The 64,702-nt window shown below is 54.9% G+C and overlaps 1 protein-coding gene and 1 long non-coding RNA gene across 4 annotated transcripts; both read left to right on the top strand.

Moving 5' to 3' along the window:
* The first annotated feature begins 3,398 nt into the window (after positions 1-3,398).
* PRDM11 (PR/SET domain 11) lies at positions 3,399-50,896 on the top strand. 2 transcript variants are annotated; one of them, XM_047072174.1, is made up of 8 exons: positions 3,399-3,486; positions 4,096-4,220; positions 4,593-4,696; positions 5,290-5,552; positions 27,748-27,815; positions 42,564-42,751; positions 46,895-47,521; positions 48,710-50,896. In XM_047072174.1, the coding sequence occupies exons 2-8, from the start codon at positions 4,102-4,104 to the stop codon at positions 50,872-50,874; spliced, it is 3,534 nt and encodes a 1,177-aa protein (XP_046928130.1). In that variant the 5' UTR covers positions 3,399-3,486; positions 4,096-4,101; the 3' UTR covers positions 50,875-50,896. The 2 variants fall into 2 exon arrangements, with proteins under 2 accessions (XP_046928130.1, XP_046928129.1); XM_047072173.1 differs by lacking the exons at positions 42,564-42,751; positions 46,895-47,521; positions 48,710-50,896 and adding exons at positions 31,710-32,131; positions 35,132-36,460.
* Positions 50,897-51,761: 865 nt separating this feature from the next.
* Positions 51,762-57,971, top strand: LOC124506189 (uncharacterized). Of its 2 annotated transcripts, none has more exons than XR_006960729.1 (4): positions 51,762-53,451; positions 54,512-54,648; positions 55,232-55,358; positions 56,352-57,971. It is a non-coding gene; the product is annotated as an uncharacterized LOC124506189 (long non-coding RNA). The 2 variants fall into 2 exon arrangements; XR_006960730.1 differs by having other exon boundaries at positions 55,232-55,315.
* The last annotated feature ends 6,731 nt before the right edge of the window (positions 57,972-64,702 follow it).

The raw sequence follows: 64,702 nt of genomic DNA on the forward strand, positions 1-64,702 counted from the left end.
TCCCTGATGAAGGTGGGATGTAAATGAAAAGTAAGACATCCCAGGAAATGGCTAGAAGACCTCTCTACTTGGAGAGACAAATGAATGTCTTCCTCAGAGGGGATAGTTTTCCATTCAAGATGCAGAAAAATGTCTGCATGTCTCTTCCTCCCCACCCCCATGCCTGCTTTCCTCTCTTCTCTCCCTCTTCCCCTCCATCCTTGATTCTCTTACTATTTCCTTTTCCCTCCTTCCCCACCCCCTTTCTGGCCTGTCTTCCCCCCATCCCCCCTCTCTCTTCTTCCTGCTCACCCTTTGCCTCTGGGTGGCCAGTTAAATACTAATACCCTTTACAAACGCGTAGCACTTGGCCCCTCCCAAGGTCTTGCCCCAGCCTTTCTCTCATTCATTCCTTATGGGGATAACCTGGCAATTATGATGATTTCCATTTTACCAAGGAAGACGCCAAGGCCTGGTGCGTTTAAGTGATGTTCCCATGCTCACCGCATACACCTATGACTTCCTATCAGGTTCGGGTCCAGGACTCAGGAGTCCAATTCCATTCCTACTCTCCACTGTACCTACCTCACTGCCTCTCAACGCCAGCCTCACCCATCGGACCACCCACCTTGCCTAGCAGAGATCACTGAGGGAGCACCCCAAAGAGACGAGGATTCAAGACAATAACCCACCCGCCCTGTCTTCGCTTCTCAGATCTCTTTCAGAGTTGAGATTCTCCAGGGGGCCAGCAGGACACATGAGAGGGGGCTGGTGAATCGCGACATGGGTCGCCGGTCGTTAATTCCTTTGGCAAATACTGAGAATACACTATGTGCTGGGCAAGGCTGAGGCCAGGATAAGGCAAGCCAGGCACCCAGGGCGCCACATTCAAGGACACGCTCATTTTCAGGTGCCGTTCCTGCAAGTGCATGATCCTGAGGGTGGGTGCCTCCTTAAAGTTTATGCCTTAGCACATTGCTGGTCTTTCCCTAGCTCTTCCCTGGTGCCAGACACGGTGATGAGTGCTGGCAATTCACTGGAGAGCAAAAGTGCCTGCCTGTGTGGAACTTACCATCTGTTAGTGGGAATGAAGTATTAATTAAATAATGCTGCTGGCAAAAGACTGTTCTAAGGGTGACAAGTGCCCTAGGGAAAAGAACATGAAGCTGGAGAGGGTATTAAGTCGGTGAGGGGGCGACAGTGAGGGCTGAAGGATGGGTAGGAGTTTTCCAGGTGTCCGGCAAGCGGAGGACCCAAGTTCACAGGGTGGAGGTGGCATACAGGTGGGGCTGGTGGAGGACGGAAGGGCCGGAGCAGGAGAAATGCAAAACGGTCCCAAGCAGTCTGTTTCTAATAGAGGGCCAGACTCTGCAAATGATTGATTTAAACAACAACAACAACAACAACAACAACAACAACCCAACCCAATAGAGGGAATTCAAAGCCACCCCTTAATGAGGTCAGTCAATACCCCCCTTCCCCATCAGCTTTCTTCATGTGCAGATACGCAGGGACTGCGCCTGGCCCCCTCCAAACTCATCTTTGTCCATTTCATACAGCAACGTCTGGGACGGAATCTAACACGGGCCACATTTTCCAGGGGAACAAATGGGCACACAGGGGAGTTGGATAACCGGCTGTCTCAGTCTATTCAGGCTGTCATAACACAATGCCATAGACGGGGTGGCCTAAAGCACCAGACATTTATTTCTCGGGTTCAGAGGCTGAGAGGTCCAAAATCAAGGTGCAAGCCGATCAGGTTCCTAGGGAGAATTCTCTTCCTGGTTTGCACACTGGTGCCTTCTCACTGTCGTCACCTGGTGGAGAGAGAGAGAGAGAGAGAGCGCGCACTCTGGTGTCTCTCCCTCTTCTTATAAGGGTACCAGCCCTATTAGATTCGGGTTCCACCCTTAGGACCTCATTTAACCTTTATCATCTCACAGGCCCAGTCTCCAAATATAGTCACGTGAAAGGCCATGGCATCAACCCATGAATTGGGGTAGGGGAGCATACAAACTTTCAGTCCCTTACACCTGCCCAGGGTCACTTAGCCAGTCAGCGGGACTTGAACACAGGCAGTGCCCCTTTGGGGACCCAGGCGTCTAACCACCAGACTTCACTACCGCGCGGTGTGTTGTGTGTGAATATCGCCCATCCGAGTGAGAAGTGCTCCTCAGGGCAGAAGTGCTCAGTGAACCTTTACCAATCCATAGGACCTTGCCCCTACCTGGCAGCTGGACTTGTGGGCTGCCTTAACCCATCCCAGGGTGATCCTGGTGATCCTTCTGGAAGAGGCTGGGCAGAGGCCTGAAACATAACGCTTGGATCTGGGGGTTCTCCTGTTTCCCAGTTAACTCAGCAGGCCCCAGGCTCCAGTCTAGATTCCATCAGGAATGGGCCGGGCGACCTTGGGCAAGTCCCTTGGCATCTTCCCGCCCTAGGTTCCTGCCTCAGCGACCCTCAACCCCTGCCCCCTGACGGGTGGCTGAGGGCCCGCCACCAGGCATGGAGCCCCCCCCCGCCCCCCCTCCCCCGCAGGCGCCGGGTCCCCACCCTAGGCCGCGCAGGTGGGGAAGGGGCGGCGTGCAGGGATCTGTGTCGCTCGGTTCGCCGCAGGCCGCGCCGCAGCCGCGCGGAGTCCGCGGCGGCCGCAGGGAAGGCGCGCGGGGGGCCTCCCGCGCCGGTCGCCCACCCGCTTCGCTCGCCCGCCACCTCCGCTCCCGGCCACCGCGGACGCCCGCCCGGCGTCCCCCAGCCCGCCGGGCGCTGCACCCCCTGCCGGGCGGGCCCCCGGCCGCCGCCCCTCCCGGGCGCCCGCTGCCTCCCGCTCCCCGCGCGCCCCCCTCCCGGCCGCCAGCCAACTGCGTGCCCCCGGGGCCGGCAAGAAGCCACATGCCCCCGCAAGGAATGCCGGGCCTGGCGGGCGGGGGGCGGCGCTGGGCAGGGCCGGGCCGGGCAGGGCAGGGAGCTCCCCGCCGGGAAGGTTGGTGAGAGGGAGAGAGCGGCCCGCACCCTCCCCGGCCCCCCGCGCCGCCCCTGCGCCCGGCCGCGGGACCTCACACTTTCCCCGCCGGACACGCGGGCGGGACGCCGCGCGGGGCCGCGGCGGCGGGCGGGGGTGGGGGGGCGGCCTGGGGGCCGGGACGGGGCGGCTCGGCCCGCCCGGGCAGCCCCCGCCCCCTCGGCGCGCCCCCCCCCCCCCCCCCCCGGCCCCGCCGGCTCTGGAGGAGGGGGCAGGCCGTCGTGTTTCCCCGCACCCCTCCCAGCAGCCGCCGGCTTTGGGGCCCCGGTGGGGAGCAGGGGGCTGATTAGCGGAGGAGCAGGGGTGTGGCCAGCGGGGCCCCGGGTAGTGAGTCACACACGCCGCTTGCCCAGTCCCGGGCCGCGAGCGCGGTCCCAGCCTGAGCCGCGCACCGCCCTGGCCCGAAGAGTGTCCCCGGGCTTGGCATGAGGACCCAGGGGTGCCGAGGGAGGGGCTGAAGCCCGGCGCGGTGGTGGAGGAGGGCGGTAAGCGGCGGGCTGGGGCGACTTCCCTGGAGAGAGCGGGTGGGGCTCGGAGTCAGGGCTGGCTCGCCGGCCCACACCGGGACCCCCAGGCCCCGCCTGTACCTGCTCTGAGCTGGCAAAGCGGGCCCGGCTGCATTCCCTGGCAGCCGCTGGGTGAGGGGCTGCACAGCCAGGCGCTGGGGGCCCGGTTCATCCTCCAGCCCCGCTTGGCCCCAGCAGGACTTGAGTCGATCCCTCCCCTGCCCCCCAGTGCAGACTTTTGTGCGGAGGCTCCTTCCTGTGGATTCCCCATACCCTCTGCCCCTTGGCCTTGGGGTCCGGGCTGCGCTCTCCAGTCCTGCCCCCTGGCCTGAGCTGCCCCTCGTCCTCTGACCCCATGGGGCTGGTGGCTCCAGTCTTCCCCAGGACCAGCCCGGGATAGAAATGGCATTTCCTCTTGGCCGAGCTACAGCTGTTTTTGTTGTCTGTGTTCTCCAGCGCTTCCTCTGGGGATGGCAGGGAGGGTAACCAGACTCCACGGGACCCCCCGCTTGCCCTCTGTGACACTCACCCTTCTTCCCCTGTCTCTTTGATCTTCTTCCTGTGCTGGTCCCGCCTTCGCGTCCCCAGGACAGAATGACTGAGAACATGAAGGAGTGCCTGGCGCAGACCAAGGCGGCCGTGGGGGATATGGTGACCGTGGTGAAGACAGAGGTCTGCTCCCCACTCCGCGACCAGGAGTATGGCCAGCCCTGGTGAGGCCCTGGTGTGGGGACAGGAGAGGGAGAAGTGGGGAGTCGTTGGGCTGGGTTGGTTGGAGGCCCTGGGGAAGAGTTCCCACTCCTGGCCCACCTTCCTAAGCCTGCTCTGGGCCGCTCCTTGGAGCAGAGGGGAGAGCGCAGGCTCTAGAAGGCACGCAAGCAGGGACCCTAGAAGGCCTGGCTGGGTCCAGGTCTCAGATCCTACCTTTTCGCTGTCCCTGCACTGAGTGGGCAGCCTGGCTGGGGTTCCTCGGCCCATCCCGCATCCCCGTGGCCTCCTGGCCAGGGCCACGGCTTCTCTGCCCCCCCAGCCTCCCGCTCTCTGATGGCTTCTTTGCTTTCTCCACTGGCCCCTGGTCTGGCCAGCTCTAGGAGACCAGACCCCTCGTCCATGGAAGTGGAGCCCAAGAAACTGAAGGGGAAGCGTGAGCTCATCATGCCCAAAAGCTTCCAGCAAGTGGACTTCTGGTGTAAGTGGAGCTCGAGGCTGTTCCTGGGTTGCTCCTCCCTCCCCCCCCCCCCCGACTCCCACCCTCCACCCCAGCTCTGCTTAGGGAGTTTGCAGCCGCAACTGACCAGAGGCGTTCGCCTGTCACGTATCAGACACGGGTCCCGGATTCAGTTTAGCCTCACCATTAACCACTGAGGTGGCTGTTATGGGTCCCATTTTCCAGGTGAGGACCCCAGGGCTTGGTGAGGGTTAAGCACCCTGCCTCGGGTCCCACAGGCCACAGAGGCATGGTTGCAGTTCAAACCCAGACCCATCTGACTCCAAAGCTGTGCTTGAAACTTGATACAAAGGGAGCTACTGGCTTCCTTCGCACTGGCAGGCGTGTCCTTTGAGCCCCCGGGGAGGGGAATGGGTTATTACCGCTGAAGACTCTGGGGCCTGTGGCTGGCTGGGGCGGAGCCAGGGCCGGGACTCCCGAGTCCCCTGCGGTGGGCTTTTCACGGCCCTGTGCCGTCCTCAGGGTGGGCTTCCCATCAGCCCCTCAGCCTCTGCCATGGAGGTCCTGCCTCCCTGCAGCAACTGAGGCTCTCTTCGCTCTTTCCGTCCCTTCAGTCTGCGAGTCCTGCCAGGAGTACTTTGTGGATGAGTGTCCGAACCACGGTCCCCCAGTGTTTGTGTCCGACACGCCGGTGCCCGTGGGCATCCCAGACAGGGCTGCCCTCACCATCCCACAGGGCATGGAGGTGGTCAAGGAAGCCAGTGGGGAGAATGACGTGCGATGCATAAATGAGGTCATCCCCAAGGGTCACATCTTCGGCCCCTATGAGGGGCAGATCTCCACCCAGGACAAATCGGCTGGCTTCTTCTCGTGGCTGGTGAGTGTCCCCTGGGCTGTGCAGTGGGAGAGGGTGCTAATGAACATGGAAGGAAGCCAGCAGGGGGAGCCATACGCTGGCCCAGCCAGGCCCAAGAGCTTTTTTTTCTGCCATCACTCCGGGCTGCGTGCATGATGGATCTTGCTACCCCCTGGCCCTGGCTGAGTGGTTGTGCTCCTTGGTGGCCGAGGGCCATGCCAAGGAGCCCGTCAGGCGGTAGTCCGCAGAATCAGTGGTAGGGCTCTAGGGAGCCCATGGGACCAGCCAGCCGGAGAGAATTCAGGGTGATTTTCTCATGATTCTTCATGTGTGGGTCTGGTAGACCGTTCTGTGAAATGGACCAAGGGTTCACCTCAAGCCCTCCTCCGGAGCGGGTGACTTGGGTCTGGGGGCTGTGGGAATGCAGAGCACGACATTCAGCTAAAAAAGCAGTGATGCCAGGGGCTGGACCGGGTGCCCGAGGCAACGTGGTCCCTGCCCTCGGGGAGTGGACGGTCTGGCGGGGGAGGGACAGGGATTGAACAGGTACGGGCACATGTGATCATTGCTACTGAAGGAGGGAAGATGAGACATTCTAGTTTCAGAGGGAGACGGTGGAGTTCATGGTGCTGATGGATTTGGGGCCTGGAGCCCAAGTTCATTACGCCAGCCAGCTTTGCTATTTCCTATCTGGTGTGACCTTGGATGAATCATTTCACTTCTCTGTGCCTGTCCTGTAACAGAATAATCATAGTTGACGGTGCGACACGATGGGTCAATACTATAGAGTTCTTAGGGCCGCGCCTGCCTTTAGGAAGCATGCAGTGAATATCAGCTATTGTTGTTGTTGTTGTTGGCCTACTCGAGGGGTTTGGGCGGGATTTCCTCTAGCTTGAGACTTGAAGCATGAGTAGTAGTTAGTGGAAGGGGGGTGGGAGGATGCTGTATTCACACAGGTCGGCTGAGCGAGAGACGCATCTGGCAGGTCCGTGTGGCGACAGCAATGAGCCTGACAGGCAGAGTGGCAGGAAATCAGCAGGAGAGGGAGTCAGGGGCCAGATCACCCTACATTTCATAAGCCAGGGTAAGCGCATGCTCCTTCTGCGGGCCACGGGAACCTCTGAAGATTGTCGGGCAGAGGCGTTACGGAATGGTTAGGTCAGGTTGCAGAACGCAGAATCAGGATGGGTACGGGCGCCTTGCTGGGGAGAGGGGGGGCTTTCAGGTCAGAAAAGATGCTGGTTTCAACTTAGGTGCTACAGGCAGGCACATTTGAGAGAGGCTTAGGAGGGAGAATCCAGATCTGAAGTGGAAGGGATTATTAGGGACACCTCTCAAGCATCCAGCTTGAGCAGAGTTGGAGGAAGGTGGGACCGGTAGAGAAGAGCAGGCTAGGGAGTAGGAAGATCGTTTATCAGTCATGAAATAAACCTTTCCTGTGGGTCTCGTTTGTGCTAAGCCCTGAACTGGCCTCAGGGATACAGTGATGGGCCAGATCAGACATCAGTTCTGCCCTCATAGAGCTTATTGTGGGGAAGCCGGAATGAATCAAATAATAAGGTAAATAAATGTAAAATAATGGCTCAGGTGAGGAAGAGGCAGTGAGGCTAGGAGAGAAGGGAACAACCAGAGGAAGTGATGTGGCCAGAGGTCAAGGAAGGCTTCCTGATAGTTGAGCTGTGACTGAAGAAAGAGAATGCCCACCAGATGAACAGGACAGCATGTGCAAAGGCCCTGTGGCGGGCGAGAGTATGGCATGTTTGCGCAACTGGGTCATTGTGCCCGGAGTGGAGCGAACACAGGGGCCTGGAGGGGGAGACGGTCTTGGATGTATAGGGCCCGCTGAGCCAAATTGGGACTTTTGTTCTTTATTTTAAGAACAATGAGAAGTTTATTTATGTTTTGAAAGGGTGACTTTGGCTGCAGGCTGGAGAACAGATTGGGAGCAGGGGGCATGGGTCAAGAATGGATCATTGTCTGAGTCGGGGATGGTGGAGGCTTGGGTTAGGGTGGGGCAGCAACATGAAGAAAGGGTGAACTCGTTTGTGAACTATTTCGGAGATGAGCGGGGTTGACTTGGAAGTTGATTGATTGGCCTAAGTAAGTGAGAGGGAATTGGCGAAAACGAGCCCTTCAGTGTCCTGGTCTCAGCAGGTGGGGAAGGTGTCCGTCTCTGAGAACTGGAATATAGGCGGGGCCTGGGTGGAGGGCAAGAGGCAGTTTTAGACTCAATGACTTTGGAGTGACATCAAGGCACCCAGTGGCCATGGCGACTAGGCAGTTAGCAATACGGGTTCGGAGCTTGGAAAGGAGATTCGGAGATGTCACTTCACGAACCACCTGCACACAGGTATCAGCGGGGCTGGGAGTGCGGAGGGCCGCCCCCAAGGAGAACCGATGGACGAGAGGCGGAGAGGGCCTAGAATGAGCTTTGAGGAACTTCGGTGGTTCAGCCGTCCAGAAGGGGAACACGATCCTTGCAAGGGAGACTGAGGAAGTGCACCCTGAGAGGCGGGAAGGCCAGAACGGTCAACAGGGTCAAGTGTTTCTGAGAAGCCAGGCAAGAGAAGGACTTGAAATGGTCCACTGGGCTTAGTGCCAGGGAAGTCACCGGCCACTTTAGCAAGACCTGGTACTCCAAGACCGAGGTTCCCGACCCGGGGCGGTTTGCTCCCTTCCTCCCTGCCCTCCCCCCGCCCCCCACCCGGGGGACATTTGGTAACGTCTGGGCACATTTTGGGCCGTCACAGCTTGGGATGGGGGCTATGCTCCTGGCATCTAGAAGGTAGGGGTCAGGGGTGCTGCTAAACCTTTCGTAATGCAGAAGACAGCCTCCTACAACAAAGAGCGATCTGGTCTCGGGGGTCCAGAGTGCTGTGGTGGAGAAGCCCCGTCAGAGCACCACCCGAAGGGAACCTTGGGAGAAGCCGGGTAACCAGCATAGGCACTTCTTAGAAGCTTGATTAGAGATAAGACAAGTGGAAGAGAGACAGGAGATACGAGGGTTGGCTGCCGGCAGGCACGGGGGGCGGGGGACTTTGTTAAGAGAGAGACGTGAACGTCTTTGAAAACCCTGGTGGGAGGGTCCCACTGAAGAGACGGTTGAATATCGAGCAGAGGTGAGGCGTGATGGACAAGCTCTCCTATCGCCCGAGAACGTTCAGATGGAGACGTTGCATATGGAGGGGCGATGGGTCAACATGTCTTCTGTCACTGGAGGGGTACCCTAGAGGCTCGGAGCAGACGGAGGGAAGTGAGCATGGTAGGCCAAATAATGGCCCCCTCAAGATGGCCGCATCCTCATCCCCGGATCCTGTATGGATGTCATCTTAGAGGCCAAAAGGGACTTTCCAGGCGTAATTCAATTAAGGCGCTTGAGGTGGGGAGATTATCTTGGTTTATCGGGGTGGGCCTCGTGGAATTACAAGCATTTTTATGGGAGGGAGGCAGGAGAGTCAGAGTCAGAAAGACAAGATTGGAAGATGTTATCCTGCTGGCCTTGAAGATAGAAGAAGGAGCCAGGAGCCAAGGGACTGCATGCAGACAGCTTCTAGAAGCTAACAAAAGGCAAGGAAGTAGATTCTTCCCTCAAGCCTCCAGAAGGAACTCAGCCCGCTGCCGACGCCTCGATCTTAGGACTTGTGACCTCTGGAACCGTGAGATAATAAACGTGTGGTGTTCGAGAACCACCGTGTCGTGGCAGTTTGTTAAGCAGCGCTAGGAACCGAGTGCAGTGTCTGGGGGACATCTGCTAACACGTGCGGAGCTGTGGAGAGAGCTGGCCTGAGACGGGAGAGCGGCGAAGGTGAGTTCGGGGGGCGGGGGGGGGGGGCGGTGAGTCGAGCCGGAGATGCCCGTGAGGTGCTCAGGTGAGCCATCCTGGGGCACACCGACGCACATGGGTCAGCCGAGGACAGAGGCCTGGGTGTAGGGGACACCAAGCGTGTAAACGGACGCGGCTGAGGCCCCGGGAAGGGACAGGCGGCGGGGGACAGGGCTGCAGGGAAGTGTGAGGCCTGAGAGCCGCTGTGTTCGGGCAGCACGGGGGTCTTCGTGTCCTGGGCACAGGCAGTTTCACGGCAGAAGCCACGCTGCTGGGGCCCAAGGCGTGAGTGGGAAGTGAGGAGACGGAGCCAGCAAGGGGGGCTGGCTTGTTTTCAGAGGTCTGGCCGCCTGTGAGCCACGATGGTGTGCCAGCTGTGTGCCACATTCGTCCTCACAGCAGGTTGCTGCCGTTCCGGCCCAGATGAGGGAACCCGGGACCCAAGAGGTCATTAAGTAGGCAACCCCAGCTCCCACAGCCCACGCATGGTACGCGGCGGGTTCCTTCAAAGGTAGCGCCTTTCCGCGATGCCAGGCTTTAAGTAGCTCCTCCGTGGGGACACGTGGCTGAGAAGGGAGCACTCAGGAGCTCTGGGGGCAACAGAAACGCATGAGGTTTGCCGCCTGTTCTCATGGAGCCTGGGGTCCGGCTACCAGAAGCAGGGACTAAGGTGGATGGGAGGGGAGGAGGCCTATGTCCAGCCGAGTAATAGCGAGGCAGAGCATCGTTGGCGATGGTGCTACCACAGAAAGCTATAGGGCCGGGGAGAAGGGGAGCTGGTTTTGACTGGGCAGATCGGAGAGGGGTCTTGAAGGATGGGTAGAAGTTCAGCAGAGGAGAAAATCTAGGGCCATGCCCAGGGAAGGGCTGTCAGGGCCCCCACCTCCCACCATGAGAAGCTGCACTTTGGGACAGCCCGGCTGGGCAAGCTTAGAGTCTCTAAAGGAGGCAGCTTCCCCGGGTTTGTGGCCTGGCCTGGGTCTAGGGTGTGGAGAAAAGGGGGAAGAAGAGGCAGCCCTGGAGTTTGCGGGCTTGTCTTAGACCAGCTCTAGCAGTCAGGAGTGGGCGTGGCCTGCAGCGCAGGGACCAGGGGCCGGCAGTGTTGCTCCCTTGGATGTTCCTAAGGCCTGGGAGCCGCGAGCTGTGGCATATGGATGGGTGCGGGGAGGGAGTGGTTGGAGGCCGCGGGGCCATGCGGAGGCTTTGTGATCCAGTGAGGTGAGAGGTGTCGAAGGCTTGGAGAGAACAGATGTGCAAAATGGCTCAAGAAAGCAGGACCTGTGTGCGTGCGTGTGTGTGTGTGTGTGTGTGTGTGTGTGTGTGTCCTCAGTCGGGGCCTCGGTCAGGGAAAAGCCGGAGTGAGGAACAACTGCCAGCTCAGTTGGTGGGTTGGTTGAACGGAGGGAGGGCGGAAAAGTGGGGTGAACCACAGCACTGATTTTGGACCAGGATCTGGAAGCCCCCACATCCTAAATAAACCGCATTCATTTGTCAAATCCTGTCTCAAAGCCGTACTTGATGTCCTTTCTTGACCTCCTGCCCGCCTTCAGAAGCTCTGGCCCTCATCCAACACAACGCATTTCCGTCCACGACTCCTCAGTGTGTGCAGTGTATTCTGGTAGAAGTAACGATGGGGCTCGTGATGAGCGTGGCTGTTTGCGTTTCTTGAGCACCTATGATGTTTCTGGGCCTGTGCTCAGCACTTTACAGCAGACCTCATTTGATGCTAACGTTACCCCTTGTGAAGTGGGTATTCTACCCATTGTACCAACTGAGAAAACTGAGGCCTGGAGAGGAGAAGTTCTCCTGCACAAAACTCAACAGCTGGTGAGCGGCTGAGCTGGGCTTCCAACCCAGTAGTCTGGGCTCCGGAACCCACCCTCTTGTTCTTCCGCCCGGCCCTTCTCCGCCTTCCTTATCTCACCTGTTCCTACCTGCTGGCCTTGGTTGACTTTCTTCTTCTCATCCTTTCTGCCCAGCACTGGTTCCCTCTCCTTCTCCCCTCAACACAGAGGAAAGCTGGTCCCACCGTGCCCCGTGTGGGGACAGGGCCTGCATTCAGATGGACCCAACGTTCATTTCCACTTTGCATCTCTCCATGGCCCGGCCTCCTCTGCAGGAGTCTTGCCATAACTTCTGGCCGTTTGGGAAAGAACTGCCCTCGTCCTCTGCTTTCTCATCTCACTGGAGACGAGAAACTCCGTAAATCATTGCCAGGGTTTCCAGGCTGCCCTCAGACACCGAAGGCCGGAGACGATGCTGCACGCGTGAGGTGTTTGGGAGTGCCGTGCAGCCGTGTGGTTTGGTAAAAGGCCGAAGAAAGAGGAAGCCAGCACAGCGTTTTTATTTACATTTTTCACTTAGAGCCAGTCTTGTTCCAGAAGGGATTTAAGGTAGCCTAGCAGGACACATAAAATATACCATTATAGCATGTTAAAACTGGGAGAGACAGAAGAAAGAAAAACAAGGGTGGAGACCCTCGGCGGAGCCAGGAAGGAGGCTAAAAATGCATACCACAATGACCCGTATATGCACTTTTAGCTATATGGGGTCCGAATCTGGCAGCCGCTGGGAAAAGGCAAGCCTGGTCTGCTACCAGGGCATTCTTTCCATGTCGTGAACAGTCCCCAGATAGTTCCTGGGGAGGTCCCCCTTCTGGGTACTGATACTGGACGGCAGGTTTCCTGGCGGCCCTTAAAGAGAGGACACTGTTTGGTGACATTGCTCACCTGCTGTCATGCAGCCTTTCCACCTGCCAGACCCCTACTGGACTGGCTGGGTGGGGGGGGGGAGCGGGGAGCAGAGGTGAAAGGGTATTTCAAGTGTTTTCCGCTTCGAGTTCCATCATAAAATGGAGAGTTATTTTGAAACTTGAAATTGGACGTGCAAAAGCTCGTGACACAGCCTCCAAAACAGAATCCGAAAAGCCCTGAGTGATGGGGACAGATGGAAGCGTTAGCAGGCGGTTGCAGTGCCTCGAGATGTCGGCGGGAGCAGGCAGGTGTTACCAAGTTTGGGGGAGCTCAGAGAAGGAAAGAATAATGGGCTTGTCCAGGAAGACAAGAAGGGACATTTGAGACAGGTTGCCTTGCGTGTGTGTGTGTGCGCGCGCGTGTGTATGAGCAGATGCTTTTCATGCTTGTTTGTTAATTTCTATTAACTCTTTATTTTGAAATGTTCAAGCTCTGTAGAAAAGCTGTACGAATAGTATAATAAACACCCACACACCCAGCATCTAATTCATCCATTGCTGACATTTTATAACAATTGCTTGAATCTCTCTCTCTGTATGCCTACAGGCACACGCACACACATGCACACACATTCTGTGTTGTTTTGTTTTGTTTTTCTGACCTGTTTGAGATACGGCTATAGACTCAGGCTTTTGGGCCATGCATTCCCCATCTCTGCCACTCAACTCCGCCACTGCAGGGCGAAAGCTGCCGTAGACGGTACATAAATGAATGTGTCTGTGCACCAATAAAACTCTATTGATGAACACTGAATGTGCATGTCGTACAATTTCCCTGAAATTGGAATTTCATATAAATTTCCTATAAATGAAATGACATGAAAAAACTTTTTTCAATCATTGAAAAATGCGAAAACCATGCTTAGCTCACAACTGTATAGAAATGGGGCCGGGGGGCGCCTGGGTGGCTCACTCGGTTAAGCACCTGATTCTTGAACCCAACTCAGATCTTGATCTCAGCTCAGGTCTTGATCTTGGGGTCGTGAGTTCAAGCGCAGCGTGGAGCCTACTTAAACAAAACAAAACAAAACAAACAGGTAGGGGCTGCATTTGAACTACAATCAATGGTTTGCCAACAGACCCCTGCCCTACATAACCACAATATAATTGTTACATTCAGGAAATTTAACCATGGATACGATACAACACTCTGTCAACTGCAATCCTTATTCAGATTTTCCCAATTGCCCTGGAGAAATGGCCTTTACAGTTTGTCCCCCATCTAGGACCCACTCATGCATTTAATTGTCATGTCTCATTAGTCTCCTTTATTCTATAACAGTTCCGCTGCGTTGTTTTTTTCTTTCAGGATATTGACACTTTTGAGAAGTTCTGGACAGTTGTCAGCAGAATGTTGCACAGTTTAGATGTGTCTGATTGTTTCCTCATGATAGATTCAGATTATAGATTTTTGGCGTGAAGGATGTTGTGTCTGTCTCCCTGTAGATAGCAGGAAGCTTGTGAGGTCAGTTTGTCTTATCTTTTACCCAGTGGTTTTAGCAACTGTTGATGATTCTTGCCTTTATCAGTTATTATTTTTTTTTATTTTTTTAATCTTTATTTATTTTGAGAGAGAGACAGAGTGTGAGCAGGGGAGGGGCAGAGCGAGAGAGGGACACAGAATCCGAAGCAGGCTCCAGGCTCCGAGCCGTCAGCACAGAGCCCGATGCGGAGCTCGAACTCACGAACCGTGAGATCATGACCTGAGCCGAAGTCGGACGCTTAACCGACTGAGCCACCCAGGTGCCCCGCCTTTATCAATTATTCTCCATGGTTTAAAATGATTTGCATCCTACATTCTTTATTTACTATGTGACATCCTTCTGCAAAAAGAAAAAAAAAAAAGTATTCAACTTTCTCCTCCACCCCCTCGCTTGTTTTGGTTATTTTTAGTACTGGTATGGACTCATGAATCCTTTTTTTTTTCCTTCAGTGTGTTCCAGTCCATTCCTGTCATTCATTTTGATGTTTCAATTGCCCTAGATTTGGCCAGCGGGAGCCCGTGCAGACGGGCTCCTTTTTCCTATTTTAGTACTTCCCTTACTTTCCAGTGCAAAAAGATGTTCTGGCCATCTCTCCTAAGAGCCCTAATTTGTTTTAGTGGAAATCGTGTTCAGAAATCAAGATCCCTGGGCACTAAGCGTGTGTGTGTTGCTACTCGGGTCTCCTTGCTTCTAGGCCTGAGCTAGGATTAGAGGAATGAGTTGCAGGGAGTCAGGGACTGAGGCAACACGGAATCGCCAGCCGCGGGCACAACATGTACAGAGGTCCAGGGGCACGGGTCATGTGGAGGGGAAAAGGTAACAGGTTAGAGCCGAGGTACAGAGCGTGCTCAGAAGGAAAAGTGGAAGATGATGCCAGAGAGAAGTTGCTTTGCTCATGTTCTGAGATGCTATGCATCTAAAACACTGTCCATTCAATATCAGCTTTTCCAGGAATAAAAGCGTGCACCTCAGTCTTAAGATTCCTCTTACTATCAGAAGCATTAAATGGGCTTGCCTTGTATAACATTTTATAGATGCTGGTCGTTTGGTTATCGAACCACAAAGCAAACCAAAGATTCCCGCCCCCCCCAAATATGTGATCTGCTGGTGAACCCGCTTTGGCTGGAACTGTCTGTAATTCTCAAGATCTATTATTTTGGAATAAAAGTAGAACATGGAACACTTCTCTGAATAATGCACTGAAGGGCCACCTGTGTTATTCCAAGTGGCAAGATCTCATTTCTTCTTATGGATGAGTAATATCCCGTCGTATATCCACACCACATCGTCTTGAGCCCCTTATCCGTCAATGGCCACTTGGGCTCCTTCCACGTCTTGGCTCTTGTAAATCATGCGGCAACTATCTCTTCACATCAGGTGTTTTCATTTCCTTCTGGTAAATGCCCAGGAGTGGGATTGCTGGACCGCGGGGTAGTTCTCTTTTTAAGTTTTTTACGACCCTCCATGCTGTTTTTCCATGTTGGCTGCACTTGTGTCCGTTCCCAAAGCAATGCACGGGTTCCCTTTTCTTGACTTCGTGGCCGGTCCTTGTCACCTCTCATCTTTTTGAGCACAGTCCTTCCAACAGGCATGAGGGGATATCACATTGTGGTTTTGATTTGCATGTCCCCGATGGCTGGTGAAGTCGAGTACCTTTTCCTGTACCTGTCGGTCAGGTGACATTTAATGTTCGTGGGGTCCCAATGTGACCTTAATTTCACTCTGATGTTGTTTAAAAAGGTTTAAGCAGAGAGCTAGAGGAAACATTTCTTACAGCTTTGAAACAGCTGTGAATCCAACACAGACTTGCAAATATCAAATGAACAGACCTATGCAAACATGTGTAACTCAAATGAGTGAAATCATTGTTATATGTGCGATGATGTTGTTTGTTGAACCGAAATTGCTGTTGCCAGGGTGACCGTGGCAATGACTATAAACACCCAGGTTCTTTGGCGTGTGGTATGTCTGTGCTTTCGTGGGCTCTGTGACACCTTTATTGTCTTTCTTCGTCTCTGCTTGAAACGCTGGGGAATCCTTCAGTGCGGTTTGATGCCTTGACGTTTCTTACTCTTTTCTTTACCAGAATGCATCCTGTGCTCATCAAGTTGGTGCCTGTCCTTTTCTCACTGGCTCATGGCCAATAGTAATGATCGATGTTACCTGCTCGCCTGTTACGGTGTAGCAGGCTACCTCCAAATTCGGTGGCAGAGGTTGCACCCTTTTTGTGTCAAGCGCCAGACCGTAAATATTTTAGCCTTTGTGGACCTCACGGTGTTTGCCACAGCCACTCGGTTCTGTCACTGTAGCCGGAGAACAGTCAGAGGTGGGGGGTATGCTAGCAGAACTTGTCACGGACGCCAAAATTTGAATTCCAGACAACTTTCGCGTGATGAAATCTTCTTCTGATTTATTTTCAACCACTGAGAAGTGGACCGTTCTTAGCTCGTGGGCCATCCAAAACAGGTGGCGGACTGGACTTAGCCTGCAGGGCCAAAGTCTGCCGACCTGTGGCGTAGAACAGCCATCATTTGTCCTTGCTCAGGTATCCTGGCTGAACTACGGGGTCTCATTTATTCTGGCGTGTCTGCCGGTGGACCGTGGGCGGGCTGATTTAGTTGGGCGCGGCTGGTCCTCTCTGCCGCAAGCCACTGGGCCACATCGTCTCCTCAAGGGGAGCCAGGTCTGCTCCAGGCGTGTTCGTTCTGGGCCCAGACTGAAGGAGCAGGTGCTCTCTGGAGAAGCTCTCCTCCTGGTGAAGGCAGAGGTGGTCCCAGAGGCAAGCCCCACCCCCACCCCCACCCCCCCCCTTTCGCAAGCACATTCCCGGTCTTTGCTTGGTGTGCGGTGACATCCCACCGGCCAAATAAGTCATACAGCTGAAGCCAAGGTCAAGGAGCGAAGAAGGACAGGCCACCTGTAAGAGAGAGCCTAGTGCGGAATCACATGGCCAAGGCCGATCGAGAAGGGCGGAACCGGGGCCAAGAATTCAGTCTACCACAGGTGCCCACCCAGTTACATGCACAGCAGTCTTTGGGCTGGAACTCTCATGGCGATTCCCGTATGTTGATTTTTTGAATGAAAACACTGAATTAAACACTCTTAGAACTTTTAGATCCTGAGAGCGTATCCAAAGACCCTTGTTTGAGAGAGACGAATTTCTAGTAAACCCCCTGATTTTAACAATAGGGAACGTAGGGTTTTTTGGTGTTTGAAAATTCCTTTAGGAGCAGTCTTGTCGGAGCCTGATTCAGCACCCTTAAGCCCCAGTGGGTCCTCAGCAAAAGTTGTGAGGGAGGGTCGGGTAGATAGCAATACCTCTGACAACCCCCGCAACAGGTGCTGTTCTTCGGGCACTAAAGGATTTGTGTGACCTCATTCTGTGCCCTCACAACCTTGCTGTCAGATAAGTACGCTTCAGCCCCCTTTCTACAGATTGGGAAACTGGGGCTTCAAGGGCTAAATTTCTGGTCCAAGGCCATACAGCTAATCATGGGGCCAGGACTTCAAAACCGGATCTTCTTCTTCTTTTTTTATTTTTATTTTTTACATTTTATTTATTTTTGAGAGAGAGAGAGAGAGACGGAGAGACTCAGAGCACTAGTGGGGGAGGGGCAGAGAGAGAGGGAGACACAGGATCGGAAGCAGGCTCCAGGCTCCGAGCTGTCGGCACAGAGCCCGCCGCGGGGCTCCAACCCACAAACCACGAGATCATGACCTGAGCCAGAGTAGGACGTTCGACCGACTGAGCCACCCAGGCGCCCCCCAGGGAGTACTTTTCAAGCAGATGGTATAAGGTGGTTTTCTTTATCTTGTCTGAGGGCTGCCCGTGAGCATTTGGCGGACTTCTTACAACCGCGTCATTGAGATATGAGCACATACCGTGCAGCTCGCCCACCCAAAGTGTGTCATTTAATGGTCTTTAGTAATTACCACTGTTTGCCTCCACTACCGCCAAGAGTTGTGCAACACTCTCATCGCCTCATAGAAGAAACTCTATCTTTAACTGTTACCCCATCTCCTCCTCTCCCACCCCCCCCCCCCCTTCCAGCCCTCACTAGTTTACTCTGTCTCTACGGATGTCCCTCTGTCTCTACAGATGTCCCTATTCTGGACCTTCGCATGAACGTGGTCTTTTGTGACTGGCTTCTGGCGCATAGCGTCATGTTTTCAGGGTGCCTCCGGGTTGGGGCAGATTATCACTGCATAGCATGATCCTTCCTTTCACTGGCCTTTTTCGCCCCCATTGCGCGGATAGGCCACATTTTGTTCATCCGCTGCCCTGTCGATGGACAGTTGGGTCGTTTCCATCGTTGGGCTATTATGAATGATGCTACCCTAAACATGGGTGCACAAGTCTCTGTGTAGACCTACGTTTTCGTGTCCCTTGGGTAATACGTAGGAATGGGACTGCTGGGTCACACGGTAACCCTATGTTTAATCCTTTGAGGATCTGCAGCGGGACCATTTTACATTCCCACCGGCAGGGTGCGAGGGCTGATTTCTCCACATCCTTGCCCACACTTGCTGTTAGCTGACTTTTTGACTCCAGCCATCCTCATGGGGGTGAAGTGCTCTCTCATGGCAGAGCTTTGGTTTGTTCTCTGCTTTTTTTCTTCCTACCTCTCGTTCATGTCTCTGGTTATTGGGGGGCGAGCCGCCCACGACGGCCGTGCTGGTTGTGCTGTGGACGACCCGGTGGGTGCTTTTCACATCAGCTTCCCTCTGCCACGTTAACCTGGAAGCTCCTTCACATCTGTAGCGTATTTAAAGTTTGTTTCTATTGAATCTCTCCGGCTCAGACCCACTCTAATGTGCATTTTTGCTGCCTCCGGGTTGAGCAGATTCTGGGGGGGGGGGCTCTCTCCCACTCTTGCCCCAGAGCCCCTCAAGTTAAGGCATAACTAACAGGATTCAGGCCAGCCTCCCGAGGCTGTCAGTCTTTGCCCGAGGGCTCAACCCACTGGTTTTGCCGATAGCCAGATATTACCAAGAAGAGTGAGGCCAAGTGTGTTCAGGGGGTAGTTGGTCCTGAGGCTGGTAACAGGGCCGGGGGGACTTTTACAGGCCGAGCAGAAGGACTTGGGTGGGGACGAGCTTTCTGGGTTGGTTACGGGGCTCCGGACTCAGACATTTTTCCTTGAGGGTCGTGCATCTTTGGGCTGGAGCTTGGCTTGTTGTCTCCGAGCGCTGGTTTTCTTATGCATAAAATGGGGATGCACGGTCTATCGGAACATGACCTTCTGCGTCGTGAGCCTTGATGCCCGTTGCGTGCAGGTGCACAGCAGGCGAAGAGCAGTTCACAGCTCTCTTTATTATCTCCAGTAGCGCCTCGGGGTTCGTGGGGGCGGTGAGTGGAACGATAGTATGTAAAACCTGGATGTGGAATTCGAGATTGTATGTAAACATGCCCCATTTACCACATCTCCGGGGCCTTTTCTGAAATTTGATAAAAGAGAGTTTTAGAACAAGAAACGGAAGCACTAATGCTACTATCAGTTAAAAGGGGATGGGGGCAGGTTAGATCCTGGTTCTTGACCAGCCTGACTTAGGGAGTTGTACTCATGTATACCAATATTCACGGAATGCTGTGCACATTTTAAGGAATCTCCCCTTCCCCTTGCCAAAGTCCATCCGTAGGCACCAGGTTTGGAAGCCGGGGCCTGAATAATCTCAGAGGCCTCCTTGCAGCCGAAGTACTCAGGTCAAGTTCGGGTTCAGTCTGGCCTCTTTTTCGCTCTGCCATTTCAGTTTGCTAGACTGGGAAGTGGCTGGAGAAGAGAGCCGACGCTGTCTGCCTCCTGGGGTTCGGGGAGGAGCATCTGAGATGGGCAGAGTGCCTTGTCAACTGTGAATAGCTTCATAAATCATTTTTGTAACCACTTTGCTCTAAGGAGGTGCGGGGCTGAAAATCAGAATGTTTTATGGATTCCATGGGTTCCTGGAAAGTTGCAAGCAAATCAGGTTTTTGAAAATCTAATCTGGGCAGCAGCCGGTGATGGCACCACTCAGAGGAGCCCAGCAGTGAACCCTTGACTTCGGCAGACCTTCTGCCACCAAGCAGAATGCTCCCCTCTAGTAAAATGCAGATCTTCACTGGGCAAATCTGCTCAAACCAGCAGCAACACTGGAAATTCAGAGGGAGCCCCCAGGACATTCCTGGCGGATTCTGATGAGGTCATTAGAGGGCATGAGGTCCATCTCGGTGCGTAAGAGGCGGGCTGTTGTTTGAACGAACTCCGGCTTCCCCACACATTTCCTTGGTGGCCACAGGCAGATGGCCTGTGAAACGGAACCTCGGTTCCCCAGTCTGCAAAATGGGGGTGATGATCGTAGTAGCTACTTCACAGAGTTGTGAGAACCCATGAAAAGGTGGGGCAGGGGTCCTTTGCACAGTGAAATTGCTTTCTGAATGACAGCCCCTGGCGTTGCGTTGCTGATGTCTATGTTAATCGTTACCATAGTCAGAAATAGCACTCTGATCCCTATCGACCATGCTTGCCCCAGGGGGCCCAAACTCTGGTTTTGTATTATTTTCTGAGGATCTGTCCACATAGAATCATACAGGCTGAGTTTTAGACGTAATTTTATTTATTTATCTATCTATGTATTTATTTATTTTTGAGAGAGAGAGAGACAGAGAGAGAGACAGACAGAGAGACAGAGAGTGTGAACGGGGTAGGGGCAGAGAGAGAGGGAGACACAGAATCCGAAGCAGGCTCCAGGCTCTGAGCTATCAGCACAGAGCCCGACGCGGGGCTCGAACTCACGGACCGTGAGATCATGACCTGAGCTGAAGTTGGACGCTTAACCAAGACGCCCCTAGGCAGAATTTTAGAAGCCGTTTAGGCCAGACTTCCACTCTGGGGAAGATCCTTTCTTTAGTCTTCCTAGTGGTGGGTCATCCATCTTCTCAAATACTTCTGGTAACAAGAGGTTCACCACCTCACGAGGGCGCTCGTTCTGTTGCAGGACTGTCCTGCCTGCATATTCCTTGTGCCCCGTTCAGACTTGTGCCCCTCTAAGTTGTCCTGGCCCTGCTCCCTCCAAGTGGTGGTCTTTCCCACGTTTGATGATCTCTCTTTCTCTGGCTTCTTCTTTTCCAGGCTAAGGAACCCTCTCACCATGCGGGTCACCCTTCTCTGGTCAGGTCTAGGCTACCAAGGTCCTTCTCATATCACAGTGTTCAGAGCCCGGGTGGTTCCAGGAAGTGCTGGGTTCAGAAGGGCCAAGGAGTTGACCTTGTGGGATAAGGCGAGGGAGGACACTGGGGGACCAGCCTCCTCGGGGGTTGGTCCTGAGCATCTGGCCCTGGCTGGCCATTCCTGGACCATCTCAGTGTCGGCCTGCTCTCTCCTGAGGGTGGCCTGGGCTGCTCAGTGACATGTGACACGGTCCACAAATGCTGTGTGATCCTGCCCGCTCCTGCTCCTTCCGCCTAGGACACCCTCACCTTCCTCTTCTCCAAGACCTCAGCTTAGATTCGCCATTTCCCAAGAAGGGCCTCAACTGACTCCCACATCCCGACTCCAGCTCTGAGTTCTCTTTCCACAGATTTCCCCGCCACAGTGCCAACCACCGGGTATCACAGTGGCCTCCTTTCTGTATCTCCCTGGACTGTGAGTTTTGTGAGAGCAAGGACATCGTCTCCCGGGATCACCATTTTCTCCCCCAGAGCCTGACATTGTAGCTACTCACTCAGTGATATTTGTTAAATGAATGAATGAATGCTTGGTTGGAGAAAACCCTGACCGGTGGCAGAGAGAATGCCGGAAACATCCCTCAGCAAACCTCCAGATCTGAAGCCAGCCTGAGGGGGCCTCCGGCAGTCCCCTCATCCCTCATAGCTCCCTCCGGGGGCCTCTCTGCCCAATTGAAGGCAGATCACAACAACTCCACGTTAACCCGAAGACCTCTGCCGGCCGAGAAGTAATGGTCACTAACAGTTGGGCTCTTCATTCGGGGACCGGAGACTGTGATGACAGTCACGACCGAAATGCTAATAGCGACCCTTTACTGAGTACCTCCCACATCAGTCATTACAGTAGTGCTGCAGGGTTGGGTTGTACCCCATTTTACAGATGTGGAAACTGAGGCAAAGCCAGTAGAGTTGCCTGCCCAAGACCACTCACTTGTAAATGATGAGGCTGAGATTCTAGCTGATCCCTCTGGCTCCAGGGCTCTCACGGCCCACTGGTGCCCCCGTTACTGGTTGCAAGGGCCTTGAGATGCTTTTCTTTTTCCCCCAGGAGGGAGAGGAGAGTCAGAAAATGATAACGTAGGGGGATGAGTACTATGATCACGGGCAGGGTTCTAAGAAATTCCAGGGGGAGGTCCCTGAGGACCAGGGCACCATCTGGGGAGACTCTGGGGGGCGGGGCAGGGAGGGGGAAGCCTGACCTGCGCCTTTTCTCTTTTCATCTATCTGAGGATTTGAAACCACAAAGACGGTCCAGTCTCATAGAGAAATAAAGCAAAAGCCTCATCCTGCTTTCCTCTTTCATTTCCTCTAGAGGTAACCAGAGCTGAGAGCTTGAAATGTATTTCCCAGACTTTCCGTGCACACGCAAACACACGCGCGTGGTGTGCGCTAGGTAACGTGGGGGCAGTTGTGGTCAGGTGGGGGGAGGGGGGACGTGTGCCGATCTCCGTGGTGCAAATGCTCCCACCGGGGCCGCTTTCGAGGTACCAACATGAAGTCGCTGAACCAGGAGGTGGAAAGAGACGCAGTAGATGTCCGTTTCCCTCAAGAACCCAGGTTATGGTGAAACATAAAAATGATTAGGAAGTGGCAAGCCTTGAATATTTATTACCTTCGAAATAATATTTATTGAAGTGTACATTTCTATCGCTTAATTTCTAATAATGGCTGTGGTTCACGACTGGTTCGTGAAATTCTGGAAAGTGTAACTGTCAGCTCTCGTCAGTCGGTACAAGCCAGCTCCGACACAGCACTCATTTCCTTTTTACTAAAATACTGACATTATATACTTTTTTTTTCTTTAATTCACTTTTTACTTAAAAGGCCCTTCATCCAGGGGCGCCTGGGTAGCTCAGTCGGTTGAGCGTCCGACTTTGGCCCAGGTCATGATCTCACGGTTCATGAGTTTGAGCCCCGCATCGGGCTCTGTGCTGACAGCTCGGAGCCTGGACCCTGCTTCGGATTCTGTGTCTCCCTCTCTCTCTGCCCCAGCCCCTGCTCGTGCTCTATCTCTCTCTCTCTCAAAAATAAATAAACATAAAAAAAATTTTTTTTTTTTAAAAGGCTCTTCATCCAATCATTCATTCATTCAACGAATATTCTGCTACGTGCCATGTGCGGTGTTAGCATGTGGGGCCAGGCCACCATTAGGAACGAGATAGCCATGGGCTTTGTCTCCATTAGCTTGTGGTCTAGCGAGGGACAGAGTTCATAGCCATGCTGACAAATAAACGCCGTCGATAACAAAACCTCACCCTGCAATCAGGTCTTTAAAAGGAAGTGACAGGTGAGGTCATAGAATTAGTGCTGTGAGGGACAGGCCTGTGGAGGTCAGGAAGTGGCAGGGGAGAACCTACTTTAGGTTCAGGTCAGGAAAAGCTTCTTCTGAGGAGGTGACAGAAACTGAGACCCAAAGGATAAGAAGGGGCCAGTCGTGCAAAAATCAGTGGGAAAAAGTACGAAAGAGTATGTTCCTTGGGTGCCATATCTGTAAACTTCACAAACATGCAAAACGGTTCTGTGCGTTGTTTCTAGAAAACTCCTTGTGTAGTGAAAATGGCAAGGCTCCCTACGCGCTTCGGGACGGCGGTTAACCTTGGAGGGTGAATGAGTTGGAGGCAGAGACAGTCTTCAGCTACATGAGGTGTTTTCTCCAAGTGAACCAAGTGGGGACAGATGCGGCTGGGGGTCACTTATGTTGTCTCCAGCCGACGGGCACGCGGTTTTCAGCTGTGTTCCTCCTTATAATTCCCGAATGCTTGAAAAATTTCATGAGTATTAATTTTTTAAGAGTAGGCGGTGAACCCTACCAGTGTCAAGGCTCACTGTGGCTGTAGCTCGTGAAGGGAAGAGGGAGGTCCGTGCTGGGGAGGTAGGCGGGGACCAGGTTATACGGGTCTCGAAGACCGTGGCCTCGAGTGCAAATCTTAATGTAAGTGTTAATGTGTGATACCCGCTGAGTGACGTGATGGGATTTACATCCACAAAGATTGCAGTGGCTGCTCTGAGAAGTAGTGGAGAGTCGAGTCAAGGACGGCATCAGGGAGGTTAGTTAGGATCTCCTGTAGCTGTCTGGAAGAGAGCTCATGTCTCCCACCAGCATGGCCATGGGACGCCATGGAGTCAGAGGGGCGGTCTTGACATCTGCTGCCAGGATTTGCTGAGGGATTGGATGGGGGGGCATTGAGAGAGCAAGAGGTGAAAGGTGACTTTCTTTGTCCTTTTTTTTTTTTTAAACACCCTTTTCAAGGTCTAATTCACACACCATACAGTGTACCATTCACTGCTTTTTGGTGGGTATCGCTTTCTTTTTGAAACCCGCGTGGATGGTGGTTTCAAACACAGCAAAACCTCGGATGGCAAGTAACTTGTTCTGCGAGTATTCCTCAAGATCGGCAAATGTTCCTAATTCGTTTTAACTTGATAAACAGATGATGTCTGGCGATACAAGTCATATGTGACACGGAACGTCCCCTGATCACACCTGAGCCAGGGTTCCTGAAATTTCGCTTTGATGTACGAGTGCTTTGGCTTACGAACATGTTTCTGGAACGAATTATGCTTGTGAACCAAGATTTAGTTGCTGTGATGACGAAAATAGGGGAGGAACGGGTTTGGGGGTGGGGCCTGGGGGGAGGGTACCTTGGGGGAGGTAAATTTGAGGTGCCTAGGAGATAGGAAATATCCAAGGAAGGGAAGTCACATGGGAAGTCAGGTATTCACACCTGGGTCTTGAGATAAAAATTGTGTGTAGTGAACAAATGAGAGTCTAGAGATAGATGTGAGTATCCAGAGTGAGAGTGTAGGTGAACAAGGTGTGTGCGGAAGGGGCCGGGGGACTTCTAGTCAGATGCACTGAGAATTCACACTTTGACCCGCCTGACCCTTTTTTCCCCCAAACACTACAATGAGAGTCTAAGAAAAACAAAAAAAGATGAACCCCTCCCCAAGACTAAAGCTCCAAAACGAATGAAGCAATGTTAAAAAGACAGCCTCTGAATAACAAATGAATTCACACCAAAATAAAAATTATAGAGTATTCTGGAAATGAATTTAAAATAACCGTTTAGGGACGCCTGGGTGGCTCAGTCGGTGGAGCGTCCAACTTCAGCTCAGGTCATGATCTCACGGTTCGTGAGTGTGAACCCCACATCGGGCTCTGTACTGACAGCTCAGAGCCCGTGTCCAGCGTCAGATTCTGTGTCTCCCTCGCTCTCTGCCCCTCTCCCACTCACGCTCTCTCTCTCTCAATCTCTCAAAAATAAGTAAACATTAAAAAAGATTAAAAAAGAAAGAAAGAATAAAATAACCATTTAGGATTTGTATCAGGAATAGGCTTGACTCTGAGTAACTGAGATTCAAAATAACAGCAGCTCAAGCAAAATAGGAGTTACATTTTTCTACTATGAATACATTGAATACATTTTAGGGCCGATGCGGTGGCTCTGCCTCAGTAAGTCCCCAGGGAACCAAGCTTGATCCCAGCTCATCACTATCTCAGTGTTTGGATTATCCTCATAGTCTGGTGAGTTGGTGGCTAGAACTCCAGCCATTACGTCTGCATTCCAGGCAGTAGGATGGTGGAAAGGCACGTATCAGCTGTTTTTTGAAGTTTTCAAGAAGCTGACACACGACACTTCCAACTACATCCTATTGGCCAGAACTTAATTAATGGAGAAGCCAAGAAACGTATTCTGTTATTACACGTAGCCAAGTGCCCAGTTAGAATCCAGGGGTTCTGTTACTGCGGACGAAGGAGGCAACAGATAACGAGGGATAACGAGCAGTCTCAGCCTTCGGATCCCTGAGGAAATGAAGGATAACACCCACTAAAAAGAACAAAACAGTGGATTTTTGTTTGTGTGTTTGAATTTCAAACCTCTGCTCTTCGAAAGGTATCATTAAGAGGATGAATAAACAAGCCTTCGATTAGGAGAAAACATTTGTAGGTCGTATGTCTGATGGTGGACTTGATCCAAAGTATATTTTCAAAAAACCCTCAAAACTCAATAATAAGGAAAAAACAACCAATTTCAAAAATGGGCAAAGATTCAAATAGACCCTTCACCGGAGAAGATATGCAGCTGACAAGTAAGTGCACAAAAAGATGTTCAACATCATTAGTCATCAGAGAAATAAAATTAAAACCACAAGGAGATACTGCTTCATACCTATTAGAATGGCTGAAATAAAAAAGACTGTTCATGCCAAGTATTGGCAAGCATTGGGCCAGCTGGTGGGTCCATAGGCTGGTGTATGGAAATATAAAATGTTGCAGCCACTTTGGAAAACAGGTCAGCAATTTCTTAAAAGTTAAACGTATACTTTCCACGTGACCCAGCCATTCCACTGCTAGGTATCTGCCCACAAGAAATGTGCGTGTCTACAGAGAGATTTGTAACTGGATTCTCATAGCAGATTTATTTGTAACAGCTGAAAACTAGACACAACCCAAATGTCCATCAGTAAGTAGATACAAAGGCAAATTGTGGCACATCCAAACAATGAAATACTACTTACCAGTACAAAGGCGTGAACTCGGATGCGCCCATCAATATGGACAAATCTCAGAATTGTGCTGAGCGAAAGAAGCTAGACACGGCTGCTATTTGATTTCATTTGTGTAAAATCCTAGAGAACACAGAGTAATTTTTGGCGACAAGAAGGAGCTTGCTGGTTGCCTGTGGACTGGGGATGGGAGGTATGGAAGGGGGCAGGAGGGGAGGTTCTGGAGCACAGAGACACTTAGGGGTGATGGATATGTTTGTTTTCTTGATTGTGGCAGTGGGTGTATACATTTGTCAAAATGTATCAAATGGGTACATTATATGTCCATTATACTTCAATAAAACTGTTAGGAAAGGAGAAAAGGAATGTGACATTATGAAACAGAGGTGGAATGACCAAAAGGTGGCTACGAAGATGCTGGGAATGAAAAGTACTCATTGCATTAAAAGTTCTCATTTAGAAAGGAAGACAAAAAAGAAAGGAAGAAGCTTCATATGTGGATAAATTCTCAACTAGACACAGTCAAAGAGAGAATTAGTGAATTGGAAGAGAGTTCTAAGGAATAGTCCCAGAGCACTGCCAAAAAGAGAGAGAGAGAGAAACAGAGAAAGGTAGTTAAAAGACATGAGGAATACTCCTAAATATGTTTCCTAGAAATCCTACCCGAAGAAACTGGAGACAGTGACTCAGAAGCTGTATTCGTGAACGTAAGAGTTTTTCAAAATTTTCGAGAATTGAAGAAGTAGGTTTTCATCAAGTAATTAGCTCCTCAAGTAATGAGAATTCTAAGAAAATAAATCTCCACTTCAAAACCACAGAGGGAAACTGCAGAAAATCAAAAATGAAGGGCAAGTCTCACATTTTACCATAGATGGCCGATCCACAAAGGAACAACAATACGTTGCTGAACAGCCTAGGGGCAGCCTTTTGGGCGATCTTCCAGGTGCCGAAAGAAAATAAAACAACCTGCTTAGAATTCCATACCCAGCTGAACTCTGATTCAAATGCGATGAGGAAATAGGACGTTTTCCAGGAGAAAAGAGCCCGGCCCAACCCTGAGTCTGTTGAGGATTTAGAGGCTGGCAAGAGGAGGAGCCCTCTCACATCACAGGTGCTCAGTCATCCGGTGCTGGCCTCTGTGCCTCACAGAAGCTAGAAGAGAGAAGGGGGGCTGGATCCAACTTTCATGGTGGCCGTGCGTGGCTACTGGAAATGCTGCTCGTTGGCCCTGTTGCTGGGTCTGTTATCAGCACAGGAGAGGAAGATGGGATTCCTGGCCCTAGCTAGGGTTTCATCCTACAGCAGTGGGGGCATTGTAGCAGGAGGGCAAGAGGAGGGGAGGGGAGGTAGCAGATGGGCCAGGCCCCTGACCCTGGCATGGGGAGGAGCCCAGGGACACGAGAGCCTCTGCAGGGTGGCCCCTTCTAGACTCTCTCTCTGTCTTCCAGATTGTGGACAAGAATAACCGCTACAAGTCCATAGATGGGTCAGACGAGACTAAAGCCAACTGGATGAGGTGAGTCCTGCTCTCTGCTGCTGATTTCCCGGGAGCCTTGCCCAAACTCTGGAGAGGAAGCCAAAGGAGTGTGCTGGGCCTCTGTGGTCCCCAGCGGTGGAGGCCCCTGAAGGCCCTGGGACTGCCGTTTGCAGGGTTTGGGATGTGTCTAGTTGTGGGGGACCCTCTTGCTTCCCCGGCCTTCCATCAGGGGGCTCTGGAAGAGGCCGGTGGGTTACAAGGACCCCTAGAGGCTTCACATTTGTCCGTGTCTGGAGTACCCAGGGCCCCCAGCTCCGGGCAGCATTCCCACCAAGGAGGGGCCCCCCTCCACCCAGGATCCCTCTCAGAGGGCAGACTCCTGACATAGGGGTGCAGGGCTCATCCCACTACAGCTGCCAACAGTTGTTTAAATGGCCTCCGTGGGAAAGGAGGCTCCCAGCACAGTCTCAGCTCAGTTTTGGATGGCCCTTGCTGCCCAGGCGTGAGTACTTTCAAGAGTGGTTTTACAGCGGTCTGGTGTTGGGGACAGAAGTTTGTGCCAGAAGGATCCTTAATGGCCAGAGAGAGCAGGAGACTGGCCCAGGGTCACCCAGGGGCGGCTGCACTGAGCCTCTGGAACCGAGGACCCAGCTCACGGCTCTCCTTTTGGTTCCGTGCCGTTGGCCTGTGCGGTGTGCCGGGGCCCGGCCCAGAGGGGTCTGTGGGCCGTGTGAGGGGTCAGACTGCTGTTGGTGCCTTGCCCAGGAATGGTGACAGGATCTGGGTTGGGAGGGAAGGGAGGTCTCGGATGGCCACACGTGGGGACACCGTGGATCGGGCCTCTGTCGGCGTTTGCGCAGTTGTGTGACCCATGGCGGCTGGGGGGTGCAGGAGAGGTTGTGTTTGGAGGGAGGGCAGTCAGAGACCTCCTGAGAGGGAGTTTGCCATATTTAAACTCTGACACCTTCGAAGCAAACAGGGAGAGAAGGTGGTTTGCACTGGGGAGTCTATGATGAGGTCTGCTGTCCCCTTCCCTGGAGCCTTACCGCCCCGCCCACCTGTGCTCCCTACCCGGGAGCCGTCGATGGCAGATGCAGGGAGGATGGCGAGAGGGGCTGCGGTTTACCCTCTTTGGAGCACAGTAGGATTTGTTCTCTTATTGTCGGAGGAGCTATTCTCATTGCCACTTAACAGGTGCAGAAGCAGAGGTGCCCCGGGGACAGGTGACCCCTGTGTCACAGTATAGGGATGCACGCTCCCTCCCTCCAGCCCCCTTTCATGTAATCGGGTCAGCCACTTCCCTGAAAGTGCTCCAAGAAGGCCCTGGACACCCTCCTAACTCCTTCTCCCCGACCACTGGGCACCGGTCAGCTCGGCACTTGCATAGGAGACCCCGTAACTGGGCGCCCTCGATGGATTTGCCCTCCCAGTCCTCCCAGGACTCACACCTTCCACCGTGGAGATTGGTTTTTACCTAATAAAGTTGTTGAATGAAGAAGGCACAGACAATATGGTGCGAGGGCCCAGATCAAAGAGGAGGGGGCCTTGGAGATGGGCCTTCAGAGGGGCCACGTTTTCATTTGAGGGCACTGTGACCAGAGACACGGAAGTGGGGACCAGACCCCTGGCCTGGGCTCCTATTCCCTATTGCTGCGTCTGGCTCTAGACAAGCAAAGGAGAGGGTGTCTGGGTGCAGTCTAGCGTCAGGCCTTTCTGCACCGCTGCTTTCGAGACTCTAGAAGCTTTGCCGACAGGCTGGTTCTGTTCCACGCTCCCCCCCGCCCCCCGCCCTGATCTTTCAGCCTGGGGGCAAGGCTTTCCCACAAGCCCCAAAGAAAGACACCATCTGAACTAACTGAGCGATCATCTGATGCCCCTGAGATTCTGACTTAATTGGGCTGGGGAGGAGCCCACAGTTATCGGTCTTTTTTAAAGCTCTCCATGGGGATTCTGATGTGCCGCTAGGGTGGAGAACCACTACCCTGTACTGATCTTCATGCTACAGTGGTAAACTGAGGCCCGGGGCAGGGGGAGATCTTACTCAAGATCACGAGGACGCTGGCAGAACCAGGACTTGAATCCGCCCCTGGCCTTCTGGGCCGGTGTTCTTTCTGCTCGCGCACGGGGCCCAGCCAAAGCATGGCCTCCTGGACTCCGTGTGGGGTGGGTTCAGCTACTGCTCCCTTGCCGGCATGGGGTCTGTCCGATTCCCATTCTGTCCCAGCTGCCGGCCCTGTTGCAATGCACGATGGTGCCAGGGTAGCCACAGGTGGTGCCCCCGCCCATCTCATCTAAGACTCAACGTGTAGGTTGAGGTTGGGTACGTGGTTTGTTGCCGTGGAGATGTCCCTCTGGTGGTGGTTGGAGGGGAAAGCCGGTTCATCCTGGGAACCTGCCTTCCCCCTTAGGGTATAGCTTCCTTCCGCTGTATAGCTCATTCCGCTTTGCAGACGCTTTCACTTGTACTGTTACAACCTAGGGGCTCGTGGATGATTGAATGGAGTTGGTTAGTGTTTTGAAACACTTAAGTGGTGGGCCGGGAAGAGAACGGGCGTCAACGTAATGAGGGTTGACTTGGTGGCCTCCCTACGCCAGGTGCTCTACATCCGTGTCATCGGTGGTCTGGAACCGGGGGCTGTTTTGCTTGGGGGCACTTTGGGGTTGTCACATCAAGCCAGGGAGGCTGATAAACATCCTAATTAGCCAGGATGTCCGTCCCACCCACCCACAAAGAATTTTCTAGCCCCAACTGCCAATAGTGGTGAGACTGAAAAACCCCCATGACTTCCTCCTGGCTGCCCTGGGAGGTGGCGCTAGAATCACGAGCCTCATTGTCTAGACGGGGAAGGGGGTGGGCACCAGAGGCTCAGCCCCTAGTTCCAGGTCTGTCTGAGTGCAAGGCCCGGACCACGGTCCCTGTCTTGGCCGGGTAACAAAGCCCCGACCTTCCTTTCGCCTGAGCTGTGGCGTTCTGGGTAGGTGACGCGGAAAGGTAAAGGCTGAAGGATCTCTGTGCCCCTAGCCTCCTGCTGTGGTTTTGGGGGCAGCTGGAGGAGTGAACGGGGCTCCAGGTTCCCCTCCATGTGTTGGGTTCCTCTCTTGGGTTGCTCTTGCTCAAGCGGCCCCTGGCTCCTCTGTGCACGTGGAAGCCAAGGTCACTCCTGGTCTCCATCAAAGGGGAACTTGTCTCCCGGTGGCTGCTCACGGGCCGCTCGCGTCCTACCCACGAGCTGCCCAAAGGTCACCGCAGCTCACCCCGAAACGAGCTGACCCCAGCTGGAGGGGAGCCTACACCCACATCCGGCGGAAGGCGGGGACGGGGCCTGGGGAGGACTTGGAGGCCGGGGAAGGAGACAAAGAGAGCCGCAGGGCAGAAAACGCTTTCTGTGACCACACCCTAATCGCTGGCATCGCCCGGCGAGGAGATTGAAACATCCCCCTGTTTCAGTACTCTTCCTGCGAGCCATCTGTAGCGACCTTGGCCCGGTCCGAACCCCAGTAAGGACCCTTTCTCCCTCTTCGGGGCTTTAACGCTCTTCGTCACTCTGCTTTCCCCTGTCTGGTGACAGCCCCGAAGGTGGGGTGGTTGTCCCTCCTGACCCGGCTGGGGAGACAGGCCGGGAGGGGCTGAGCCAAGCGCCCCGGCTGCCGGGGCCAGCCAGGGCCACCCAGGGCCACGGCAGGGCCCGACACCGGGCCGTCCGGCGCGGGCCGCGTTGCCACCCACTCCGCCGCACCTCTGCTGCCCGCCTGCCCTCTGAGGAGTAGTGGAAGGGGCCTCTCGCTAGGAGGAGGGTGTGGTGGTGGTGAGCAGGCCAGGGTGCCCGGGTGCCTCCTGGCTCCCCAGCTGGGGGCCGGCAGTTAGGAAGGAGGAGGACCGCCCGCGCTGACGGTCATTTACCCAATTGTGCTTTGTGGGATATTCAACCCAAGGAATGTGGCGCCCCTGGCTGAGCGCAAGAGGAAGCCCAAGTTCTCCAAGGAGGAGCTGGACATTCTGGTCACGGAGGTGACCCACCACGAAGCGGTTCTCTTTGGGAGGGAGACCATGCGGCTGTCCCATGCCGACAGGGACAAGATTTGGGAAGGCATAGCTCGGAAAATCACCTCCGTCAGCCAGGTGCCCCGCTCCGTCAAGGACATTAAGCACAGATGGGATGACATGAAACGGAGGACCAAGGACAAGCTGGCCTTCATGCAGCAGTCTCTGTCGGGCCCCGGGGCCGGGGGCCGGGCCCCCGCCATCGTGCTCACTGCCCACGAGAGGGCCATCGAGTCAGCGCTGCTCACGGCCCGTTCTGGGCACAGCTTCCCCAGGGCGGAACTGGACGGCACCGACAGCCCCTCGACCAGCTGTGAGTACCACCTGCCTCCCTCCCCGGGCTCCCGCTGCCCAGCCTCCTCCTCCCCTGCCGTCCCCCCCCTTCCCTGGCCTTCTCCTGTCTCTGTCCCTCTCCGTCTCGTCCAGTCTTCCCATGCACCCTTCCCTCCTTCCCCCGCTCTGTCTTCTCCACCCCTTTCCGTTCATTCATTCTAGAATATTTCCTGAACTCTGTGCCAGGAGCTGTGCTAGGAGCTGGGAAGACAGCGTTGTATATAAATCCTACACGGGCCCCGCTCTGGGGTTGTCCCTAGACTCGTGGGAATCAACAAGCTTTAAGTCATTGTACAAGGACAGTTGTAATGAAGGGATGAAGGGCGAACGCCGGAAGTCCTGAGAGCGGGGCTGACGACCCGGGCCACCTGCGCGGTGTCCCTGGGGCCCTGCACGTGCAAGGGCACCGTGCGGGGGGTTCATGCTCTGCTGTTGGCCTCCTGAAATTCACACTGGGTTTTGAACACGGTGCCCTGTATTCAAGTGTTGCATCTGGCCGTGCCAGTTATGTAGCAGCCCTGCCTGAGAGCAAAGGGGGCCGGGGAGCTGGCTGTCCTCGGGGGCCGGGGAGGGCCTCCCAGGAGTGACAGTTGCACTGACTTGCCAAGGGTGAGTAAGAGTTAACCAGGCCTCGGCATGGGGCGCCGGGAGGGGAGCGGGGAGCCTCCAGGCTGAGAACTGCATGTACGAGGCCCCCGCATCAGGAAGGCGCTTGGCACGTTCCAGGACAGAGAGGAACCAGGGAAGCCCAGTGTAGCAGGCGTGGGGGAGGGGGTGCGGGAGGAAGCCAGCCAAGTCTTCAGGGCCCAGGCCACGGAGGGGGTGGGGGGGAAGATGAGTTCCTGCTCTCTCTCTTCCTAACCTCTTCATTTCTGTGTTCTTTTCTGTGCTTCTGCGCCCACTCCTCTCTGCCCTCTGCCTCTCTCTCCCCCCCCCCCCAAGGCTCTCTCTCAGATCTCTCCGTCTCACCAGGTTCCCTCCCTGTCCTTACCGCCCCCGTGCCCTTCTCCACCCCTCTTCTGCCTTATTCACCTCTGCTTCCCGTGACCCAGGATGGACTTGGATGCAGGGGCCTGACTGTGGAATCTCCTGGCCCAGCAGGCTGTAGCTGGGGCTGTGGTTCCATCTGGGACTCCCCCGAATGGGGAGCGGTCGAGACCCTTCTGTGGTGGGACTGCACCCCCTTCTCCCCACACATCCCCCCACCTTCGGCCCACGGTCCCAACGGGAGTCTGGCCTACGATAGACGGAGCAGGGCAGGAGGACCGCAAGTCAGCGGCTGGCCAGCCCCGGGAAGGTGGTTCACAAGGACCCCGTGTTCCCTCCCGCGGCCCTCTGCTGTTGGGATGGGGATCGCACTAATTTCCTGTTTGGCTGGGGCTCCTGACAGGTGGCCCCTCAGAGTCCGTTCTTCAGGACTGGGAAAGGAACGGAGGCCGTCTATTCTGACTCCCTTGCTATGTAGATGAGGCAGATAAGTTCCAGAAACAGAGGTGGCCCCCCCCCAGCTAGATTCAGAACCAGGACTCGAGCCCAGGTTTGCCAGCTCCCTACGAATTGGCGTTGTGCTAAGATTCAGGGTGATTCCACCCACTTAGGAGAAAAAGACGGGGGCCTGGCAGCCAGGGCCGTCCGTTCCCTAAATCCTGCCCTGCTCTCTCTTCCATCTCCCCAAGAAGGTAATGAGGTTACCAAATGTGACCTGGGCTGGGCAGGGGGCCCGGGACCCCTCCACCGCAGACTTGGCCAGGCCCCCCTTTCCCGGCCGGTCGACCAGCTGTTACAGCACGAGGCCAGGGGCTCTGTGGAAGGAGGCCCTGGAAGGGGGGTCGGGGGGGAAGCACCATCGCCTCGGCCCCGCTCACTCCTTCCAGCCCTGCCACGCCAGAACGGGTGTCCTGGGATCCCCGGGGGGCTGGCAGCTATCCCACCAAGTGCGGTTATGAATCACTGGGCTCTTCTCGTGCCAGCCCAAAGGGAGGCCCTGGGACCCTGGGGAGGCATGCATGTGTGCGGCTGGGGACGAGATGAGTCAGTCTTCTCGGTCACCTCCCCTGGGGGGTGGTTCTGAATTTAGCCCCTCTGGTGCAGGCAGGGAACCTGCATACTTTTTATTCCTGCCGTGGGAATCAGCTCATAACCTTGCTCACAAGAGAGCCAAGGTCTGGGTGTTGCAGGGGCCCGGCCCCTCCCTGTGACTGGCCGTCTGTGTGGTGGTGCCTTGCAAGCCTTCAGACGCTCCCGGGTGAGAGCCTTGCTTCTTCCCTGGGCGGCCCGCCTTGGGGGTCTCGGGGGACATCAGGACCCGCTGCAGAGGTGGCTCTCCTGCTCTGCGCCCTCCAGCCGCGTCACTCCTTTCCTGTCCCTTGCCTCCCGACTCCAGACTGCCCCGGGGCCTGTCCCCCTCCCCGTGACTTAAAACTGCAGATTCTAGCAAGGCCACGAGGTGGCCCAAGCGAGTCAGACAGAACTCCGAGTGCCTTTTGGCGGGTGTCACTCTTCCGGCTTTGCCAAGCTCCTTCGTGTCCTGTTCTCTTGTTTAATTTTCTTGACAACCCTGTTAGGCGGGCAAGCGGCTGGGTAGATCAAGACAGAGCGGTTGTGATCTTTGCTCTGCAGAAACTGAGTCACAGAGGGACGAAGTGAGCGAGCGGGTTGACTTGCTGTCACTGGGACTGGTGTCTCCAAGTCCCCCGACCTGGGCCCTCCCGCAAGCGTGTTGCTGTTCCCGTGAAAGGAAGGGGGCCGGGGCAGCGCTCACCCTTGTCCCCCGGGGTGCCGGGCCCGCACACCTTCAGGGATTTGGGGAGCAGGTGTTTGTGGGTCGGTGCAGGGGAGCAGGCAGGTGCTGAATTAGGCTCGGGGGTGGCCGGGCAGGGGGATTATAGGGCGACTTGGGGGGGGGGGTGGGCCAAAGCCCAGAGCCGCCCCCTTTCTCTCTGTTGTAATCATTTGCCCTTCTTTGTTTCTATCCCGCAAGATGATGAAGATGAGGAGGCCCCGGGGCCCTCGAGGCAGCCTCTGCGGGTGCCCCGGCAGCGGTCACCAGAGGAAGAGGCCCACCTGGCCAGGCCTACCCTGCTCCGCTCATCGTCCTCTTCAGACCAGTCCGAGATGGTGGGCCCCAAGCCAGAGGCCCTATCCCGGCCCTCACCGCAGGCCCAGGCTGCCTGCAGGACCCCTCGGCCGCACCCCAGCCCGCCCGGCACGGGCCTTGACTGGCAGCTCCTCCATGCCTACGTCCGGCAGACCGAGGTCCTCCAGCAGTTCTGCCAGGAGCTGGTGACCGTGCACCGGGACATGGCGAACAGCATGCGTTCCATCGGCCAGACCGTGGCGGAGCTGACCGGCCGCGTCGGTCAGGTGTGCCAGACGCTGACGGAGATCCGAGACGGGGTCCAGGCATCTCAGCGGGGGCCAGACGGGGTAGCCCCCGCGGGCTCTACCCCTCAGGTCGAGGCCCCCCCGGCAGAGCCCCCGCAGGCTCCCCCGGCGCCAGCCCCCGCACGGACTACCAGGTCTCGGAAGAGAAAGTACAACTTCTGACCCGGCCGGTCTCCAGTAGGAGGAAGAGAGACGGGGGTGGGGGGACGGGTGCCTGGCCTTGCGACGGGAGCCAGTCTCCCGTGTCCGGGACCAATGACCCTTGTAGGATGCTGGGGAGGCGGCCACCTCCTCCCCGAGTGCAGGCCAGCTGCCCTGGGCTCCAACAGAGTGTGTACTGAGCCCCGCTCCCTCGTCTTCGGCAGATGCTGAAGATGCAGGGAAAGCGACCTGCCCGATGCTTGCTTGCCCTGGGGCGTCAGCCTCCTCTTGGTCCGCACCCACGGCGGCGAGCCTTGCGGGGAAGAGGGGAGCAAGAGGGGGGAGCGCCTGAATGGACTCCTGCTTGCCGACCGCAGGGCTGCCACGGCTGCCTCCCACGCCCTGATTCCGCTGCTTCCGAAGGGGGCGAGGCTTGAGGACGGGCAGGGGGAGCTCAGCCCTTCCGGGAGGGGTGCGTGCTCCCCTTCCCCAGGGCTCTGAGTGCGGCGGGTGGTGCCCCTGCCTTGGCCTTCCGCTTGCCCTTGCGGTGCGTGTGCTCAGCTGCTGTGCTTGCCTTTTGTGGAAGGGGATGGCGTCGGAGGAAGGCGAAGAAGACTCCCCGGAGTTCTTAGAGAGAGCACCTTATGCTTTCCCTGCATTTGCAGGTGTGTGGTCTCAGTGGGTTCTCAGGACAGCCGGAGAGGCAGCCAAGCCGGGTATCGTTGTCACCGTTATTACTGCCATCACCTGCATTTCCTAGATGATCAGTGACACGACAGTTAGTTGGCGGGGCGGGGTGGGGGGTGGGGGGGCGCCAGGACTGGAAGCCAGGTCTGCGGATTGGTCCAGCTCCCCTGTCAGAGGCCAGATCGGGAGTCGGGAGGGGTACCGCGCCTCGCCTGCCCACGCCTCGGCTCTCCTGGGTGCCGGTGGGAGGCAACGGCAGCCTCCGGGCGGTGAATCCACCCACCCGGCTCTGGCACTAAGGCTAACGGCCGGGGTGGGCTGGGGAGAGGCAGGGCCCAAGCCTCAGCACCCACAGGGTGACTCCTCTTCTGGCGTCTATAAGAACCCAGCAAGGCTCCCGTGCCACCCAAGTTCCAGCATGCCTCGCCTCCGCTTGCTTGGGCTGCAAATGCATTAGCTACACATATCTCTAGCTTCACGTTTCATTTCGGAGTGTGTGGGGGGAGAGCCGGGTTCCTCGAGTCCCGGAGGGAGGTGGGGGAGGCAGTCACAAGCTTAGCTCTGACCCAGGTTGTAGCTCGGCTCTGTGTCCTCTTTGCTCCCTGGCCTGAGGCTGACCCTAGCAGAAGCTCCCCTCCCCCGGCCGGCCCTCCATCTATCTCCCCCACGCCTGCCCCCTAGAGCCCGAGTGGGGGCTGGGAGGACTGCCGTACCCAGTGCCTGCCGTGGCTGTTCCTGGAGTGCTGCTTCTGAACCCAGACCGAGCTTGGTCCCAGGGAGAGAGCTCGGAGGGCAAACCGCTAGGTCCCCGTGTCCTCAGCCTCCATCGCCCCACTCTGTGGTCCTCTGGGGGTTCCTGCCACCCCAAGCGGAACAGTCCCCAGTCCGACAGCCCAGTGGCTTGATTATTGCCTGGCATTCCCCTGCCCTCCCAATGCTGGAATCAAAGATTGCCTTCCCAAGTATTTTTGTTAAGACGGCAATAAAAAGAAATTGATCTCACACTTGGAACACACCCAGTCTCCAGGATCTTTCTTTGGTGTATATTCTCTTTCTTCGCTTCCTGTGAAAACCTCAAGGCCCCCAGAGCAGGGGTTAGATGATGGAGGGAAAGCATGCTGGCCACAGGGGCTCGAGTGCCCCTGCCATTTCCGGGATTCCGGAAGCACTCAGATGCCCCGTACTCGGCACCAGGCTAGCCCTGTAAGGAAGAGAAAGGAACCCGTGAGCTGAGCGAGATGAACAGCCACGTCTGAGACCACTGAGCTGTATTTTATTAAAGTCTTTGCACAGTGAGAGCGAGATGTTGCTAAGTGAATTTTTACCTTTTGCTCCCTAGAAGAAGTCAGGGGTCCTGCGGGGGGAAAAAATCACTATTTCCGGCAGGAGGCTCCAGATGGTCAGGGGCTATCCATTCGCCAGTGAACTTCAGGGACCACACTCTGAGGCGTGACCTTTTTTTTGGACACCTCCCCACAGATCCTAGTATGCGTCTGTCACAGGCAAGACCCTGCCCACAGAGATCTGAGGCTTTCAAAGTAACCAGCGTGGCTCCTCTGGGCCCCTTTGGGAGTCTCCTTAGAAGACAAGGGCCTCCTAACCTGTGAGTTGCCCTGGCTTACTGCCAGTCACACAGAGAGCTTCTCCCAAGCAGGAAACCCCCACGTCCTGACCAGGGATCTGTCCCCTCTCTGGAAAGTTCCAGCCTGCCTTTGACCTCTTGGAATCCAGGTCCTCCTCTTCTGTTCTCGGCCGAAAAGGATGACCATGGAAATCAAAATTACTCGATTTCCACAAGAGGCAAAGATCCTGTGAAACCAGGCCCAGGATCTTCTCCAGCAAGGCGTAGGTACTGACTGGCCTTTCCCTCTGGTCCTGGGGAGGGAAGAGATCAAGTTGGAAGCAAAGGGGACAGAGAGACGAAGAGCCTATGAACTTCAGATGGAATTTCATTAGAGTCTTTTTCTAGGCTTCAGTGGGGGACTGTGGGTCTAGCACATCAAAACAGGAAGGGGAAACTGAGGCCAGTGGACGGAAGGCAACGGGCAGCCAATTTCAGCTTGAGATGGGGAAGTCCCGCCTAAGAATCCGAGGCCTCCAGCCGCACTCAAGGCTGGCTGCGTGACGTACTGTCAGCGTTTGGGTGACCATCTGGTGGGTGGGTGCATGACCCAAAGACCCGCCCAGCTCAGAGACCTAAATGCACGGGAGAAAACAGAGCCCTGCCTCTTCTCGGTCAGTCTTTCCCATTCCTGCCTCCGTGAGTGGCACATCTTCCTCTCCGTCAGAGACCTACCCCCTGAGCAGGAGTGTCTGAGCCTGGCCTTTGTCTGCCCCCACTCCAACAAAATGGATGCCCCGTGGGTTATTTTCTCTCTTCCGTTGAAACCCATAGTCATTTCCTGTCCCAGCTAGAAAATCTGGTGCATTTGATAAGGCACAGTGGGTGAGGTCGAAGAAGTGGTGTCTTAGTGCCTGTCTATCCAATTCCCAAAGCCAGCAAGGAGCTCAGAATAAAAATAATCCATTATCATCATGAAAACTTCAGTCCAGAGAGCAGCTCCCGCTTCCACCCACCCCCTCGATTGCTTCAAAGGTTGTCACCTCTGTGGGTCTGATTTGAAAAGCCATCAGATGAGCTCTTGCATTCGTAGAGTGCCCTGTGCTAGCCATTTTCCACCCTCCTTCCGACATACTCTGTGCCTTCTCTCCAACGAGGTAGTGACCTGGAGACTCAACAGATACAGGGACCTTCACTCCCTAGAAGCTTTGTCTTCCAGGGAGGGCTCTTGCTTGTCTGCAGCCATGAGATGGGACAGGCGTGGTTCTGCATGAAGGGATTGTTGTGCGGGAACGGGATTCTGGGAGTGGATTAAACCCCTGGGTGTCACTGCAAAGTACTTAAAAGAGGGAGAGCGAATTCCAGGTAATTGGTGTTGAGACTTAGCTGCCTCCGTTGAACACCTCGGGGGAGTGGGTTGTTACCATTCGCTGAGAGGTGCCATAGATATTATATCTCAAAATGACCAAATACAGCCAGGTGCTGAACAAATTTTGATCTGTTTTGGGAGACTGTGATTGATGCCAGAGAAAGTAATTCTAGCTTTTAGAGCTTGATGATTGTTTGCACAGCCAAACCAGAGAAGAGCGTATCTTTCCTTGTGCTCTGTGATTCAGGTGATTCTTGCGAGGAGACAGGCGAATGAGCAGTTTGCCTTCTGAATCCAGGAGTAGGAAAGTTTGGGTCTACCCCAGTTCTGTTCGATGCTAGCCACAAGCCTGATTAATTTTGGATGTCGAACCCCAGGCTCTCACTAAACTGGGGACTGGAAAATATTTTGCACATTCAGAAGGAATATCAGATCCAGAGAAGAGCAGACCCCTGCAGCTGGAGAGCTGCAACTCAGAAGGGTCCGTGTGGAAAGACCGCCCTGGGCCAGGGGTCCTCTTCTCCTTCCCCCACAAGTTCTTGGTTTGCGGCACGCCTGGGCGTCGTGGATATCACGGTATTGTCTTCATGGCTCAGGGAGACCGATGCTCATGTCCGATGCTGACAAGCACACAGATGCGTTGATTTAGTCTCTGGACACAAGCAGGTTCTGGGGATCTAAGCGCCATGCATCCTGCCCGTGTGACCCTGGCAGGGTGGAGCTCACGACTGCTTCTCTCAGAGCGGGTGAGGCAGCCGGCGCTCATGTTTGCACTCCTGCCTCCCTTGGCCTTAGCCCCGCAACCCCGGGGTCTGTGCTGCAGCCTGTTGTCAGGTGGATTGGTCCCTGGACTCTAGTGGTTCCCCTTATAAGGTCACGGCCTCCTCCAGGGCCGAGTAGAACGGAGGCTACAGGGGACTATCCTTGCGAGTAGAAAGAACGGAGGCTACAGGGGACTATCCGTGACAACGGGCACGACATGCTCCAGGGTGCTCTGCCCGAGGGGCCAGGAATGTAGACTCACAATGCAGGCGGCCACCGCGACCGCCACCAGTACTGAAAGTGGAGTTCGTGTGTCTTTTCTTGGGGGGGGGGGGGGGAGAGGGGTAACCGTAATAATTGCTTAATAAGGAAAACTTGGAAATTACAGAAAAACTTACAAAGTAGATCCACCTGTAATGGCCAATCACTGTTAAAGCATTGGTATATTTCCTTCAAGTAGTTTACCAAGCCTTGTTTTTAGAGCATGGTTGGAACTATAGAATAGATAGCTTTCAGCCCTCCTGTTCTCGCGTTGCATCCTATCAGGGCCCTTTTTCCGAGTCACGAAAGATCCCTTGAAAACACTTTTCTATAGATGAGCCATTCCATCGTACGAATATGCCGCGGTTCGCTAAGCTGTTGCCCCGGTATCGGACGTTTCGGTGTTTTTTGCTTTCGCGTTGTTGTAAACGATGCTACAGCCAGGGCGGGTGGTATGCCGAGTCGTCCACTCGGTCTGCATCTTCTGGTCCTTTTTAAAATTTTTCAAAAATTGCGACAGAATGCACATACCATAAAATTTACCATTGTAACCATTTTTTGAAGTATGCAATTCAGCAGCGTCAATTTCACTCGCGTTGCGGGGTCGTGACCACCATCCGTCTCAAGACTCTTTTCGCCTTCCCCCACTGAAACTATATACCCATTACACACGAACTCCCCGTCCCCCCCACTCCCCACCCTGGCCCCTGGCAACCCCCGTTCTCCTTTCTGTCTCTGAATTTGACTGTTCCTGCAAGGACCTCATATAAATGGGATCCTACCGTATGTGTCCTTTTGTGATCGGCTCACTTCGCTTGGTATGTGTCTTCGGGGCTCATTCGCGGTACAGCGTATATCGGAATTTCCTTCCTTTTTAAAGCCAAGTAATAGCCATCGTATGTGTATTCCACATTCCTTTCATCCACGTATCCATCAGCGGGCATGGGTCGCTCCCACCTGCAGACGGTTGTGAATAATGCTTCTGTGAACACGGGTGTACGAGGCCATATTGCCAATTTGTTTCCCCGAGGCTTGTGCCCACTTATTCTCCACCAGTAGTCTGGGAGACACTTTTCTAGCCAGTGTGGATGTTATCATTGAAAAGAGAGAGGGGGAGAGAGGGAGAGAAATCTGTGCCAAAGAGACAACGTGCTACTTGCCGTTTCTTTCCTTTGGAGTGATGCTGAGTGCTTTTCATTTGCTCGTGACCCATTGGGATTTTTCCCCGGGAATGATTGCGTACCCGGGACTGCCCCAAATACCGTTCTCTGGGCGATGCCGGTCAGTCCGACTTTGATTCCTATCCTGGCTTTTGAGACAAACCATAGCATGAGGAAAAGAAGTGTATTTTTTATGACGAATTTCCTGGATGCTCGCGTGGTGTGAATCCATAAGACTCCAGTTTCCTCTTGTCCTTTTGATCTCTCCGCCTCTGCTTCTCTGTGGGTGTTACATCCTCTCAGCTTTGGAAGGGGGCAGGTTGGATGTTGGAAATGTCATTTCAGGGAGCGGGGGTAAGGGAGAGATTCTGAGGGTTTGGCAGAACTTTAAAGGTTATCTGGGCATGGCTGGTGCTTTACATGCCCACAGAGGAGCCGTGAGATCTAGTGGGAAAGACACAGACCTCAAAGCTCCATCTCCCATTTATTCGCTGTGTGACCTCAGGCGACTCACTTAGCGTCTCTGAGTCTTAGTTTCCAGGCGTTGCTAACCTTCTCTTGGGTCTTATTTCCCTTCGTCTCCTGTCAGCATCGGGCACCCACTTTTTAAAGACATTGATCTTCAGCATTTGTTAATTGGCCTTCGGGGCGCCGTTGTCACATGGGTTGTTTCTTCTAGGCTTCGTGAAATCCTGGAAACAGTCCAGGAATCCCACACTTAGCGCCATCAGAGGCCTGCAGGTGTCTGGGGGTCCCTGCGGTTAAAATTTAGCCAAGAGCGAACGACATGACCTTTCGGTTTGGTAATCGTTTTTATATCTGGTGTTGAATTTTTGTGCTTACCAGTACGTGGGAGGTAGGCAGGGTGGCTGTCATCCCTAGTCTCAGAAAACAGAGACCGTCAGAGGGTCGGAGGCTTGCTCGAGGTCGCACAAAACTGTGACGTTGGGACGAGGGACCGGCTCTAGCTGGGGTCCCGATCCCGGACAGGCAGCCGTCCTTCGACTTCTGCGCACGCCCCTTGCCTGTGGACCTCTGACCTCCACCGAGTGGCCCGTGCGTTCTCACCTGTCCCCCTCGCCCCCAGGTACGTGGTCATCTCCCGGGAAGAGAGGGAGCAGAACCTGCTGGCATTCCAGCACAGCGAGCACATCTACTTCCGAGCCTGCCGGGACATCCGGCCCGGGGAGCGGCTCCGGGTCTGGTACAGCAAGGAATACATGAAGCGTCTGCACAGCATGTCCCAGGAGACCATCCACCGCAATCTGGCCAGAGGTGAGTCCCCACCCAAGGTGAGGGCCACGCCCGCCACCAAACACAGGGGAGGCCAGGAGTGCTTCTCTGGGAGCTTCCTGAGAAGACCGTTGGGGAATGCAGTCCAGCGGCGACGGGGAGACCCAGAGGGACGCGGGGCGGGGGACGGACGGTCTGCGTGTGAGCGGCGGCTCTGGGCGGGGCCGCAGACCCTCCAGGGTGCCGTCCTCCCTCAGAAACCCTGGCGCAGGCATCGGAGAGTATCCGGGAGAGAGACAGGGCCCCAAAGCCAAGCGCATAAGTGTAATCAAAGTTGGTCCTCTTTCTCCGACTCAAACCGACGGGAAGGTGCTACAACCCGTCCCTGTCGCAGTGATACTAACATTTGCTAAGTGCTTACCCCGTGCCCAGCGGCGGTTCTGCGGTGTTCCCCTACCTCGTAAGGGTGCGGTGGGAATTAGCTGGGTAATGCGCCCATTTGGAGCAATGCCCACCTTGAGCCCTGTAAGCCCTCAGTTGGAAACTTTTAAGGCTGACCATCCCCCAGCTCACCAATGTAGAAACTGAGCATCGGATGAATACAGCGACTCACCCGGGGTCACGGGGCTAGGAAGGGCACTGTCCAGGGTCTCAGCTCTAACCTACGACGGTATACGGCCTCCCAGACCAAACTCGTTTCTTCCCAGCTTCCTCCTGGCCTCATTCCTGAAAGTCCTGATCACACGCTGTGAATGAACCATCCCTATTAGAAGAAGGCAGTTCTTCTCAGGGAGGGAGGTGGGAAGGTGACCTTAGGTGTGGGTGGTGGCCTGGTGGGGGAGATGTCCATCCAGCTCCACTTAAATGCGTCATTTGAAAGTGGCTTAAAATGCTCCCCAGCCCCTAGCCCTTTGCCTCTCTATTCCAGCCTCAGCCTGGCCCAGGCAAACTGGTGAATCCAGCTCCTCTCAGGGGGATATTTCTTGCATTAAGGAAAAGCATTCAAAGACCCAGAGTCCATCTGGTCTCAGGAACCAGGACTGTATCCAAGCCCCACCATGTCACGCTCCTGACCGACCTACTTATTGGAAATAAATCTTCACATGGAGTATGAGTGGAGACGAGGGAAAGGGGGCAGGGTGGCCCACTGCAATTAAGCTATGTTCATTTTTTTTAAGTTTCTTTATTTTGAGGGAGAGTGAGAGAGAGAGAGAGTGAGCACTAGCAGAGAGGGGCAGAGAGAGGGAGAGAATCCCAAGCAGGCTCCGTGCTGAGCCCAGCATGGGGCTTGATCTCATGACCATGAGACATGACCGAGCCGAAATCAAGAGTCAGACGCTCCACCAGCTGAGCCACCCAAGCGCCCCAAGGCTGTTTTTAAAAACAAAACAGAACAAAGCGGGTTGTGGACCTTGAATGCACAGCTGCTGCCTGACTTGGTAAAAGGTATCTGTGATTGGGGGGGCGGTGGGGAGACCCAGCCGACATACTCACCTCTTGTCTTCTTCGGAACCGGAGGGTGGCCACGTGCCGATCTCACTCGGGAAGGCAGGTTTCTATGACGAGATTCCCATGGTTTCCATTTGACCTCTGAAGAGACCTTGTGTAACCGTGCCTGATGCACAATACATCTTTGTTGAACGGATAAGGGAAGACACGAATGAAGACGGCCAAGAAGTCTCCAAAAGAATCGTCCTATCACCAGAAGAAAAGAAAACCAAGAGAAGTCCTATCTGAGGACACAGGTTCCATCCCTTGGCCATAATCTTCTGAAATTCTCCTGGATTTGTGATATCCTCCCCCACCCCCACCCCCACCCCCACCCCCCACCCCCACCCCAGTGTCTTCTCCAAAGCACATCAAGCTGCGGTCATCCTCAGAGAGCCCCGAGATCCGAGGGGAACGCTCGGAGGAGGGAGTGACCTTTCGGGAGTGGTTCAAAGGAGGCGTAGCAGAGAGGCTTGAGATGGGATATGTGAAGATTTGTGAAGATACAGGAGGAAGGAGTGGCTGTTCCTGGCCAGGCTGAGCAGTAGGAAACAGGAAGGAGACTGAAAGGCACTGTGGGGCCGGGCCAGAGCAGCGGGTGGGCTTGATCCTAAAGCCCTCGGGAGCAGTCATGAGCTCAGTGGCCTTTAGCTGTGTAGACGTCTCTGTAGCATGTAGCTTTGGCAGGCTCTGAATACAGTTTAGTGGCATCTTAGATCGGTGGGCCAGCCCCGCTCCGGGAAGGGGATCCCGACACTCAGTCACCGAGGGTCTTGCGTGGAAGGAAGTTTCTTTGTAATTGGGGGCTGGAGCCCTGAGAAAGGCCAGAGCATGAATTACTGGTCCTTCTTAAGTAGGGACGTTACCTGAAGCCCAGAAACTTCTTCCTGCAGACAGCGTAAAGTATGCCTTTGTGGCGATCTTTGCAGAACGGGATGCATCGGATAGGTGTATTCAAAAAAAACCTTGTGTCATTTCATCCACTTTGAGCCACCGATTCACTCTGTGGTGTTTCCCCCCGTATTTAATGGAGGCTTTGAAATCAATTCCACGATGCTGAAAGGTCCTTCTCGGCCTTTAGATTTTTCTGAGCGCCTTGAGTCCGAAGAAGTCCCCCACGCATCCTCGGAGATTTGAATGACCTTGTCTTTAAGCAGAGACGCATGAGGACTCCCTGCTGATGTATAGGCTTGAGCTCCCGACATAAGCTGTTTGCTGCCTGACTGGTCTGTGCGAAGTGAAAGCGTGGCCCTTGACGTTTGGAGATTCTAAATGGGCAAGTGTCATAGCTGATCTGTACCGCGAACGTGTTAGTGTTCACGTCCACCCTTTCTGCTCCTCGGTCATTATAAAAATATAGGCTGTGAGAGCCACCTGACTTTCAGGGGCCCTGAACATAACGTTCAGGCATTCGTGCGAGGACAGAAGAGGGGTGTCCTGATTAGGTTACCCCCTTTTGTGCTGTTACCCGTCGGAAGCCTGGATTCATACCTGGGCCGGGGCACGGCACCCCTTGCCGGCTGCGGGGAGCCAGGGCTCGGGCATAGCGTGGATCTTCTGGATTGTTCCCAGAGATCCTTTGGCCTCTGCTCCACTCAGAGGTTTTTAGCAAACACGGCTTTTGGAAATCCATCCGCAACACACATTCAGGTCAAGCCACTGCTCGGAGTCAGCTCCCAGGGCCCCACCTCTATCTAGGCAGCCCTTTGAGATTCCCTGGCCCCACAGGCCGCCGTCAGGACCTTCTGAGGGTCCCCTGTAGCGTCTGCACCCCCGCGGAGCATACGCCCTTCTATAGCAATTTATGAGACTGTGGCGGCCGTTTCAAAGGATCAGGCTAAAATTCTTGTTGGGAGCTCAGCAACGTCTTTGAAGCCAGTCACGTGATGGAAAGAGCTAGAAAAGGGAGCGTTCTTTGTATCATCAGGTAAGGAGACACAGCTATATTTCAAGAATGCTTTGGGTCAGTGGGGTCACGCCCCTCTTTGTCATGCTGGAGGCTGCCCGCCCGGGAGCCGTCAGCCACTGCGGGGGGGCCCCGTCTTCCCGTTCCCCCCCATTCCCCCCTGCCTCGGTTGTGGGAGAACCACAGACGTTCAGGTCACGCTCTCTTCCGTGCACCTCGTCCTCTGATCACTGGGAGAGTTAGAAAGGATGGTTGGCTGTGGGTCGGTCTTTGCCCCGAGGGGCCGTCTCGGGGCGGCCAGGGAGCCGGAAGGAGAGGACTCCGTGTTTCGTGTGTACCTTTTACCAAGTCGAAGCAGCCGTCTTCCAATTGCCAGGACTGGACGAGAAGCCTGGAGGGCGGGGAGCCACACGCACTGAGCTCTGAGGTGCGCGCCCACCCGCCCGGTTTGATCGGTGGGGGTGTCATCTTCTAGGGCTACCGCACTTCCCGCTGCCCTCCCCTGTAGCATTCTCTCCACTTGTGAATGTGCCGCGTGTATACATAAGGCTCCCGTGCAACGCGTGGTCTTTTTAGAGAGTTCTGCCCACGTTTCGGGATCCCACTCTAGACCCCGTGATCCGCTGAGTGACCCGCCTCTCTCTCCCTGCCGTGTCACACCTGCCCCACAAGGCCAGATCCAGAGGGATGTGTCAAGTGACTTTCCTGATAGGAGGCGTGCCTTGTTTTCTGTTGGTTTCTCCACGTCGGGGCTTTTCCCCCCTTCCTCACGCCCTGGTTTTCCTTCCTAGGAGAGAAGAGGTTGCAGAGGGAGAAGTCTGAACAGGCTCTGGATAACCCAGAAGACCTGAGGGGTCCCCTTCCGCTCCCCGTGTTGAGACAGGGCAAAAGTCCCTACAAGCGTGGCTTTGACGAGGGGGATGTGCACCCCCAGGCCAAGAAGAAGAAGATTGACCTCATTTTCAAGGACGTGCTGGAGGCTTCCCTGGAATCCGCGAAGGCGGAAGCGCACCAGCTGGCACTGAGCACCTCGCTGGTCATCAGGAAAGTCCCCAAGTACCAGGACGAGGCCTACAGTCGGTGCGCCATGACCGTGTCACATGGCGTGCAGAATGTCGGCCGGACCCAGGGGGAAGGGGACTGGAAGATCCCCCAGGGGGTTTCCAAGGAACCAGGCCCGTTGGAGGATGAAGAAGAAGAACCTTCGTCCTTCAAGGCCGACAGCCCCGCCGAGGCCTCCCTTGCGTCCGACCCTCACGAGCTCCCCACCACCTCCTTTTGCCCTAACTGTATTCGCCTAAAGAAGAAAGTCCGGGAGCTCCAGGCCGAACTAGATATGCTTAAGTCTGGGAAGCTTCCTGAACCCCCCGTGCTGCCCGCACAGGCCCTGGAGCTCCCGGAGCTCTCGGACCCCGCAGGTAAGTTGGCGTGGATGAGACTGTGGCCGGAGGGACGGGCGCCCGGTGGGCAGGGTGAGGGTGGCCCGGCGCTCTCTGCTGGAGCCACCTTCCCCGGGGGGACCTGAGGCGTGTCACGAGGGGGGGCGGACTCCGGTCGCGGCCCTTGCCCGCAGGTGCCTGCCCCCGACAGGCTGCTTCTCAGCTCCAGCGGGACGCCTCGCGTCATGCCCTTGTATCCTCCCCGTCAATAAAGGAAGTTCCACTGCTGGAGGGGTGTGTGCTGTGTTCTTGACCTGCTGCCTCTCTCTAGTGGGCCTACCGGTGTCTCAGCCCCACGCTCAACTTCTAAACCCAATCTCTCTCTCTCCCCAGTCCCAAGCAGGGCATCCCGTGGGGGAGAGCTCCCGGCCTTGTTGACCTCAGTCCCGGAACACAGCCTCGTTCTTCTCTTCCCGAATCGCGCTTCTGCCGCACGCGGTCCTATCTCCCCCGCCCGGAGTGTTCTAGAAGGACTGGGATGCGGGGGCGTGTGGCTGCACGCCTCGGTGCTTTTCTGTCGGCCGCTGGGATCTTTAGACTCGGTCGACAACCGGCAAGGTTTTTTCGGAACACAGCTGCGGCTGAGTCCAGCATTTACGTAGCGTTTCCTATTTTAACCTCATCCCGTAGCGCAGAGTGAGGCGTTTCAGATACTCGAAGCATGCGTCTTGACCAAGCTGCATTCTGATCCTGAAATAGCCCCGGGGCCTTGGCAAGCTGCCTTCCCGCGAGGGCCGCACGCCGGCCGCGACCACGCTGGCCTCTGGGATAAGCGAGCCCCCGCGTCCTCGCCCCGGGGGACTCGGGGACGCTCGACGTGCTTCGTTCTCTCCGCCAGGTCGGCTCTCGTGGTCGTGCCGCTCAGTCGGTGGGGAAGATGAGGTTCCGTGAGCACCCGCTGGTGGAGGGTGAGGGCCGGCGGCCCGGCGCGGGGCGGCCACCGGGGGGCGACCCCCCCCCCCCCCCCGCCAGAGAGGAGAAGCCACACGCGGATAGCCAGAGTGCCCGTAAAACAAATCGTAGGCCGGGGTTCGGTCCGTCGTCGCAGGTGGCTCGCGGGTCACGCAGCGCGGCGTCTTTGTTTGGGGCAGCGTGCCCGGTCGCTTTGGAGGAGTCGCTGTGTTCGCCCCCGGGCCTTCAAATGTCTCCTTCCCGTTTGTCTTGCAGCCTCTGAGAGCATGGTGTCCGGCCCCGCCATCCTGGAGGACGACGACCAGGAGGTCGACTCGGCCGACGAATCCGTCTCCAACGACATGATGACCGCCGCCGACGAGCCCTCCAAGATGTCGTCCGCCACCGGGCGCCGGATCCGGCGCTTTAAGCAGGAGTGGCTCAAGAAGTTCTGGTTCCTGCGGTACTCCCCCACCCTCAACGAGATGTGGTGCCACGTCTGCCGCCAGTACACGGTGCAGTCGTCCCGCACGTCGGCCTTCATCATCGGCTCCAAGCAGTTCAAGATCCACACCATCAAGCTGCACAGCCAGAGCAACCTGCACAAGAAGTGCCTGCAGCTGTACAAGCTGCGCATGCACCCCGAGAAGACGGAGGAGATGTGCCGCAACATGACCCTGCTCTTCAACACCGCCTACCACCTGGCCCTCGAGGGCAGGCCCTACCTGGACTTCCGGCCCCTGGCCGAGCTCCTGCGGAAGTGCGAGCTCAAGGTGGTGGACCAGTACATGAACGAGGGCGACTGCCAGATCCTCATTCACCACATCGCCCGCGCGCTGCGCGAGGACCTGGTGGAGCGCATCCGCCAGTCGCCCTGCCTCAGCATCATCCTGGACGGGCAGAGCGACGACCTGCTGGCCGACACGGTGGCCGTCTACGTCCAGTACACCAGCAGCGACGGGCCCCCGGCCACGGAGTTCCTGTCCCTGCAGGAGCTGGGCTTCTCCGGCACGGAGAGCTACCTGCAGGCCCTCGACCGGGCCTTTTCTGCCCTGGGCATCCGGCTGCAGGACGAGAAGCCCACCGTCGGCCTGGGCATAGACGGGGCCAACGTCACGGCCAGCCTGCGCGCCAGCATGTTCATGACCATCCGCAAGACGCTGCCCTGGCTGCTGTGCCTGCCCTTCATGGTGCACCGGCCCCACCTGGAGATCCTGGACGCCATCAGCGGGAAGGAGCTCCCCTGCCTGGAGGAGCTCGAGAACAACCTGAAGCAGCTGCTCAGCTTCTACCGCTACTCGCCGCGCCTCATGTGCGAGCTGCGGTCCACGGCGGCCACCCTGTGCGAGGAGACGGAGTTCCTGGGGGACATCCGCGCCGTGAGGTGGATCATCGGGGAGCAGAACGTCCTCAACGCCCTCATCAAGGACTACCTGGAGGTGGTGGCCCACCTCAAGGACGTCAGCAGCCAGACCCAGCGGGCGGACGCGTCCGCCATCGCGCTGGCCCTGCTGCAGTTCCTCATGGACTACCAGTCGGTCAAGCTCATCTACTTCCTCCTGGACGTGATCGCCGTGCTCTCACGCCTGGCCTACGTCTTCCAGGGCGAGTACCTGCTGGTGTCCCAGGTGGACGACAAGATCGAGGAGGCCATCCAGGAGATCAGCCGGCTGGCCGACTCCCCGGGGGAGTACCTGCAGGAGTTCGAGGAGAACTTCCGGGAGAGCTTCAACGGGATCGCGATGAAGAACCTCAGGGTGGCCGAGGCCAAGTTCCAGTCCGTCCGGGAGAAGATCTGTCAGAAGACCCAGGTGATCCTGGCCCAGAGGTTTGATTCCCGCAGCCGGATCTTCGTGAAAGCCTGCCAGGTGTTCGACCTGGCCGCCTGGCCCAGGAACAGCGAGGAGCTCGTGAGCTACGGCAAGGAGGACATGGTGCAGATATTCGAGCACCTGGAGGCCATCCCCACCTTCTCCCGGGACGTCTGCAGGGAGGGGCTGGACCCCCGGGGCAGCCTGTTGATGGAGTGGCGGGAGCTCAAGGCCGACTACTACACCAAAAACGGCTTCAAAGACCTGATCGGCCACATCTGCAAGTACAAACAGAGGTTCCCGCTCCTGAACAAGGTCATCCAGGTCCTCAAGGTCCTCCCCACTTCCACCGCCTGCTGCGAGAAAGGCCGCAACGCCCTGCAGCGAGTTCGCAAAAACCACCGCTCCCGCCTGACCCTGGAGCAGCTCAGCGACCTGTTGACGATCGCCGTGAACGGCCCGCCCATCGCCAGCTTCGACGCCAAGCGAGCCCTGGACAGCTGGTTTGAGGAGAAGTCTGGCAACAGTTACGCGCTGTCGGCCGAGGTCCTCAGCAGGATGTCCGCGCTGGAACAGAAGCCGGTGCTGCAGACCGTGGACCACGGGTCAGAGTTTTACCCGGACATCTAGGGGGCCGGCGTCACAGAGTTCACTAAGCTGTTGAATATTTTTTTAATCTATACTCATAAGCTTTGATATATTCTATAAATATATATTATATTATATATATATATATATACGTACACACACATATATATATATATATATATATAAAAACCCACACTGAAAATTTTTAAGAACCGAGGTGACGCATCCACCAGAAGCCACTGGGAGCTTTCACAAAGGAACGATGTTGGAAACCGACTCTTGTCTACAAGATCCCGCAGCCGTTTTCACTCACGGAAGCATGTGCTGGGGCCACACGCGTTCCCGCCTAACAGCCAACCAACAGCCTAAGCTAAAACGACGGGTCTCTGTCATCACCTTTAGGTGGTTTGTTTCGTTTTATGTTTTCGTTTGGGGGGGGTTGAGGGGCTGGGGTTTGGGTTTCTGTCTTGCCTTTTCTTTTCCCGTTTGGTTTACGACGGGGGTTCTTGGCCTCTTCGCTGCCATGCTGGCGTAGCTGAGACCCATCTCTGATTTTGGAGGGGGGCAGGTGGTGTATCCGGATTGGGGTGTGTGTGTGTGTGACTTTCTCCCTTGTCCCACCTGACTTCAGCTTGAGAGGTTTGTGCTCGTTTCCTGTTGAGCGTTCCTTCACTGTCTTAGAAACAAACGTGTCGGTCAAACTGTGACACCCACCACTCCCCACCTCTGTCGCCTCTCCCGTCTCTGGGTTCTGGATTCCCTCCTTCCAGCCCCCTGGATCCTGAAGATATTACCTGTTGTACTGAAGGCAAAACTGCCTTACAACCGAGCTTGAAATCGTGGGGAAGGGACAAGGTGTGTGTTGGGGGGTGGGGGGGGGGGTGGGAATTTTTTTTTGCATTCCTGTTCTCCCGTGGTGTGGGGTAAAATAATATAATTCCATTCAGATCCAGGACTTTGGGGGAAATGAAGAGCCAGGAAGTCCAGACCCTCATAGGGCAGCGATTTTTGGCTAAAAGCAAGTCCGATGGAGAGTGTGGATTCAATTTACGTGAATTATTTATGCTCTGTCTTTATAATCATATGATGTGTTGGGGGCATTTTTCTGTGCATTTAATAATCAAATGCCTGCTATAGTTCAGTGGCAGGAGATGTCAATGCAGGTTGTGCCCTGGGTTGTGCGTGACTCCAAGGAGGGTCCCTAGAGATGGTGGCCTTCTTTGGTGACAAGGCTGATAATAAACCCTTCAGCCTGGCAGGAAGCAGCGGGGAGCCAGGCCTTGTATCCATGCCTGTGAATGCCTCCTTTTTTGAACAGGGTAGAGACGTCCTAAAGAAAAGGAATAAACAAGAGGTCAGACGGGACTCTCAAGGCAGCAGCCTACATACACACACACACACACACACACACACAGACGCACACACACACGCACGTACACACACACACACACACACACACACACACACACAACCACAATATAAGCTTTAGAAATAGCCACTTGCCTATTCCCTGGGGCAAGTAATGGTTTTAAGCTAGAGGAGTCTGATCGATGCTCTTTTGTTCATTTAACTACCAGTATACCTCGCAAGGGAGTTTTTTTAAACAAAATGTGCGTGAGCTGTTACAAACTTCTGTTCATGTTTCCACATCTGATTTATGCATATCTGATATGCAGAGATCCTACATTGTGGGTGCAGGTCGTGTTTGGGGGAGGAAGGAAGGTCTGCGTTGTCCGTGGTCAGGTCCTCTCACTCGGCAGAGGGTGGGGAGAGGACGGTGTGATCGGGCCACAGGCCAGGCCCCCGTGTCTCCAACCTGCTCGGCTCAGACGTAGAACTGTGGTGGCTTCCTTCCTTCTTGGTTTAGCTTGTCTCCGAGGCCTCGTGCCGCTGTTGAGAACCGTAGTGGAAATGTCATCAACACTGAACATGTCATTCCCCTTTCCTTGTCCTGCCCGTACCTTCACTCCCCACACGTCCCCTCCCCCCACCCCTATGGTCTTGGTGCTAAGATAACTTTAGAATCATTGCTGCTAGTTGATAGCTTTTCATTATATAAATATATTATATATATATATATTATATATTATTTTTGAAACTTTTTCGTTTGTTTTCAACAGTGATGTAGCATGTTAAAAAAAAAAAAAAACAAGAAACAAACAAAAAAAAAACCACCCGGTTTTCTCCAACTGTCCCACTGCCAGGCCTCATATGCTGCCTTGTTCAACAAATCAATGCACCCCTGCCTGGTGACATTCACCACCCACCCCCCCCTCCTGGCCCCCTTCCCAGTCCCTCGTACTTCCCCACCCTCCTCTGAACAAGGAGAGAGCAGAAACTAGCAAGGAAACACCCAAAGCTCTTTCTGAGGCTTCGGAATTCCCAGCCTCAAACCATGTCCGTACTTCAAGCTGATGTGTTCCCTACCCCCCCACCCCCCCCCCCCGCCCCCCGCCCGCCCTCCGCCGCTCCTCCCATCCGGGTCGGTATTTGTGGTCAAGTGGGATGCCTTTGCAAAGCACAAGGTTCCACCCTACCCTCCCGGACATTCTGTCCGCCACACACAAAAACTATCATGCCTGTGGGAGCTTTCTTGGAACATCACACGGACTAAGTGAGGTGGGTCGGGGGCAGAGAAGGCTGGCAAGGGGAACCTTGGTGGGGGCCGGCAAAAGTAGGTTGGGATCCTTTCTTCGAGCCACCAGTTGCCTTAGACCTTCTCCTTTCCCCTTCTGCTCCTCTCCTCCCACTACACTGGGAGCCATCCCCTGGACCACTCATTTGAAAACCGGGAAGAGAGAATCACTGATGTCTGCCTGAGGACTGGTCAGGGCCGTGACTGTTTCAGGAGGCCATGGCCCGAATTAGCTCCGATTTTTATCCAGACGGGGGAAAAAGATCCTTCGGGCCTACGCCAGCATCTGCCGTGAGCTGGTGACATACCTCTGGGCTAGGAGCATGAGCGCGAGCTAGCAGCACGGGGACTGCGGGTGGTCTCCTGCCGGGCCAGGCTCCACGCCCGGGGCAGGTTGAGCTCTCTCGGGGGCCGGGGGTGCTCGAAGTTTGGCAAGGCGCTCTAAAACTCCGGGTGCTCATGGCTTCTGTTGAATCCAGCCAGGCCTGGGTGGTGTGAGGCACTCTGAAGGCCACTTTACCTTGGGACCGGAAGTAACCAGGGCACAATTTGGGTGACACGCCCACTGCAATTTACACAGGGTCTTTTTTTCAACCCGGATGCTCCCAGGAGGCTCAGTGCTCCCAGCCTGTGAATGTCGCGCGTGATTTCTAACATGGGAGTTGCCACTCTCCCGCCTCCTCGTGAAAGACTTTCGGGAGAACGGGCCCCCACGGGGTCTCGCCCAGGGAACCACAGGCTTAGCTAGCCTGATCTCCCTTTGATGGGTATAAAAAGCTGTGGCCGGGCAGTCCTTGTATCCCAAATATGGTCACTTCAGATGAGACAGAGCCCTTGAGCTCAGCCACTGGCTTAGAATGACACGTTTGTCTCCGGGGTTGAGACTTGTCCTAATTGGGCTGACCGATGAGTGATTTTCTTTGGCTCATAGAGGAGGGTGGGAAGTGAGTTCAGGTTCATGGCCGTGTGTGCCCAGGAGATACACTGCACAGCCTGGGCGCCACAAGCCCTTATGATTAACATGGTTCGCTTCCTCTATTGGAGGACAAAGACACCCCCTGCCATCCAGTATCTGTGGAAGCTGAGGGTAGCCCAGCCCCGTCTACAGCTCTCGCCACATCAGAATCCCCACGTTTTGCCCACCCGGTCGGACAGGAGAGTCCAGGCATCCAAAACACCAGGTTTTTATTTTTATTTTTACTTTGTCCACGACTGCCTACGACATTCTTGTCTCCTCATCCTCACTGGAGAATGAGAGCGGGCTTGGGCTGCCGGGTGTCTGCTTGGGCGGCCGCGGTGCCGGGCCCTGAACCCAGGGCAGGTGGGGGTCTCGCCCCAGCCCCGCTACCTGTTTCCATGTTGAGTTGTCTTGCTCAGCCCCCTGTCCTTGACTTGCTTATTATGTCAACCCTCTCATTTGGAGGAAGGACCTTGTAATTATTTAAGGTAACGTTTAAATAGCTGCCATTTGTTTGGACGTGATACCGAGAAGGAGGAAACAGGGAAGGACGCATAGAATGCCGAACGTGGTCGCAGTGAGACAGAAATGGCTTATGGGATTGGCCCACCTGGGCTGTGGGGCCGCTGTTCTCCTGAGCCCCGTGGCGTCCAGGAGGCGGCCTGGGGTTGAAGTAGAACTTCTTTTCTAGATTCCTCCCCGTGTGTTTTCCCTCCCATCCCCTCTAGGGATAGGAATTCTGGCTCTGGCTCTGGTGATGGCATATGGTCTGGGTTGATTTCCAACTAGAATTTGTGTTTTTCTAGGTCCTACGCCCAGTTTGTGCAGAGGGTTCCGGGGACACTGGACCTCACGCCCCCCTCACCCCTTCAAGTGGCCACCCTAGCCAGGTCAGCCTGGGACAGCCAAAGCAGGGAGGCCAGGCCTCCTTAGGTGAGAAAGGCGTGTTTGGACAGCAGGGGACCCTGGGATGGTCCCACTGCAGACACCAGCCTCCTGGGAGTGGTCATGGGTTCTGTGCTGGGTCGTGGGTTCTGGCCTTGTTTCCTCCTCATATCTTGAGGAAGGAAGATTTCCTCCAGAGACACGTGGGGCCCTTCTGCTTGGAGGGAGACCTCTCTCCTGGTCTCTGCTCACAGGGTCCTTACGCTGAGTGGATGGAGCTGTGATATTTTAAGAAGCCTTTGAGGTGATCCTTGTGCGTTAGCCAGAGGGAGGAAAAAAAGTGCCCTTTTGGGAGGAAAATGGTACAGCCCTCCTCTTCCATCTGGCTTTCCCCCCCTCTGCCCTGTCCCCACCCCCCCCCATCCCTTCAAGTGGTGTTGCCCTGGAAATACCTATGCAATCCAGTCTCCCTAGGAGAGCGCATGGAAGCAGGGGGTATGTGCAGTGTATCATACAAATGCTACAGCATATATATTGTATATATGGACATATGCCGTACGTATACACACAGAGTAAGAGATTAAATCACGTCTATATATCTATAAATAATATCCTATATATTTATACATTTCTATGTTTTAAATAGATATAAAAATAGAGTCTATAGAGAGCTGGGAGAGCAACGGGAAAGCCTGTCGCTATGTTGTGCAAAGAGGGAGGAGGCAGGGCCTCTGCAGGGGGAGATGTGGAAGCCAGGAGGGCACTGTCTGCCGGGAATGGGGTCTCCTGCCCACAGTGCAGGACAGGAGAGTCCCCGGGCCTCTGCCCTCTCCGCGCACTTTCTCTCCTTTACCGCAGGCTTGGGCTGAGGTGGAAGGAGATACTCGCCCTCTGAGCTCCAGCCGAAGTGCCCCCCACGTCCCCCCTCACCCCCTGCAGTCCGACGCTTAGGTGGTCACTGCTGCTTGGCCCTGGGACATGGTCTCTGGGCCCTGGTGGAGGGACCACTGCACAGTTTCCCCTAATGCCCTCCCCCTACAGGAATGAGCAGCGCTGGTGGCAACCGGAAAGGTGCACATTGGACCCAGAGGGGCCCGGGGAGGATGCCCTCCTTCCCCCCTTAGGTGCTTCTGCTGACCCCTAGAGGCCAAGCCTCTGAAGCGCGGCTGCCCCCGCCTCCTTCACCCCCTCCACCGCTGTCTGCCAGGGCGCTGCAGGGGTGAAGCAGGCGGCGTGAACAACACCAGCCAGTGCTGCCCGCTACGTGGAGGCTTTCGGGCCAGGGCGGGGGGCGCCGGAGAAGGGCGGGAGCGGCAGACCCCCCGCACCCAGGGCTTCAGTGAAAACTCAAGTTCACAAGCAGGGCTTCGGCTCAGCCCGGTTTGCACAGCTGCTGTTGCTGGCTGTACTCAGGACAACGCTCTCCCCTCCCCCTCGTGGAGGCCCGTGACCCCTCCGCCCACCGCCACCGTAACAGGCAGGTTTAGTTCACGTACACTGTTCCGATTCTGTGACTCGAGGCAGCGGCTGAGCCGGATGCCCCGAGCTTATCCGCTTCCACTGGGGAGGACACCTTCCCTGGCTTTTATCCCTGCTCCCGCCCCAGGCTGGGAAGGTGTGTCTGGGGCGTCTGGGGAGGCCGCTGGTGCAGCCGGCAGTGCCACCGAGGGCTTGCGTGGCCCCGACCAAATCAGGAGCCCGTTCGCTTCCGGGTTTCTCTCCACCGTTTCGTTTCCCTGGAGGTAGGAGAGGAGGGGCCGACAGGGCTGCAGGTGATAGGAGACAGCCAGCGGCCGCCCCCTCTCCTCCAGACCAGCCTAGGCCTTTCGGCTCTCCAAAGGCACTTACCTCTGTCCCCGAGCCTCCTCTGACCCCACGTCCTCCTCTTCCCTGCCATCTACCAACGTACCTCAGTCTCCAGCAGACCCAACCTCTACACCTATGGTCTGGGGCAGGTCTGTTTCGCCAATGCCCACCTCTTCGCCCCTCCACGTCTGCCTGGGTCTCCTTGAGCCACAGCTGGCTGCCCACGGGGTCTCGGAATCCCTTCCAGTGCCTCCAGAAAGACCAGGGCGGCCCGAGCCTTCCTGCCACGGTGGTGGGTCAGACCCGTGGCCAGGGGTGGGCATCCCCGGGTAGCAATCCACGATGCACTGTACCTCAGAGAGAGAGCATACCATGGGCCTCACGGGCACCGTGCCTCCGTCCAGGCGAGGACAGCCGGTTACAGTAAATACTGCTTGCGAGGAGACAAGGGCCAGGCTGCCCTCGGGCGCCCCCGCGTCTTCACTTTGGTCTCTCGGGAAGAGCCAGCAGGTCTGATTTGCTCTGTTTCAGCCCTGTCTCTCTCCTTCTCTCCACCCCCACGCTGCTGAACCGATTCATTTCAATCACAAAGGAAAACTAAGGTGGGGGGGGATACTTAGGAGTCTATTATCACACACATATTAATATGTTAATACTTTCTTTCTTAAAAAAAAAAAAAACCTCTTGACGTTATTATTTTGCAGACTACGCTTTATAGTACCTGTGTGACGGGACCTAGAACACTGGATACAAATAGAGCTATGTTGGTTTATCATAATATGTACGCAGAAACTTTCCTTTTGTCATATTATCCTTGTAATGTAAGAAGATTGTTAATAAAAGCATTTAAATTTACTCACCAAGGTCGAATCTCTGCCTCCTTGCCTCCATCCCAGGCCTGGGCCCTGGGCAATCCAGAATGGGTCCTATTTCAAAGGCTCCAGGGTCAGGATAGGAGCCTGCCTGCCGCTGCCAGGTTGGAAGGTACTAGAAGAGACCTCTAAGCCCCTTCCTGCCTCTCTCGCTTTTCCCCCAGTCAAGTCCATTTCCAGCAGGTAACCTACATGCCTCACCCACCTATCTGGCCAAAAGGAGGTGTAAAACCGAAACCATTTAAAACGAACCTACCTGCCCCCGCATGCCTTTATCTATCCCACAGAGACTCTGGGAGGAAGCACACCCAGAGCGGTTGCAGACAGACTGTTGTTCTGATGCTCTCTCCAACTGCCTTGCACAGTTCTCCACCTGCACACCTGGTCCCTGGGGAGGGTCTTCCCCCACTGGTTCACTAGCGGCACTGGCACGGGGACGGGTGTAAGCGATGCTTTGCCCAAATTGTTCTAGAGAAAAGATGGGCATAAATTCAGTAAAGACATAGATAAAGTGTATTTCTTCTAAAGAGGATCCAAGCTCTCCTACTCTCAGCTTCGGCTCCCCGCTAATCTGGCTTCCTTTCAGGGGCCGTCATTCTCCCCTTTCCTTAATCTCTGCCTTCTTAGTACCTGCTGTCTTCCTCCCAGGCTGTGACCCTCAGGTCACTCAGGTCCCCTCAGTTGGTCACTCAGAGGCTTCCTGTTGTGAAAGCCACCCCACAGTGCCCATGGAATGTTCTGGTTCTCTTCTTTTCCCAGAAGGTGGGGGATAGGAGAGGAAGGAGCAAAGGGCCATAGCTGTCCATGCCTATCCAGCCCAGGGGAACCAGCATCAGCCCACACTCCATTGCTGGCCATCTGGATTTGACTTTCATTGGCGGTCTCATCTGGAACCTATTAATGATTTCATCACTGGAGAGCAAGGAATGGAAAGACCCTCCACTGCACTTGGCCGTGAGATCGGTCTCCCCCGAGCCGGGCTTGGAGGATGTGGTAAGGCAATGAAGTTTAGCCCACTCCCTTCCTTCCCCCTTCTCTCCAGTTGCTCCCTAGCTTTCCTCTCCAAGAATCAAAGGACAAGTTGCATTCACCTCAGAGAGATGACGCAGGACACTGACTAGTGGCCCAAAGACCCGAGGGGACGCTATGTGACAACGTCTACAATGATCTTTTGAAAACACAAGTCTAGTCATGGCGTCTTCTCTGCTTAAAACTCTCCGGTGGTTTCCCATTGCCCTTGAAGTTCAATCCAAGGGCCTGAGCATGACCATCGCCCTGCACAATCTAGCCCCTGCCTACCTCCTGGCCTCAGCCTGTGACCTCGTCTGCCCGGGGCTCCAGGCACACCTCCCTTCTCTGTCCCTCAGGCTCACCAAGCTTTTTTCTGCCTCAGGACCTCCCATTACCCCGGGGCCCTCTGCCTGGGATGGTTTCCCCCAGGATGGTTGTATGGCTGAGCTCTTCTCCTCTTTTAGAATCAGCTAAAATGCCACCTGCTCAGAGAGGTCTTCTGTCTCTAAATAGCCACCCTCGAGGCACCGCCCATTGTCCCTCCCGTAATTATTTTCTTTCAAGACCCTTATCTCTGTTTGCCACTGTGTCTGGGGGTGGGGGTGGCCGTGTGTGTCTGTGTGTGATTTTTCTATCTCTGGTTTTCCCCCTCTTGGTTGTAAAGCCCACAAGAAAAAGTGGAGACTTTCTAATATCACATAGTAGGCATTTAATCAATGTTTATTGAAATGACTTCACGCAGCACCTGATAAAAGTATAATCCCATTAATGCTGTATTGGTCACAGGGGAAGTCCTGGAAGCTTCCACTTCATCTGTCCCTGTATGAGTTTCTCCATTTAATCAGGGTGACTCTGCACCTGACCCCCGGCTATCTCCGGCCTTGACTCAGCCTCTTCTTTACACAAAGCTGGACGTGGCCCCTGAGGTGCCTACTTGAAGTACCCTCCACTCCCACCGGCTCTTGTCCCTTGAATAATGGTCTCTTCCAATCCAGGCAGGTGTCCCCTCTTTCCCCGAGCGAAAAGAACTTCCCAGCGCCTTTCAGCTTCGTAATTCTCAAGCCGTGGTTCCAGGTAGCATTTTAAAGCCACTGTGTGCGTGTCTAAGTTACCTTTCCAATAAAGACGCTTGGCCACTGGCTGTATGTCAGAGCCTGGACTTTAGGGTTAGAGGACACCACATTGGATCCCTGCGCCACCCCCCCCCCCCGCCTCTTATAAGCTGTGAGACTTTAGGTAGGTCACTTATCTGAGTCTGTGCCTTCAGCGCTTAGCACAGAGCAGTGGTCCACGGCATGCTGTTTATCGTCATTATCGTCAGATCAGGATGACATAGGTGCTAGAAGGGTGTGTGCTTCCCCACTGCCATCACCTTTCACCCGGAATTACTGGGGCCACCTTGGATGAGGACAGCTGGCAGGGACTCCTCTGCCTGAATGGGGGTCACCTCTTCCTTCTCAGTCTAGAGAGCCTCAGGGAAGATTCTCCTGTTTCAAGAGCTCACCCTACCTGGCTTTCAAGGGAAAAAAGGCTGCAGAGAGATTTGTTTGTTTGTTTGGGGCTGGAAAAATGAGTTTCTCTTTGCTTGTCCCTGGCTTGAGCGCCTGGGTTTCTGAAGCAGGATTTCTGCCATCCCCCGGTTGCCACTGAGCTGTCCTGAGACACCAAGAAGGAGCTCCGGTCTGGGCTGCTTGAGGGGAGACCACAGCCGACCGAAGAAGAACCATCTCAGGGCCCTGAGCACATGGTGGCCACCACTGGACCGGTTTCCGTGGCAACGCCTGGCTTCCGGCCCCAAGACTGCCTTCCTCCCACCTCCTCCCAGGCAGGTGTCTGCCTCCATTTCTAGCTTGGGGATGCTTCTGAGGTTCCTGCCAAGGAACTCAGGTGCCGGCTCACCTGCAGGAGGGAAAGGAGGGGAGGATGGGGGCAGTTCTTCAACACTGGCAACAAGAAAATGCCCAACCCCCTAAATCTATCCATAGCACATCCTGTGGCTCTAGCCTTGCCAGGTGTCTGCCCTGGAAGGGAGACAGAACAGATGCTAGGGTTCTGAGCTTCTGGAATGGTGGTGCTTCCGACTGGCTATAAAAAAGAAATAGAAAGTCTTGGGTGGAAAATTACCACCAGCACATGAGAAGAGGCTGACTCGGGAGCCTCAGGTGACATCGTATATCGTCTCGAGGAGTGGGTGGATGTCAGGAGGGACCGTTAGACGATGCTAGGCATGGGGCAGAGAGGGCAGGTACACAGGTACATGGGTTTAGCCTGTTTTATGTATGATATGGAAGACCAAAGATGTGTGTGAAAGGTACGTTGTCGCCAGTTTCGATCACAGGATCATAAAACCTTAAAGTTAGTGATCGTTTGGTCCAAATTCATTTTACAGATGGGGACACTGAGGCCCGAAGGCAAGTGACTTACCCAAGGCCACAAAGTGACATAGCCATGCTGGGTTGCTGGTTCTTAGCTCCTAAATGCAGGGCTCTAGACTTGAGTCCCTCTGCAGGGACAGAGCTTATACTTAAGGCAGTTCAGTGGAAAGCCCCGTATAAGGCTTGTTTAACTCTATAGAGCTCTATAAGCCCTGTATAACTCTTCTTCCCTCTTCCAGACTCTCAAATATTCGTTTTGGGCTCTAGTGGGCCATATTCATAGTTACCTGGGAAACAGTCTATCTTTGGCTCTGTGGGGTAGGACCTACTTCTCCTACTCTATTACGAAAATAAACATCCAGGTTGTCATTAAAATATAATAAATATGTGTATAATATAAAATGAAGAATTATATGCGCAGCCTTAGAAAGCAAAGACATCTCATGGTTTTCTTCATGGATCATTTATCCTTTATAAGAGCTTTGCTTTTAATCAGCCCTGGCTGATTCCCTACTGACTGTGAAATTCAGGCCCCAGCCTTTGCCTGATGCCAGGGGCTGTTCCTCCAGAGGCCAGGGCCGCAGTGGCCACCAGGAGGCCCTATGGTGACGGGCCTCTGGGAGTCCTCTTGTCCCTGCCCACCTTCTGGAGCACAAGAGAACTATTGGCTGCTGCACTGATCTTCCAATGATGGGAGTGTTTCTTTTGGGGATGTTAGGGAAAGAATTCTCTAGTTCCTACCTCATTTTTTTTTCTTCTCAAGAATGAAGTCAGAGCCCCGAGAGGCCAGTACCCCTGCTTGCGTGTAGCCCCTTTGATTCAATGCTCAAGCAAAGCCATCAAGGCACACACATACACACACACCTGCACACACAGAGAGCACTTTATGATTCAGCATTCTACTCACTCCTAGATACATATCTTAGAGAGACGTGTGCATGTGAACAAGGGGATATGCACAGGCGTGTCCACAGCAATCTTGTAATAGGAAAAAAAAGGAAACATCTAAACGTACGTCAGTAAGAGAATGGGATTCTGGCATCTCCATACGATGGAATGTTATACAGCAGCAAATGCATGAATGAATGAGCGAGTGAACGAGTGAATGAATGAACTACAGCCACATGGGTCTGCATGGATCAAGCTCAAAATTTTAACGTGGGCGGGGGGCAGTGCCTGGGTGGCTCAGTCGGTTAAGCATCCGACTCCTGATTTTGGCCCAGGTTATGATCTTGCGGCTCATGAGATGAAACCCCACGTCGGGCTCTGCATTAACAGTGCGAAGCCCGCCTGGGAGTCTCTCTCTCCCTCTCTCTCTCTGCTCCTCCCTTGCTCACTCTCTTTCTCTCTCTCAAAATAAGTAAATAAAAACCAAAACAAAACTTAAAACGATTTGGATGGGGGGCAATAGTGGGATGCGATTTAAACAAAGTTTAAAACACACAAACACACTCTGACGCTGCTCAGGGTTTACATACACGCGTAGCGAAAGGATGAAGAAATGCTTGGGGGGAGAAACATGGCGGTCTCCTGAGTGAAGGACTTGAGAGGACTTTGACTACCTTGGTCGAGTTTTATAAAACTCGGCAGCGGCTTATGAGTGTTTACCAGATTGTTTTTTTGTGCATATAGGTCTAAAATGTTAAGTAAAAAGAAAGAAACAAGACACCAGGCACCTGACCTGGTTGGAAATTATTTATTTACCATTGAAAGGTCGGTGTTCCCCAATGTGACACCAGACGTATGACTACAACGTCTCATGCGTCTTTTTGTACTTCAGTTCATGACTGCGAAACAGACACACGCTTAGCACTGACAACAGCAAACACAGGCGGCAGAAACAAATCACGAAGACTAGGTCTGTCTTTGGGGGGGGTCCTCGCCTCGATCTGGCTCGGGCTGGGACTACCTCCCTCCAGGACTCCTTTACACCCCAAAGGAACTGCCCCCGGGGAGCCTCTCTTCCAACCCTACCCTCTCTACCCAGCCTCATCTGGAGCGCTATGTCACTTAACCCACACCCAGAGTCATATCTCAAATTGAAATGGACGGACACGCACAAGGACTCGAGCAATAGACACTCAGCAAATACACACTGATTTGATGTAAGCAGAGTCACAGATGAACACGGGCGGACTCCCATCGCCATCCAGGTCACCTTGGGGGCCACAGGCCGGTCCGCGATGGGTTCTCGCCTTATTTCCATCTCGCTCCATGCCCTTCTTCGAAAATGCTCCCTGGCCAAGCACAAGGTGTTCCTTTCAGAAACGATCGGGCGAAGTCACACGGGCCCAATTACTCTAATGGGGGGGGGTGAGTTGCACGTGTGTCTGCTACAAGGTACGCGGAGGCGAAGATCACCGAAGTCTGTCGATGTGGCGGTCTGGGACCTCTGGGCGATTGAAAATGCACCAAGACGGAATTTTGTTGGAAAAGCACGGCCATTACAGTCTCTTCTGTCACTAGGTACATGTACAGGTGGCTGGGATTTGTCATTAGGTGATGGTAGCACTTACATGTGAATGTTCAGGCCGGCGGCTGAGGGGTCTGCTGCTTTTGCCATTGAGAACTCAGGACAGACGGACTTTTGTGCCACTCGCAGGGTCTCTTCCTGCCAACCCCCTATCCATCCTTCATTCATTAATTCACGCAACAGATACTCATCGGGGGCCCGTGAGCTAGCTTCATTCTGGGTCCTCGGAACACACAGGTGAAAAACCTCCCGCAAAAACCCATCTCGTTCTGCGCAGGCCTGCTCCGTGAGGTGGTGGGTGACACTACGATGTGCTACGGTGGCGTCTGACTCTTACTGGGGCAGCCTTTGGATTGGATTCTGGAAAGCGCAACGCTTGAGGTACAAAGAACGGATGCCTCGTGATGGAATGACCAGAGGCAGAGTTGATCTTTCTGGCGTCCGAGGCCCTCTCCGGCCCACCTCAAACATCCTTCAGTGCGACTGTGAGGCAGGTGCATAGATTTATAAGGAAGTAGAACCCGTGTTTCCTGATTTTAAGTCTAGAATCCAGAGTGTTGTCCGTTGGAGTAGCGGATGTTGCCAAGAAGAGAATACTGGTCAGCTCGCGTAGGAAATGTTTTGTTTCCTTGTGGTTATGCCAACCCCAACAGGCAGACCAGGGCGTGAGGGGAGCCTCAACAACGTGTTAATAGGAAATCGCTAGCAAATGCTTTGCCTAAAAAGCACTTGGCAGGGGGGTGGTCTACCTTACTGAGCAAGACCTCCAATTCTGAAAGCCTTTCCAATTAAACAGGGATTCGATATTTTTTTCTGTTTCTTCGGATGCTTTTCTACTTCTGCACGGGACGGGCA

The sequence above is a fragment of the Lynx rufus genome, unplaced genomic scaffold (assembly GCF_022079265.1).
Source record: "Lynx rufus isolate CCGP_SWC_20201006 ecotype Redwood Valley unplaced genomic scaffold, mLynRuf1.p SCAF_9, whole genome shotgun sequence".
NCBI classification, from domain to species: domain Eukaryota; kingdom Metazoa; phylum Chordata; class Mammalia; order Carnivora; family Felidae; genus Lynx; species Lynx rufus.

Coding starts and splice junctions, on each gene's coding strand:
- PRDM11 (XM_047072174.1), top strand. CDS start 4,102: ATGACTGAGAACATGAAGGAGTGCCTGGCGCAGACCAAGGCGGCCGTG. Junction 27,816..42,563: donor ACTAAAGCCAACTGGATGAG/GTGAGTCCTGCT, acceptor CCTCGCCCCCAG/GTACGTGGTCATCTCCCGGG. Junction 47,522..48,709: donor GGAGCTCTCGGACCCCGCAG/GTAAGTTGGCGT, acceptor TTTGTCTTGCAG/CCTCTGAGAGCATGGTGTCC.